A 60,948-nucleotide genomic window follows, 5' to 3' on the forward strand; every position below is an offset into this window, starting at 1 on the left:
GGAAAGGCATATGCGAGACCCTGAGTCCAGGGAATCATGAACGCATCCGGCGCCCGAGAGCCCCCCTAGGGTCTAGGGAACAAAATGGCTTTCACTTTTCTGTTGTCTATATTGGCGAAAAGGTCTATTACAGGGATACCCCAAAGCTCTGTGATCTGATCAAAAATGCATTGATTTAGTGTCCATTCCCCGTTGGTGCGGCTCAGGAAGTCTGCCTTCTGATTCCCTACTCCTTTTATATGCAGCGCAGAGAGGGAAAGGAAGTTGTTCTCTACCAAGCTGAAGATTTCGGAAGTGGCTTTCATTAGGGCTCAAGACCTGGTCCCCCCTGGTGGTTCAGGTAGGCTACCACTACCTGATTGTCCGAAAATACCCGGACATGATGCCCCCCGTAGGCTGTGAAGGAAGGATAATAAGGCACGACCCACTGCCCAGAGTTCTTTTTGGTTTGAGGAAGCCTCGTGTTCCTGACCTGTCCAAACCCCGAGTGACCCTGTTGTCCAGGTGAGCTCCCCACCCCGTGGGGCTTGAATCTGTTGTAACTATTCGAGATACCTCTATTACCAAAGTAATCCCTTTTGACAGGTTGTTGGGATCCAACCACCAAACTAGGGAATGAATAGTGGCTGAACTTAGAGTCATGTGACTTTCTAAACGCCCCCTTAGTGTAACCCGATTCCTCAAAATGTCCCACTGGAGGTCTCTCATGTGAAGTTGTGCCCACTGGACTGCTGGGAGGCAAACAGAAAGGGACCCCAGTAATGACATCGCCCCTTAAGGTCATATGAGGGTTTGAGCAAGCTTTTAACACGAGATTATCTTTTGTTTTTTCTGGGCTGGGAGACGGCATTCTTGTGTTGTGGAGTCCAAAGTTAGACCCCAAAACTCCTGAACTCTGGTTGGCTCTAGTTTTGATTTTTGTAGGTTTAGAAGCCAGCCTAACTTTGTTAGAGTATTTACTACTCTGTCGCACTGTTGTCGGCAGTGTTGGGCTGAATTGCTCACAATCAAAAAGTCATCCAAGTATGGGACTATCAAAATGTCTCTCTCTCAGATGGGCCATGATTTCCGCTATCAGTTTGGTAAATATGCGGGGCGCGACTGATATGCCAAAGGGAAGGGCTCTGTATTGGTATTCTCTTATCTCTCCTTTCATGGCCACTGCTAGTCTGAGGAATTTGTGGGAGTTCTTGTGGATAGGAACGTGATAATACACGTCGCTGAGATCCAACACTATCATGAAACAGTTCGGAAACAGATTTTTGATCGTTGATTTTATATATTCCATTTTGAATCTCTGGTTCCTCACATAACTGTTTAGCTTCTGTAAGTTTATTATCGTCCAGAAGGATCCGTCCGGTTTTGGACCTAGAAATAATGGGGAATAGAATCCCTTCCCTCTTTCCAGCGGGGGGACTTCGTGGATAACGGCTTTGTCTATGAGCTTTATAATTTCTTGTTCTAAAGTGTCTTGAGGGGAGGACCTCAACGGAGTGACCACAGTTTTGGGGAGGAAGGGAAAAAGTCTATTCGAAGCCTTGATTTTATTAAGTTCAATATCTAGGGGCTGGGTGAGATTTTTTCCCAGGTCGGGAGGAACTGAGATAATCTCCCTCCCACCCTGGGGGAGCCTTCACTTGGGGGGGGTCTTTTTATCCCTTGAGGACTTACCGAAAAGGAACCCTCTATCTCTCCTTTTCCCTTCATCCCATCTGTTCTGCTCCCTTGGGGGCCTTCTTTAAAAAAAATTCCCATTCCGAAAGGGAAATAAATGGTGGGGCTAAATCAGGGAACCCTTTTTTCTTGTCCCTGCTTTTTGCAAGATATCATCCAGGGTCTCTCCAAATAAAAATTTGCCTTCACATGGAATTGAGCAAAGTTTGTTTGGTTTGCAGGTCACCTAGCCAACTCTTTAGCCATAATGTCCTACGGGCTGCATTGGAAAGGGCTGCCGATTTAGATGCAAGTTTAACCGAGTCAGCCGATAAATCTGCCAAAAAGGCCGCCGCCCCTCTTATGGGGATAGATTCTAGCACCTTATTTCTGGATACTCCCTCAGTTGTTTTTCTAAATTATCAACCCAAATCATTAGGGACCTAGAAGTGCATGCAGCTGCTATTGCTGGCCTTAAACATCCTCCTGCCGATTCCTAGGCCCCTTTTAGGAAGGTATCAGCTCTTATCAAGGGGATCCTTTAGGGTTCCCATGTCATCAAAGGGTAGCGCAAATTTTTTTTGAGGCCTTAGCCACCGCAACGTCAAGTTTAGGGGGCTTTATCCCATGAAATTGAAGCCTCCTCCTCAAAGGGATATTTCCTTTTAAGAGAGGGCACCGACGAGTTTTTCTTCTCTGGCTCTTCCCACTCCTTTTTAATTAAAGCTTGGATATTTTCATTAAGAGGGAAGACTTTGCGCTTTTTTTTGGCCTAATCCCCCAAACATTATGTCCTGAACCGTTTTGTCAGGACGAGGATCCAGCACCCCCATAGTCGATCTTACTGCCTTCACAAGTGCGTTGACTTCATCTAGAGGAAAGCAATGACGATCTCCACTCTTGTTATCCGAGGAAGAGAAGGAGGAGTCCCGTGTATCTGAGTCCCCACTCTCGGAACTAGAGGAATCAGAGTGGGAATAAGCTGTAGGTGTTTTTCCCTTAATCTTTTCCCCTTCTTTAAGGGATTTAAATGCTGTTTCTACCTCTGACTTACAGATCGTAACTCAGAGGCAAAGTTTGGGGTTTCCTCACAGAGGACTCGTCCTATACAGGAGTCACAGAGCTTATCCCAGGTTTGTGGTAGGGTCTTCTCACACAGGGGGCAGGTTCTGTGTTTTGTTTTCCCTGTTCTTTTCCTAAGATAAATGGAGAAGAGGGGACCCCAATTATATCAGTGAACTTTCACGAAGATCACTCACCAACCAATCTGACGCAGCCGTAGGTACCGGTTCTGGAGGAGGAGTAGGATCCTGTATGAGATCCGTAGGTGGTGGTGGTGGCTGGTTCACCACGCTGGAGCTCTTGCCATGTTGCGTGGAATGGCTGCTGGACCGAGTATTCCGGGTGTCAGCAGAAGATCTCTTCCTCTGTACATCCGGCATTGTTCGCTGTTGGTGGCACTGCTGCTGCTGTGGTGGCTGGTCGCTGTCTTCCATGGCTTCTTACTTCCATTGGACGGCATGCAGCAAGGAGCTCTGTCGTCCACCGATTTTTAAAACTGGTGCCTATTACCAGCTCCATCCCCTATGGCTGCGTTGCTGGGGAAGCGCTAACTCCCCCTCCTTTTTCTGCGCATGCTGCCAGGGACCCGGAAATGAACAGGATGGATCCGGGGCGGCAGCCATCTTGGTGCACCTCATGCACACTCAGCGCATGCGCTCGCCCCAAAAAGGGTTAGTCATTTCCTGCGCAGCATCCATCTTGGATGGACACCCTCACACGCCAGTCCCTGGAAGCCCCTACCTCCTATCCATAGTGGTGGCTGCGCTTACCCCCTGCACATGCTTCAGACCCATCATTGGACACCGCACCCGCCGTGGAAGGGCCACTCCGCTGCCAGAACCTGACTGGCCGGCTCCTTGCTTCGGATATCTTTAGGTACTGACACCTATTAGGTTCCCGGTCAGGGACAGGAAACCAAACTGATGCAGGAAACCAAACTGATGCACGGGAGAGGTACCGCCCTTTTATCCCGTAGGTTTCCTGTCCCTGAAGGGCAGATCCCCTCTCTCTGTGGTGCTGTCATGGGGGACTGAGAAACCTGTTCTGAAGCGTGTACATGTATTGTGTGCGGGTGGGCAAAAAGACCAACACAATGGATGAGCAGCTGAGCTTCTGCCCGTTTGTGTATAGCTGGCCTCAGGGGAAAATAAAAAAAAATGTGGCAAGCAAAGGGTAAGTGGAGAGAAAGTGCCTAGAAATAAATAGTGTGCTGGGAAGCCACCCAGAGGGTGGTGGCCGCAGGAAAGCCCATTCAACTGATTGGATTGCTGGGGGGGGGTCCCCAGCTGTAGGACTAGACCTCCATCAAAGCCAAGACTAAAATTTAGAAACTCGGCAGCTGGGGAGCAGGTTGATGAGGAGGCTGCAGTACTGAAAGCTGCAGCTGTAAAAATATAGCACCCATAGATTTTACAGATATCAATTGTGTCAGTACATAGTATACAGCAATCATGCAGCCAGGCTCAGTCATGCTGCACCCATTGGGCAACATTAAATTTAACAGACAGATTGCAAAGGAAAAAATACTCACGTATAAAAATTTATGACTAGTAATGTTATAAATATATAAAATGCTAACCGTGAGTTTGGACCAATAAATAAGGACGTGGATAGTCGTGAAACACCACAGAAAAAACACACTAAGAAAACGACCATTAATCCACTAAAATCATGTTTATTAATTGTAGTTGTTTAAAAACCATGGTAAGGGGAAAATTCACGGTTATATTACAACTAGGATGCTGTTACAAAGAAACACTTATAAATATCACTTTTCAGTAAATGGACTGTTTTAGTGCTAACAAGGAACGTACAAAATTGTGAAAAAACATGTAAAAAGTTGTAAACTATTAAGAGCAAAAAAAAAAAAAAATAATTTAGATAACTCACTATTAAATTCAAGTGTAAAAGTGCTAAAGTGCAATAGAACAGAGGGCATATAAATGTGCTAGCATATAAGGAGATTGGTATTCTAACCACAAATGCCAAATGGTATACGCTGGGTATAAATAGTAACAGTAGTTCAATACTTATAAGAGATGAGTGAAACTTACTAAATAAACTGTATAACCCAGGGCTCCAAGACAGTGTCCTCCCCAACGTGCGTTTCGGCGCTATTGCCTTCCTGACTAAGGCAATAGTGCCGAAACGCGTGTTGGGGAGGACGCTGTCTTGGAGCCCTGGGTTACACAGTTTATTTAGTAAGTTTCACTCATCTCTTATAAGTATTGAACTACTGTTACTATTTATACCCAGCGTATACCATTTGGCATTTGTGGTTAGAATACCAATCTCCTTATATGCTAGCACGTTCTATTGCACTTTAGCACTTTTACACTTGAATTTAATAGTGAGTTATCTAAATTTTATTTCTTTTTTGCTCATAGTTTACAACTTTTTACATGTTTTTTCACATAATTTTGTACATTCCTTGTTATCACTTCAGTAAATGGGCTGTTTTTTAGTGCTATTTACAAGTATTTCTTTGTAACAGCGTCCTATTTGTAATATAACCGTGAATTTTCCCCTTACCATGGTTTTTAAACAACTACAATTAATAAACATGATTTTAGTGGATTAACATTAAATTTAATCACGGGTTCCCTTTGAATGAGAGCTAGTCAGTAAATGTCCTCCCTATCTGCACCATTTTTTTTTTTTATTTTTTTTTTTTTAGTATAGGAGTTTAGAGACCCAACATTCAATTATGAGTCAAGTTGACAAATTGGGGAGGGACACACTGCCTTTTCCCCCACTCCTTTGAGAGCATATGTGGCAAGTGACATGTGTCAAGTAAACTCCACAATGTTAATCCAGAAGGTCTCAGCAAGAGTTATTGATTCATTGTCCAGAACACTCAGGCCTGACCATCGGTGGTGGACAGATTGTAGTAGCACCGAATACAAGTGTTGATCTGATAACCCAACATTACAGAAACTTATTTGACTCAGACAATTTTAGCTTTGATAAATCACAGTAGAACATTTAGATGAGTTTTTGCTTTATTAAGTGCACAGTAGAGGATAAACAGACATGGAATTGTTGAAGAGCTGTAGAAGCCAGCTCGTGCCACGTGGCGTATGGAAATGTCAGAACTGTTAAACATGTATACACTGAGGTAGCCGACATGTTATGTGGAGGCCAGTGACACGGGCTAGTATTAGACAGTGCTTTACACAGAAGTGCTTTTCTATGGCAGACAACTTGATCTGATTAATTTGCAAACGTGGCTTTTACACCTTCCACAATACATTTTGCGCTGATGCCGAACATTTCTAACAGCTCTGTAGGTTTCCCGCTGCGAGGTACACCCTTAACGGCAAGGCTCTGAATAACGAATCCAGGTTCTCCTGCAACAGCTGCGGCCACAGCATCCCCTATACCACCTGGAGTAAGGAGAGATTAGGGATAGAGGTAAGGCCATTTAATATAGAATATTAAGGTGCTGTGCCAGTTCCTAGTGGGCAGTGCTGCAGGCTGATGTAGAGTGTGCAGGGTGGAACTACAGCACTGGTCCTGCAGAACATGTGTGGCAATAGTGCCATCTACTGGCTAGAACTGTGAAGGACCATTTTATAATTCAATCACAAAATGTATATTTACGCAGAGACACTTTGTGCACCCTACGTGTGGCTGAACCCCCTTTAATCTGATCAGGTCCAAGAGGGGAGAACCACTCCCTTTCCAAGCAAGTCTGCATGGCTTAACAGGACGGATCAGCTTTAGGAAAGCACTTCACAGCCCATTACCTTCTTTGTAGTGATCCTCCACGGTGATTATATGTCCGCCAGTAGCTCTACCGCTTGATATAATGGTCGCTGCGTCCAGAGGTTTAATGGTAAAAGGATCGATCACACGGATGTTAATACCTAAGGAGAACAGACGCATCAGTCAGTGCCCATTAAGCCATCACTATTCATGCCAGAGTTGAGCATGCTGGGAGTTGTGGTTTCCCCATCAGAGTAGTTGGAGGTTGACAGTGCGCCAAGTTATACTGCCAATCAAAGTATTGAAACCAGTGACGCAATTAACATTCCATGACTCAAGGGCTGGGGGGGGTTGTTATGGCAGCAACAATTTGTGCACTGCATGGATGCATAAAAAATATATATATATATATATATATATATATATATATATATATACACACACACACAAAGTCTCACCTTGTTTGGCGAGCTCATCTGCTGCCGCCAGAGCCTCGTGCAAGGTGACGCCAGCACCAATAACCGTGACCCTGTCCGTTTCACTTTGACGGACGACCTGTATGAAGAGGAAAATAAAGTGGTGCCTAAAAGATAAGAGGGCTATGGAGTGAGACACCAGGACTTTGTGCATTTTATTTTTTTACCTTTGCTTGACCAATTTCAAACTTTTCTTCTGCAGAATAGATTATTGCGGTGTCTGGACGGCTGGTGCGAATGAAACAGATGCCCTACAGTGTAAAGTGATGAGAAGTTACTACAGCACATGTAAAGAGCCACTTATTCCAGGGGGGGGGGGGAACATGAAGTGCAAATTGAGGTGAGAGGGTAACACTTACTGGGGTGTTAGCTGCTAATGTGACGGCATATTCTGTGGAGACACCATCACTGGGGTAGAAGATTGTACAGGAAGGAATAGCACGGAACATGGCAAGATCTTCCAAAGCCATCTGAGAGGGTCCGTCCTCACCTGAAACACAGTAAACGGGTGAACCATGTGTGGTGCGACATAATGGAAGATCACTGAATTATTAAAAGGGATAGATCTGCCCCTCGTATGTCCGATTCTTGCAGATAGTGCATGGATCAGGTGTGTCAGGCATCAGATGTGTCACAGTGTAGATGTGTGCAGAGAGACTAGCTCCTTTAAGTGTTAAAAAAAAAAAAAAAAAGTGTACAAGGTTATGGTCACTCACCTATTGAAACACCACAGTGGGAGCCACAAAGGTTCACGTTGGATTGAGATATAGCACCCATACGAATATGATCGTAAGCTCTACTAAGGAAAGCGGCAAAAGTGCTGGCAAAAGCAACAGTGCGATTGCGGGTAGCACAGCCCATAGCCACACTCACCTGGAAGATAAAAGTTTTTTTTTTTTGTTTTTTTTTTATAATTAGGACGTAAACTGCTTATTTTTACAGCCAATTTATAGCTCTACCCATTAAAGACAACTTACCATGTTCTGTTCAGCAATGAAGCACTCAATGAAACGGTCAGGATGTTCATTCTTGAAGATATCAGAGAAAGTGGAGTTTTTGGTGTCACCATCAAGAGCAACAACTCTGTTATTTGCGTGGCCGAGTTTAGCAAGTGCTAGCCCATATGCTTTACGTGTTGCGATCTGCAAGGAATGGTGGAGTTTATATAGTCAGGAGACCCATAGATACAGTTCTTATATTACACCAGACCTCTCTTTACCTTGTCACCAACTTTGTAGCTTGGTGGGGTTGGCATCTTAATGTCGGCAATGACAACTTCAGGAGCATCTTTTACTGGAGCTGCTGGAGTCAGGCTCTTATTAGTCTGAATATTATCCTGGATCTCCTTGATGATGGACTCCACCTTGTCTTTGGGCATCGGCTTCCCGTGCCAGTTATCTTGATTTTCAACACCTTGAAGAAACAAATATTTCCTAGTCCGCTGGCTCAAACCTCGTCAAGCCTGGGAGTACATCCGATGCCATTGCTTCCAGGTACTTACCAGAAATCCCTTTCCCCTTGTAGGTTTTTGCAATGATTGCTGTGGGTTTATCCTTCACATTGGCAGCTTGCCATAAGGCACAGCACAACTCCTCCACACTATGGCCATCTACAACATAGGTGTTCCACCTGCAAGTGTATCAGAAGGCTGTAACACGTACGATATGTGCAAGTAACGCTACGTTCACATTTGTGTTGTGCGCCGCAGCGTCAGCACCACAACGCAAACAAAAACGCAGCAAAACGCATGCACAACGCTGCGTTTTGCGCCGCATGCGTCCTTTTTTTCATTGATTTTGGACGCAGCAAAAATGCAACTTGCTGCGTCCTCTGCGCCCGGACGCGGGCGCCGCATGCGGCGCAAAACGCAAGTGCGACGCATGTCCATGCGCCCCCATGTTAAATATAGGGGCGCATGACGCATGCGGCGACGCAGACCGCAAATGTGAACTTAGAGTAAGCAGGTGTCTGCTAGAAGAGGGGCAACGTACCCGAAAGCTTCACATCTCTTCCTATATACGTCAGTCTGATGCTGAAGAGGAGCTGCCTCGCTCTGTCCCAGACGATTAACATCGAAAATGGCTACCAGATTATCCAACTTGTAATGAGATGCAAAAGCCATGGCTTCCCATACGGCTCCTTCAGATGACTCTCCATCACCCAGCAGACAGTAAACCCGGTAACTGAGAGGGGATAATATACGACAGTCAGAAGATAAGTCATTGTGAACTGCATCAGAGGAAACCTCAGACAATTCTTACCTGGCTTTGTCAAAGTGCTTTCCAGTGTAGGCCATGCCACAAGATGCCCCCAAGCCTTGTCCTAAGGAGCCGGTGGCCACATCCACAAATGGTAGTTTCTGGTAGTTAAAAAGATAAAGTGTCACATTCATGCAAACTAGCAATTTGTAGACCACTTATGGTTTATTGAGTAGTCCAACAACCACCCATTGAGTAGGTGGTTGACACCTGTTAGACAAGCGCACTGTTAAGCCCATGCCTCTTTAAAAAGTAATTTGATGGTTCGGCAGTAACAATCAGCAAGGGTGCACATTTGCAGACTGGTATAGTTCTAAACCACTAGTATTTTAAAGATCCAAGGGTGACATTAGTCTGACTCTTCCCAGCACTGTTGCAAGCTACCACGTATTTTCTTCGCATGTACATGGGTGGAGCAGTTGGCCACCTGCAGCCGAGTTAGGAAAGGTCTAGTCTCAGGCTGGAGCTGCAAGTTTCTTTTCGGAAACATTTAGGAGCATATACCTGGCTGCAACCGTACTGACTTTAGATGACAGATTCCCCAAGAGACACCATCTTGACATGCAATTTTCAGCTTGAAGTGAACAGCTCAGACTTCCGAAATCCCCAGCGATCAGCTTTCTCTATGGAAAGTGGCGGCTAGCCAAGTGAATGGGAAACTTGACCTGTCCACATATTAGTGTGGCTGGTTGCTTTTTTTGTTCTGGTGTATAGCAAGGTTCTTCATGTAGGAAATATACAACTATAATATTAATATAGAGTAGTATGTAGAGATACACAAGTACGAATGCTCCTCCTAGAAGTTATCTGCCCATGATCACACACTAGCAAGACATCCTGCCTGAAGCGAGCAACGCCAGATAGGCCCTTTAACAGTCAGATACTGGACCAGTAATGATGTCCCAGTATACGGGCTCAGCCACTCTACTGTCTAGGGGAGACCCTGGTTCCCTGTAACAGGTATAAGGTTGGTGCTGGGACACATTTGCCCATCCTGCCATTGTCCCTTCACATTCCCCAAGTGCACAAATTAAATTGGTAAAGGAGTTTATGGCCACCACAAACCCAGGTCTGGGGTGGCTTTATGCTTCAGGATTCTTTCGTCTAGCACAACATTTCTCTGGTTAAAGGGAACCTGTCACCTGAATTTGGCGGGACCTGTTTTGATGAACGAACTTCAATCCAATATTGCGGCCAGCATGCAGCCAGCGGGTAAGGAAAGGGTGAATCAAACACCCGAAAACCCCGCCCATATGACCCAAAACAGGTCCCACCAAATTCAGGTGACAGGTTCCCTTTAAGACCAAATCAAAGCATGGATTACCCAGACGTGGCGTCAGCAGAGTAGAATATGGGGGGGGTGTCATTTAGTTGCTTCTGGAGGGACTTTTACATGTATTGTTGGACAATTTTTCAAGAGGTGATGTTGTCAGTTGGTTGTAGTGGATAAAGGGTAGGACTGGGGAAGGTTGGTTATCCTACAGATGAAGGCAATAAAGCAAGCCATCTGCGGAGCTTTCTAACGCCAAGAGACTTGCTTCATTCATGGACAAGTGTCTGATGGCAACTACGGTTAGTTTGCGATGACCCTGCTGATCTATATAAGTGCAGAAGAGGATTTAAAAATGGCCAGCATATAGCTTCTGGGGGTGTAGAGGGTGGGTTTGCCCCAGGGCCCTACTGATAACTGGTTAGAAGCCCACTCAGATGTTTTGCCCCTTGAACCAAACCCCTAGCTACGCCTCTGGTGGCCATATGAAATCCATGTCTGCCGCCTAGCTACGCCTCTGGTGGCCATATGAAATACATGTCTGCCGCCAGGGCCTAAACTTCATCTAGTGACACTACCTGTGTAACCAATCACAAGCTGTGGTGTCATTATTGAGGCATGGTCACATTATTTGCTTTTTCTTTGGATTATGTCCCGAGACACTAAAATCATGTACAATTGTCACATTTTAAATGATACAAATTTGGAAGTTTACAGAATAATAACCAACGTTTGTATTAGTGTAGACGTGCCCATTACATACCGGTGTAGGATGTCCTTCCAGGTCACAGTCAATCTTTCTCAAGTTGAGGAGGTCCGATTCCTTGATGTAACCAGCTTCTACCCAGGCTGCGTACAAGATGGGTGCAGCGTGACCCTGAAAAAGGGACAAACTATGAGAACTGTAGAAGTTGTGCCGCTAGTGCTCCGGTCTTGCATAAACCACAGCACCATGGTACCCGAGATCCGGCACCAACATGCCTGTATATAAAGAGGGACCTAGTGCACCCCAGCCCCTCCATTCTGCTGACTGCCCACCAATGATGTTGCACCAGGTAGCAGTTACAGGAGCACCAGCCCCACACCTCATGCCTGGTGATCAGTAGTAGGCACGGAGCGGTCATCCTCACCTTTGACAGAACAAAGCGGTCGTTATTGTAATTGCCGGGGTCAGCCGCATCGTATTTCATGGCTTTGAAGAAGAGGACAGACAGGATTTCGGCAGCGCTGCAGCAGGATGTGGGATGCCTGTCATAAGGGGCAGAGCACATTACACAGTCACTAAGTTATCCATAACCATATGACATCCGACACTGATTATAGGGGGGGGGGGATCTCCTGAAATTGGTGGAGTCAGATTTGGAAGTCAATGGTAGAGGTTGGAAAACTTCTAAATCCCTTTGGCACAGCGCAGAGACTTCTGACAACATATTTTACGCTAACCAACTGATCTATAACTCATTTTGCACAAAAAATAAAATCCTCCGAGCAGCATCCAATGGGTTTTGACAAAGCATAAAAAAAAAAAAAACCTTCAGTGTCCTACACTTTGTATGTACAGGTGGGCAACCTATACCTCCCCATTTTCTTCCATGCAGTCTGTCCTGTGCATAAGTGGAAGCACACTCCTGTACCAGACCCACAATAAAGACAGTTCCCAAATCCTGGTCTTCATGCCCCCCCACACATAGGACTAGGCTGATCATACACAGGCCCGGTGTCTTAGCCATTTAACTACACACATTTTTTTGGCAGCGTCACCAGCCCTAGCTGCACCCACTAGACAGCTGGCAGAGCATACAGTCACATGGGAGAAGCAGGATCCCTGCTGTCTAGGAAACTTTTCCTGGAGGCACAAAGTTATAAGAGGGAACGTAGATCCAGAATGAGCCGTCACAGGGGGGACACGGACAGCTATGTCCCAGGAATTGGAGGCCACTCAACAAGACAAAGCTACAATAACAGTGCCCATACACCTGACACTGCCAGCAGCCAGACACCCCCATGTACATGCACGCTCAGACTGGCTGATCATACTCAGTGTGTGGATGACAGCTCGTCTACTGGGGGGGGATAAAGATTAGGAGTTCACAGTGATGACACTACATCAGGCTCCACATATCAAGCTCACGTCTCAGCCACCATCTTGACCCTGCACAGCCCCCCTGAGGACCCCTTGTGTGTACAGCATTATTTTAGAATCTCTGCCCTGTAATAAGGCAGATACCACAAAGAAAAACCCCTCACTTTCTCTCCAATTCCCTAACCTGTACCTGATCCATAAGCCAAGGACAGAAGATAATATTTAACCTTGTACTGCGACATGGGAACTTAAAGAGACCTCCACAGCTAAGATGAGCCTGGTGGTGGTGGTGGGGGGGAGGGGTGAAGAGTCACAATGGGTCAGTGTCAAATGAAGCCCCCCAACCATCCACATAGACACCAGGGGGCACCCAGACAAAGAAGCCATGTGCGGCAGGAGTCTGGTGTCTGTAGTCAGTGATCTGCCAGGAGTGGTGTGCCCCTTTAAGAAGGAGCTGCTGCTTCACACTGTAGAGGCCTGCGGGAACTGACACATTAACTCGTCACATCCTAACATGAAGATGCAATGGCAGGGTGGAGGGGAGGATAATGAGGGGTTAACATTTGCAATGCGGCTCTATAACAGTATGGAGCAGAGGCTGCGGCCCCCATGTGTGCACAGGACACGTGCTGAAGGGGGGCTACAACGCCACAAGTGGAGGTCAGACAGGGGGTGTGATACAGGCCAGCACGTGTGCAGGGGGACCTCCAGAGATAACGCATGAAAAGACCCCGCACACAGATGAAGGGGGCTCACCCGGAGTTGGAGGCGCATGTTGCCCGGATGGAGTGGATCCTCAGCCGGTTGGCCACGTCTCTGAGGGCCTGCAGCTCCTTGTCCTCGGGCTTCTGGTAGGTATCCATGCTGGGGATAGCGGCGAGATGCTTCTCCTCCAACCTGTGCAGCGGCAATGCTTCTCACACCAGAGGCCGCACTTATACGGGGCCGCCCCCAGCCCCTGCACGGAGGAAGTGAGATCAGCTGAAGGGGGAGGGGGCTGCTGTGAGGAGGGGGGGGGAGGACCAGGGACCCCATACACACCACCCACTGGTGACCAGTCACCCCATACATTGATGTGTACTCATCCCACTGGTGACCAGTCACCCCACACTAAGGTGTACTCGCCCCACTGGTGACCAGTCACCCCACACTAAGGTGTACTCGCCCCACTGGTGACCAGTCACCCCACACTAAGGTGTACTCGCCCCACTGGTGACCAGTCACCCCACACTGATGTGTACTCACCCACTGGTGACCAGTCACCCCACACTGACGTGTACTCACCCCACTGGTGACCAGTCACCCCACACTGATGTGTACTCACCCACTGGTGACCAGTCACCCCACAATGACATGTACTCACCTCACTGGTGACCAGTCACCCCACACTGATGTGTACTCACCTCACTGGTGACCAGTCACCCACACTTATGTGTACTCACCTCACCGGTGACCAGTCACCCCACACTGATGTGTACTCATCCCACTGGTGACCAGTCACCCCACACTGATGTGTACTCACCCACTGGTGACCAGTCACCCCACACTGACGTGTACTCACCCCACTGGTGACCAGTCACCCCACACTGATGTGTACTCACCTCACTGGTGACCAGTCACCCCACAATGACATGTACTCACCTCACTGGTGACCAGTCACCCCACACTGATGTGTACTCACCTCACTGGTGACCAGTCACCCCACACTGATGTGTACTCATCCCACTGGTGACCAGTCACCCCACACTGATGTGTACTCACCTCACTGGTGACTAGTCACCCACACTGATGTGTACTCACCCCACTGGTGACCAGTCACCTCACACTGATGTGTACTCACCCCACTGGTGACCAGTCACCCCACACTGATGTGTACTCACCTCACTGGTGACTAGTCACCCACACTGATGTGTACTCACCCCACTGGTGACCAGTCACCTCACAGAAATGTGTACTCATCCCACTGGTGACCAGTCACCCCACACTGATGTGTACTCATCCCACTGGTGACCAGTCACCCCACACTGATGTGAACTCACCTCACTGGTGACCAGTCACCCCACACTGATGTGTACTCAACCCACTGGTGACCAGTCACCCCACACTGATGTGTACTCACCTCACTGGTGACCAGTCACCCCACACTGATGTGTACTCACCCCACTGGTGACCAGTCACCCCACACTGATGCGTACTCACCTCATTGGTGACCAGTCACCTCACACAGATGTGTACTCACTCCACTGGTAACCAGTCACCCCACACTGATGTGTACTCATCCCACTGGTGACCAGTCACCCCACAATGACATGCACTCACCTCACTGGTGACCAGTCACCCACACTGATGTGTACTCATCCCACTGGTGACCAGTCACCCCACACTGATGTGTACTCATCCCACTGGTGACCAGTCACCCCACACTGATGTGTACTCATCCCACTGGTGACCAGTCACCCCACACTGATGTGTACTCATCCCACTGGTGACCAGTCACCCCACAATGACATGCACTCACCTCACTGGTGACCAGTCACCCACACTGATGTGTACTCATCCCACTGGTGACCAGTCACCTCACACAGATGTGTACTGATCCCACTGGTGACCAGTCACTCCACACTGATGTGTACTCATCCCACTGGTGACCAGTCACCCCACACTGATGTGTACTCACCTCACTGGTGACCAGTCATCCCACACTGATGTGTACTCATCCCACTGGTGACCAGTCACCCCACACTGATGTGTACTCACCTCACTGGTGACCAGTCACCCCACACTGATGTGTACTCACCTCACTGGTGACCAGTCACCCCACACTGATGTGTACTCACCCCACTGGTGACCAGTCACCTCACACAGATGTGTACTCACCCCACTGGTGACCAGTCACCACACACTGATGTGTACTCATCCCACTGGTGACCAGTCACCCCACACTGATGTGTACTCACCCACTGGTGACCAGTCACCCCACACTGATGTGTACTCATCCCACTGGTGACCAGTCACCCCACACTGACGTGTACTCACCCCACTGGTGACCAGTCACCCCACACTGATGTGTACTCACCCACTGGTGACCAGTCACCCCATATACTGATGTGTACTCACCACACTGGTGACCAGTCACCCCACACTGATGTGTACTCACCTCACTGGTGACCAGTCACCCCACAATGACATGTACTCACCTCACTGGTGACCAGTCACCCCACACTGATGTGTACTCACCTCACTGGTGACCAGTCACCCACACTTATGTGTAGTCACCTCACTGGTGACCAGTCACCTCACACAGATGTGTACTCACCCCACCGGTGACCAGTCACCCCACACTGATGTGTACTCATCCCACTGGTGACCAGTCACCCCACACTGATGTGTACTCACCTCACTGGTGACTAGTCACCCACACTGATGTGTACTCACCCCACTGGTGACCAGTCACCTCACAGAAATGTGTACTCATCCCACTGGTGACCAGTCACCCCACACTGATGTGTACTCATCCCACTGGTGACCAGTCACCCCACACTGATGTGAACTCACCTCACTGGTGACCAGTCACCCCACACTGATGTGTACTCAACCCACTGGTGACCAGTCACCCCACACTGATGTGTACTCACCTCACTGGTGACCAGTCACCCCACACTGATGTGTACTCACCCCACTGGTGACCAGTCACCCCACACTGATGCGTACTCACCTCACTGGTGACCAGTCACCTCACACAGATGTGTACTCACTCCACTGGTAACCAGTCACCCCACACTGATGTGTACTCATCCCACTGGTGACCAGTCACCCCACAATGACATGCACTCACCTCACTGGTGACCAGTCACCCACACTGATGTGTACTCATCCCACTGGTGACCAGTCACCCCACACTGATGTGTACTCATCCCACTGGTGACCAGTCACCCCACACTGATGTGTACTCACCTCACTGGTGACCAGTCACCCCACACTGATGTGTACTCATCCTACTGGTGACCAGTCACCCCACACTGATGTGTACTCATCCCACTGGTGACCAGTCACCCCACAATGACATGCACTCACCTCACTGGTGACCAGTCACCCACAATGATGTGTACTCACCCCACTGGTGACCAGTCACCTCACACAGATGTGTACTCATCCCACTGGTGACCAGTCACTGCACACTGATGTGTACTCATCCCACTGGTGACCAGTCACCCCACACTGATGTGTACTCATCCCACTGGTGACCAGTCACCCCACACTGATGTGTACTCACTGGTGACCAGTCACCCCACACTGATGTGTACTCACCTCACTGGTGACCAGTCACCCCACACTGATGTGTACTCACCCCACTGGTGACCAGTCACCTCACACAGATGTGTACTCACCCCACTGGTGACCAGTCACCCCACACTGATGTGTACTCATCCCACTGGTGACCAGTCACCCCACACAGATGTGTACTCACCTAACTGGTGACCAGTCACCTACACTGATGTGTAGTCACTAGTGATGAGCGAGTATACTCGTTGCTCGGGTTTTCCTGAGCACGCTCGGGTGACCTCCGAGTATTTGTGATTGCTCGGAGATTTAGTTTTCATCACCTCAGCAGCATGATTTACAGCTATTAGCCAGCATAAGTACATGTGGGGGTTGCCTGGTTGCTAGGGAATCCCCACATGTACTCAGCCTGGCTAATAGCTGTAAATCATTCAGCTGCCGCGATGAGAACTAAATCTCCGAACAGTCATAAATACTCGGAGACCACCCGAGCGTGCTCAGGAAAACCCGAGCAACGAGTACACTCGCTCATCACTAGTAGTCACCCCACTGGTGACCTGTCTCCCACACTGATGTGTACTCACCTCACTAGTGACCAGTCACCTCACACTGATGTGTAGTCCCCCACTGGTGACCATTCTCCCACACTGATGTGTAGTCCCCCCACTGGTGACCTGTCTCCCACACTGATGTGTAGTCCCCCACTGGTGACCAGTCACCTCACACTAATGTGTAGTCCCCCACTGGTGACCAGTCTCCCACACTGATGTGTAGTCCCCCACTGGTGACCAGTCTCCCACACTGATGTGTAGTCCCCCACTGGTGACCAGTCTCCCACACTGATGTGTAGTCCCTCACTGGTGACCAGTCTCCCACACTGATGTGTAGTCCCTCACTGGTGACCAGTCTCCCACACTGATGTGTAGTCCCCCACTGGTGACCAGTCTCCCACACTGATGTGTAGTCACACCACTGGTAACCAGTCTCCCACACTGATGTGTAGTCACCCCACTGGTGACCATTCTCCCACACTGATGTGTAGTCACCCCACTGGTAACCAGTCTCCCACACTGATGTGTAGTCCCCCACTGGTGACCAGTCTCCCACACTGATGTGTAGTCACACCACTGGTAACCAGTCTCCCACTCTGATGTGTAGTCACCCCACTGGTGACCATTCTCCCACACTGATGTGTAGTCACCCCACTGGTAACCAGTCTCCCACACTGATGTGTAGTCCCCCACTGGTGACCAGTCTCCCACACTGATGTGTAGTCCCCCACTGGTGACCAGTCTCCCACACTGATGTGTAGTCACACCACTGGTAACCAGTCTCCCACACTGATGTGTAGTCACCCCACTGGTGACCATTCTCCCACACTGATGTGTAGTCACCCCACTGGTAACCAGTCTCCCACACTGATGTGTAGTCCCCCACTGGTGACCAGTCTCCCACACTGATGTGTAGTCACACCACTGGTAACCAGTCTCCCACACTGATGTGTAGTCAACCCACTGGTGACCATTCTCCCACACTGATGTGTAGTCACCCCACTGGTAACCAGTCTCCCACACTGATGTGTAGTCCCCCACTGGTGACCAGTCTCCCACACTGATGTGTAGTCCCCCACTGGTGACCAGTCTCCCACACTGATGTGTAGTCACCCAACTGGTGACCAGTCTCCCACACTGATGTGTAGTCCCTCCACTGGTGACCAGTCTCCTCATACATATATATGTGTCCATTCTGTGATTTCCATAATTCCACCACTTTTCCTCCTTAGCTGATGTACAGCCATGTTTTGGGTGCAGGTTGCAGGTATCATCAGCGCCCATCCGCCTCCTCGGTTGGAGGTGACTCGCTGGCGCTTGATGCCGGAGTTTTCCTTGATGTTCCCAGCGTCTCTGTCAGCCATTCACGTCCGTGGTGGTGGGAGCTGCATCCAATATTATATCTCATTTATCCGGTGCCAATCCTGTCACTATGCGCAGGGAGAGCCCCACATAGTTGGCAGACAGCTGCGGAGCATTCCTGCGCTTACTGCTGAGGCCGCTGGCCGGCAGCCATTGGTGTCTTCCATGACACACGCTGCGAGCAGAGACCTGTCCGTCATCCTGACTGCTGGGAGGCGTACAAATAATAAACCATGTCATTCATATCGGGGCGAGTTCACACAGAGTCTCTCACCAGTGTTTGTAGAGTAGAAACTGAGCAGAACATTCACGGTTTTGAGATATTTTGAGATTCTTTGGAGGATTTGGGGAGATACCACTCCAAGTATTTCTAAAAAAGCTCACTGTGCACAAAGGTGCACATTATGTACACAGAGTGGTACAAGAAGTTTTTGGAGCTGAAACTCCTCAAAAACTTGTTGTTTCTACTCAGTTTGTGGTCTAAAAATCAGTAAAAAGACCCTTTGTGCACATATCATTAGGGTATGTGCAGACAGGGGGGGGGGGGTTATGAGCTTTTGGAGCAGAAACTAAGTGGAAACCTGCAAATCCTCCTCAAAAATTCCAAACGTCATCAAGAACTTGGATTCTGCGCCAAGAACTGTAAAACTAATTTGTTATCAGTCATTGTACAGGAGGAGGAGGTGAGCTGTGACATCGCCTATTGTGAATGGTGGATCCAGTGTTATCTACTGTATATAGAGGTGTTATCAGTCATTGTACAGGAGGAGGAGGTGAGCTGTGACATCACCTATTGTGTATGGTGGATCCTGTGTTATCTACTGTATATAGAGGTGTTATTAGTCATTGTACGGGAGGAGGAGGTGAGCTGTGACATCACCTATTGTGAATGGTGGATCCTGTGTTATCTACTGTATATAGAGGTGTTATCAGTCATTGTGCAGACGGAGGAGGTGAGCTGTGACATCACCTATTGTGAATGGTGGATTCTGTGTTATCTACTGTATATAGAGGAGTTATCTGTCATTGTACAGGTGGAGGTGAGCTGTGACATCACCTATTGTGAATGGTGGATCCTTTGTTATCTACTGTATATAGAGGTGTTATCAGTCATTGTACAGGAGGAGGAGGTGAGCTGTGACATCACCTATTGTGAATGGTGGATCCTGTGCTATCTACTCTATATAGACGTGTTATCAGTCATTGTACAGGAGGAGGTGGTGAGCTGTGAAATCACCTATTGTGAATGGTGGATCCTGTGTTATCTACTGTATATAGAGGTGTTATTAGTCATTGTACAGAAGGAGGAGGTGAGCTGTGACATCACCTATTGTGAATGGTGGATCCTGTGTTATCTACTGTATATAGAGGTGTTATCAGTCATTGTACAGGAGGGGGAGGTGAGCTGTGACATCACTTATTGTGAATGGTGGATCCTGTGTTATCTACTGTATATAGAGGTGTTATCAGTCATTGTACAGGAGGAGGTGGTGAGCTATGACATCACCTATTGTGAATGGTGGATCCTGTGTTATCTACTGTATATAGAGGTGTTATTAGTCATTGTACGGGAGGAGGAGGTGAGCTGTGACATCACCTATTGTGAATGGTGGATCCTGGGTTATCTACTGTATATAGAGGTGTTATCAGTCATTGTACAGGAGGAGGAGGTGAGCTGTGTCATCACCTATTGTGAATGGTGGATCCTGTGTTATTTACTGTAGATAGAGGTGTTATCAGTCATTGTACAGGAGGAGGAGGTGAGCTGTGACATCACCTATTGTGAATGGTGGATCCTGTGTTATCTCCCGTATATAGAGGAGTTCCTGTGTTATCTCCCGTATATAGAGGAGTTATCAGTCATTGTACAGGAGGAGGAGGTGAGCTGTGACATCACCTATTGTGGATGGTGGATCCTGTATTATCTACTGTGTATAAAGGTGTTATCAGTCATTGTACAAGAGGAGGAGGAGGTGAGCTGTGATATCACCTATTGTGGATCTTGGATCCTGTGTTATCTACTGTATATAGAGGTGTTATCAGTCATTGTACAGGAGGAGGAGGTGAGCTCTGACATCACCTATTGTGGATGGTGGATCCTGGGTTATCTACTGTATATAGAGGTGTTATCAGTCATTATACAGGAGGAGGAGGTGAGCTGTGACATCACCTATTGTGGATGATGGATCTGCATTATCAGCTGTGTGTAGAGGTGTTATCAGTCTCTATGAGGCTCGGCTACTCTGATGAGCGGTGTATGTAGGTACTCATGTCACTCTTGCTCATTGCCGCCGGGTCTGGAGGGAGCCAGCAACTTTGAATCTGTCATGCACCCAATGGAGCATTGTTTTGAGGACGACACTTCATAGATCACTCCTGGTCATGTCTCATGAGCAGTTACTGAGTTACTGATGTGATCACTCGTGAGACATGATCGGGAGTGACCTATGAAGAGCCATTCTCAGAACGAGGCTCAATAGCTTGTAATACAGAATCGCTGGACGTCGTGGCATCGTCATGGATTACCTCGGAGCTACGGGGATTTTTTTTATAATAAATTGATGAATGAGGGAGTGGTTCTTGTCTTTATTTAATTCTCTCTTTTTATGTCTTTCAGGTTCCAATCTCTGGAATACTTTGGATTCCCAGGGCTACTTTGGATCGTCATTAGTTTTTTTGTTCGGAGTAAACCATTACCCCGATTGCCACCTTACCAGGGCAATCGAGAAAAGTCAGGCAAAGTGCCCGAATTGATGCATCTAATGGATTTGCCAATCTTGGGGCCTCTGTGGGCTTGTATTTGTAGGCTGGGAAGAGCCAGATAACCATGCTCCTTCCCAACCTATTAATATCAGCTCATAGCTGTCTGCTTTGCCTTTGCTGGTCCTCAAAAATGGGGGAGGGGCACATAATTTTTTTTCGGGTCTACCCATTTGTTATATCCAGCAAAGGCAATGCAGACAGCTGTGAACTGATATATTAATAGGCTAGAAGTGTCCGTGGTTTTCTGTCCCTTGCCAGCCTGATAATACAAGCCCACAGCTGTCTGATTTCCCTTAGCTGGTTATTAAAAATTGCGGGAACCCATGTAATTTTTTTATATATTTAATAGGTTTACTAAGGCTAAAAACCCTTTAATGCCACATGAAAGGCTCTAGATGGTGTAAGTGTATTATATGTAGGGGCTTGTGACATTATATCTCTACATGACATCTATCAATCTATCTATCTATTATCTATCATCTATCTATTATCTAATAACTATTATTATTATCTATTATCTATCATCTATCATCTATGCGTCTATCTATCTAATATCTATCAATTATCTATCATCTATTATCTATCTATTATCTATCTACTTACTATCGATCATCTATTATTTATCTATCTATATCTATCTATCATCATCTGTTATCAATCTATATCTATCTGTCTATTATTTATCTATCATCTATCTATCTATCTATCTATCTATCTATCTATCTATCTATCTATCTATCTATCTATTATCTATCTGTCAATTATCTATCATCTATGTATCTATCTATTATCTATCTATCTATTATCTATCATCTATTATCAATCTATATCTATCTGTCTATTATTTATCTATCATCTATCTATTATCTATCTGCAAATCTATCATCTATTATCTATCTATTGTATATCTCTATTCTATCTATTCTGAGGGTTCGGACTGTGAATTTACTGTACTCGGCTGATGAAATGTTGTGTTTCTTTTGAGATGTGCGAGTAAAATAAATTTTCTAGCCCCCATTGACGAGTACCATCCGATTTTCACAGGCGATCGCAGCGTACTGCGTTTTTTTTTTTACAGTCCAATTTGAGCTGAGGAAAAACTTTCAGATGAGCAGGTGATCCTTGTATATATCCTTGTACATTGGTCAGAGTGCAATACGATGTTTTCTCACTTTGCACTCCTCCGCATTATACGCCAGTGTGAGCGAGCCCTAAAGGACAGAACATTCAAGCCTACAATAGCCTCAGTGTCCAGTGTGAAAATTGGTAGATTATTAATTTTAATTAATAAAAAACTGTAATATTAAAAAAAAATCACATTTTTTTAAACCTGATTTTAAAAAAATAATAATTTTTCTTTGATAAATTCCCTATGAACAGGTCAATCCCATGGGCTTTGGATGCAGTGGTACTGCAGGTCCCTGACAGCACCGGACTCAGAACACAACGTCTCGTGCCTGGCAGGAGGGCAGTGATCTCCACCAATAAGTGTCTACCGCATGTGATTTTTTTTTTTGTCTTTTTTAAATGTTCTCAGCTTGTTACAGACGGCCATTGTATTTAGTATTAAACACCCCTTTAAAGACTCGGTGGTCAATGACGACATTCTGTTGTTTTTTTTTCAATGCAACTTTATTGAGCAGCCAAGAAAATATTCATCCACATGAATTTCATGTTATTATAACTATTACATTGGATCTATAAGTATCACCATGTACAATACTATTTCATCAGATTGTTCTTTCATGCTGAAGATAAATGTAGATGCCTTTTCTATATTTATATTTATTTTATTATGTTTATTTCTATATTCAAACATAAATAGTAGACACATAAACACCAGGAAAATAATACAATAATCATCTATTTATTTCCATTTTTTCCCTACCCTGAAACTCATTTTCTGTGTTAATTTTTCTTGCCGTAATATCAATCTTGTATTGTACTAAACCAAAATATGGCAACTATAGAGTTATATGGGCTAGTACATAACTTGCCAAAAGTGGGCACCTTGTGGCATTGTTTTTGCTCCTCTTTATTCCTGTTGCATCTTGAGTATTCCACTTTTTGTGTGTTTAATCAGCCATTTTTGTGGTATTTATAAAGTGGGCGTGGTTCACAGGATCCTCAAGGGCGTGTCTTTAGGGTGCTCTACAGTATTACCCTGTGAGCCTTACTTTCTTGGTAAGCACTGAATAAAAAAGCCCATATGTCTGAAACCGTACAGACTTTTTTTTTTTAAAATTGTATAATCAGGGAAGCCATGGGAATAAAATCTGAGCAAAATCTTCCCACTTTTTACCTAGATGCTCATATTGCAACCTCTGATCTAACGCAGTGCTATGACCAGCTCTCGATAACATCTTTTATACATGAGATCTAGGGTGCAGACATGTAGTTTTTTGGCCAATCCTAAATTGGATTGTGCCCTTATTGGTCACTTTTTGGGTTGCACCATGTAGTGCCAAATATTGCAGTCAGACAGAAAACACAATTAACACTGCCCAATTAATAAATTACAGATTAAAGCTGCGCAGCTGCCTTTGCATAGGTTCAAGCTAAAATTAAAGGGCAAGCACAGGGCGGCTATGATATCGGAGCCGGTGGTGCTCCATTCAGGACCCACAAGTGACACACCCTGTGCACCTGCACTGGCAGCATACACCTAGGCTCAGATTTACACATCTGTACGCCATGGTCCACAATGCACGGACCAGCCACGGGTCTCCTGACCCGACCTTGAAGGACTCATATATCCCTATGAAGCTGATGAGTTTGGGTCAGGGAACCCGTGACCGGTCCGTACATCACAGACCATGACATACGTATGTGTATATGAAAATAATATAAAGAAAGGTCAAAATAATCATGCACACATCTCAGCATAACACACAACATTAATGTTACTGCACCGGACGAGCACCAAGTATTACGCACATGCAGAGATACCGGCTTTAGCGACATGCCTAAAAGATCCTAAATTGGGCTGCAGGTTATATCAGACCCCTCTGTCAGGTACAGTGTAAGGTAATGCGTACCTCGGCCCCCCAACGCTTGGCCCCCCAAGATGACCTTGAGATCAGGATATGGATAATTCATACAAAGCTTGTGAGAAGGAACCTGTAAGGTAACGTTCACATTTGCGTTGTTGGGCGCAACGTCGTCGACGCAACGCACAACGCATATACAACGCAGCGTTTTGTGACGCATGCGTTCTAATTTTACCTTAAATTTGACGCAGAAAAACTGCATCATGTAGCGTCGCCTGCGCCCTGACTGTTGCGCTAAAATGACGCATGCGTCACAAAACGCTAGACAACGCATACCGGCGCATGTCCATGCGCCCCCCATGTTAAAGATAAGGGCGCATGACGCATGCGTCGGTATGAGTCGACGACGCTGCGCCCAACAACGCAAATGTGAACGTTACCTAAGCGACAGCTGGTTAAATTCATCCCTGTCACATGTCACCGCAATATAATGCTTTTACAAGCGCATTGCAAATCTGGATACACCAGACCGGGCAATACTTTTTTTTTTTTTTAAAGTAAGTCACATGTAGCTTTTTTCCGTCCTTTACGGTAACAGCAAAGTAAATTAGTGTTCTAAAACCTCAATCACAGGGTGCATTTTCTTCTTTGCGATTTTTTATCTGCCGTGCAAAAGAATTGCGTGAAAGTATCCTAAAGGAACGTTCACATGTAGCTTTTTTTTATTTATTTATTTCTTTTTTTTTAATGCAGGCGACCGCGCCAAGTATTAGAGACATTTTTAGGTGTTTTGTTTTGAGGCGTTTTTGTATGCATTTTTCATTTCCAAGTAATTGAGAAAAAAAATCAGTAATAAAACAGAAAGAATTGGTATGCTGCTTTTTTTAAAAAAAAAAATATGGAGGGATAAAAAATGTACAATGTGATTGAGAATTATTTAGAAATATCATTCATTTTGCTGTTACTGTAAACGCTTTTTTTTGCACATGAATAAAATTTGTTTAAAAAATCTGCTACATGTGAACCAGCTCTTATGGGGTAAAAATGAATTATCCAGAATAAGTGTTTCGGAGGAGATTGTAAGACTCCTTAAAGAAGATTTCCACTTTCAGAATATTGATGTCAATATTAAATCATTGGGGGTCCAGCCAATCAGCTGTTTAGTGGGGCCACGCCGCTTGGTGAGTGCTGCAGCCTCTTCTGCTTTTTACCGTCTCGCCACTGTGTTTAGCAATGCTGCAGAGTCCCATTAACTTCAGTAGAGTAATGGTGAAATTCCCAGCACAGCCGCCACTGTGTAAATGGCGGGAAAGTAGAGCAGAAGAGGCTATTGGGCTTGTGGCTCCTTCAAGCAGTTGATCATCAAGAGTCCCAAGAGCAGGCCTTCCACCGATCTGATACAGATGACCTACCCAACACATAGGCCATACGTACTACAATCCTAGAAAACCCTTTTAAGAAATAGGAATAATTTCAGCATGTCGTACAAAGCTTTGCACCCCATCAAACATTAAGATAATCTGATATGTTCAATATGGTCATTATTATAACCATCATGAGAAGTAAATAGAAGTCCCTGATGTGTCCTCTTCTGTCAGAAGTTATATGGCTGCCATTACAGGTCTGTGAGGCAGAAGTGAATGTAGAGGATCTGGGCTCCATGACAAAGGTAAAAATAAGGATCCAACATTCCTAACCCCTTGGGCAGTAGGTCCAGACAGCCCAACCAATTTTTTGGACTTGTGTGCTATTATTACGGCTCTTTTCTTTCAGAATACACCCACATGGGCCACGTCTATGGAGACCACAATAAAGCCCTCCCCTACACATTAGACTAATGTTGGCCGATATCATTCTGGTCACAGTCTAATGTCTATGGGGGACCTGAATGTGTCAAAGGAGAAATTGATCTGGCATGTCCAATTTTGGACTACCAATCCTTTCGTTCTCCCAGAGATAAGCAGCGGTCAGACGTGGAGAACACAGGAGCACTTGCCCAAGTGAGCAGTCCTGTGTATGGGCTGACATGGCTTCTGGTTAATCGATGGTTTGGCCAGCAGCCATCCATTGTGTATGGTGGGCTTTAATATTTTCCTAAGACAGTTCTGAGAAACTAAACACAAAAGAGTCAAGGTTTATGCAAACCTCAACCAAAGAGGGTGACCCTGGCATTTGGCTGCAGCACCATTTGGCTTTGGAGATGCTTGAGTAGTCATTGGGCATTGTTAGACTCCTAAATGATAAACTATTGCAGCGTATTGGTACATGATTTGCTATCATTTTACAAAGCCAGGGAGGCAACCATGTTGGGAACTGTAATAGTGGCCATTACTAACACCAAAAAAGGTCTAACTAAGAAACAGCCGAGTAGAACTTTTCCAGCTTTGGAACCACCACCAATCTTTAGAACATTGAATGGAGCAAAACGGCCACTGTATGATAGCTGCTGCTTTATTCATGCCTATGTGACTAAGGAAAATAGCAAGTCATTAGTCCTGTAAACAGTGAATGGATCGGCAGCAGGCCCAGCTGTGGGATTCCTAAAGTTCAGACATTTATCATTCATCCTGTGGATAGTTGAGCAAAAAGATTGACAGGAACCTGGTCCAACATCCATATTGGTACTCCTCGTCAGCTGAACCAGGGCAGTGTGAATTTCCGCAGCCTACATCCTGGGAACATTGTATGATTATTAGGCCCCAAGACTCAAATCACAAGAGGGACCCAGGATACTTACATTTAAGAGTCGGCTGAGGAAGTTCACACTGCCCTTGTCCTCCTGCCATGGAGTACCAATTTGGATCCTGACCGAAAGTCCTACCAATCTTTTTGCTCAACTCTAGTGGATGGGTGATAAATATGTTTATAATAACCCGTTTAAGGACATGACAGTAGAGGACAGTCCAGGGACATATTTACCTCCCTTGAATTTTTTTGGCAGGCTCATTCTGTCACCTGTCCATTGCTACTTGTTTCTTGCACAACTTGTTCAGATGTTTGCTCCTCTTCAGTAGGTACTATATTATTGGTGGTATCATCTGGACTCCTGGGGAGGCGATGTCTCTTTACAAGTTCAGCTGCATATATGTCCTTAAGATTGTCCATGATTCTTCTCTGTGGTCCAGGCTTTGGTGGTGAGGCGAGAAGGTCATACAAACTGTTTACAATGTGGTCCTTGTCTTCTCCTGCACCTGCCTGAACGTTCATTGGTCTGTTCACTGTTAATGGGCGCTTTCCATAAGCCATTCTTCCTTCGCTCCCCCCAAAATTTTCTTCATCCCTTTTGTGAGCCAGTATCCTTTTGCTCAAACCCAGCTCCTCCAACGTTGGCCAGCGGTCTTGCTCTCCTGAATCAAAATCTAAAAAATTAATTAAATAAGGTAGGTTTATCACCTGCAATCTGATCCTGAATTGATAAGCTTAGCCATAGCCATTAGCAGCACCATGACCAGTCCGATCAAAAATTACAAATATCATCTGTTCTCTTGAATTTCTACTTTCTTCTGCTCTCTGCCTGATAAAGGACCAATGAATCGTTTTAAGAGGACCTGTCACTTGCTCCAAAAATTTCACCTTATAAAAAAATCCCTGAGTTTTCCTGATTTTGTCACTCATTTCCATTTTGAGGTGCATCGCTCCACTGCAGAGATATTCACATTTCTTGTTTTTGGGAGCAGTATGCAAAATCTCTGCTTGCAGACCAACTGGGCATTTCTTCACTGTCTTCTCTGGGGACGTGTGCTTTCACCCTTTCCTCCCAGATTCTGCCAATCACAGCTGAGCAGCTAATCTAGAAAGTGCATGCTCCCAGAGAAGGTTCTGAAGAAACACCCAGTTGGTCTGCAAGCAGAGATTTCACAAACTGTGCTCTAAAACAATAAATGTGAATATCTCGGCAATAGAGCAACATAGCACAAAACTAGAAATAGCATCAGAATCAGGGGAGCTCAGGGATTTTTACATGGTATTAACCGCAATTTTTGTAGCAAGTGATTGTTCTTTTTTAAGTGCAGTCTCCTATGTGAAGATTTTCTAGTGTCTGACCCCTCATTATCAGTCGTGGCCCTATAAAATGTTTGGATTTCCTTTTGACAATATACACATATAGAAATAGATAGCAAAGTAAAGTGGCAATAGGTAGTTTGGAGGTTCCAATTAGATCAGGTGCCTGTTCCTGGTGGAGATATAGGTACCTGTCCCACTTAAAATACTGCAGGGCCTTAAAGGGAGTCTGTCAGCACAACATAGCTCTCCAATACAGTTCAACCGGAATCAGCGCAGGGTTTTGTACAGTAATTAACAGATTGCTGTATGGCAAATAGACTCTAACTAAAGATTCTGAGATTAATAAAATATAACTTTTAATGATTAAATTATAATGAAAATAATAAGAAAAATTTGCTCATTAAAATTACAGAGTCCACAGTAGCTATTGGTGTCCTAGCTTAATATATTGATCATATAGTCTAGACGTTCTACCTCCTCATGCAGTGTGGCCGTTAACTGCAGGGGGCTATTAATGCAAGGATCAATATTGGAAAATTCACTAATAATGTATGATTATAGTATTCATAGGCTAACTGACGTGGGGGTAGATATTATTCAATTCCTCCCTTTGTGCAAGTTTTAGTGACTCATTTTGCTGGCTGGTTAGCCTTTATCGGGTAAATATCTGTAAGTACTTCCCCACGTGAAGCCTATCTACAGCTTTTAGGACATCAATTATTATAGGATTTTAGCCTTAGTGGCCGCGGACCACTCTTATGGTGTTTTGCAACAGTGTGGACTATCTGATCTAAAACCAACCAGGCTTGGTAATAGCTTTTATAATTAAGCCCCATCACTAATAACACATCAAAGATAGACCTTGTTAACAGGTACTGATGCCTTACCTGGGTACTGAGGCTCTTCATCCCTTTCTTGCATGACCAATCGATCAGCAATCGGAAGGGTGCTCCCCAAAATATTCACACTATGGGAGAAATCCAGCCCATTGAAAGTCAAGGTGACCAGCAGCAATACCGAACTTGAGATCAACAAGGTCCTCATCCTGGAATATCTGCATGGAAGAAAAAGCTCCATTGTAATATATACATTGTGTTCCAAATTATTATACAAATTAGATTTAAGGGTCATGAAGAGATATTTTTTGTTTGTCACATAATCTCCTGGATGGTTTGTCTCGGGTCTTTGGATCTCTGAAATCAATCTCAAACACCTGTGATAATTAGTTTCCCAGGTGAGTCCAATTAAAGGAAAACTACTTAAGGCGGATTATTACTCAGAGCTGTGACTGAACCAGCGCCGCCGTCACCCACATGTCTGAAACGGCAACTGCTGGGGAGAATAACGTTAATTTTCTCTCCGCAGCAATAGGCTAAGTGCAGGTGCCAGGCAAGTTAATAATGCTGTTAACCTACAGATTAATCCCATATTGTTAATAGTGTTTTTTTCTGGTGACAGGTTCCCTTCAAGCATGTTACAGGTTTCAAGCAATATGGGAAAGAATAAGGATCTCTCTGCTGCCAAAAAGCATCAAATAGTACAATACCTTGGAAAAGGAATGAAAACATTAGATATTTCATGTAAACAAAGCGTGTTCATTGTACTATGTGTCTGATACAGCGCATAGAAGAGTTTGTGCAGATAAAGGCATAATGAGCAAGGTTTCTGCCAGACAAATTAATTGGATTAAGAAAGCAGCTGCTAAAATACCATGACAAAGTAGCAAATAGGTATTCAAAGCTGCTGGTGCCTCTGAAATCCCGCAAACCTCAAGGTGTACGATCCTCCAGAGGCTGCAGTTTTGCATAAACGTACTATTCTTCCACCCCTATACAGTGCTCACAAGCAGAAATGGTTGCAATGGACCCAGACATACATGACGACTAATTTTGAAACAGTGTTGTTAACTAATGAGTCCCGTGCAACCCTGGGTGGTCTAAATAGATGACGAAGTGGATGGCCACCATGTCCTAACAAGGCTGCAATATCAGCAAGGAGGTGGCATAGTCATGTTTTGAGGCTGGAATCGTGGAAAGAGAGCTGGTAGGCAATTTTAGGGTCACTGAAGGTGTGAAAATAACCATGGCAACGTCAATGGAGTTTCTGACATTCCACATTCTTCCATGGTACAAAAAGAACTGTGCAATCCATAGCAAAATCATTAGCTGCTATGGGCATAAAAGGAAAGAAGCATATTCTGTGGCCACCATCCTCCCCTAATCTTGTCCCTATTGAGAAACTTTTGGGGTATCAAGCAAAAGATCTCTGAGGGTGGGAGGCCGTTCACATCAAAACAGGAGCTCTGGGGGATATTCTAACATCCTGTAAAGAAATTCAAGCAGAAACTCTCCAAAAATTCTAAATTCAAGAGATGCAAGAACTGTGAAGGTGACATAAAAGAACGGTCCTACAGGTGCATCTCACAAAATTAGAAAATTATCAAAAAGTTAATGTATTTCAGTTCTTCAATACAAAAAGTGAAACTAATATAGTCATTACAGAGTGATCTATTTCAAGTGTTTATTTCTGTTAATGTTGATGATTATGGCTTACAGCCAATGAAAGCCCAAAAGTCATTATCTCAGTAAATTAAAATACTTTATAACACCAGCTTGAAAAAATGATTTTAAAATCCGAAATATTGGCCTACTGAAATGTATGTTCAGTAAATGCACTCAATACTTGGTCGGGGCTCCTTGTGCATCACTTACTGCATCAATGCTGCGTGGCATGGAGGTGATCAGCCTGTGGCACTGCTGAGGTGTTATGGAAGCCCAGGTTGCTTTGATAACAGCCTTCAGCTGATCTGCATTGTTGGGTCTGGTGCCTCTCATCTTTCTCTTGACAATACCCCATAGATTCTCTATGAGGTTAAGGTCAGGCGAGTTTGCTGGCCAATCAAGCACACTGATACAGTTGTTTGAAAACCAGGTATTGGTACTTTTGGCAGTGTGGACAGGTGCCAAGTCCTGCTGGAGAATGACATTTCCATCTCCAAAAAGCTTGTCGGCAGAGCGAAGAATGAAGTGCTGTAAAATTTCCTGGTAGAAGGCTGCGCTGACTTTGGTGTTAATAAAACACAGTGGACCTACACCAGCAGATGACATGGCTCCCAAAGCCGTCACTGATTGTGGAAACTTCACTGTAGACCTCAAGAAGCTTGGATTGTGGCCTCTCCACTCTTCCTCCAGACTCTGGGACCTTGATTTCCAAATGAAATGCAAACTTTACTTTCCATGTGGTGTGTGTCATTGACTGCCTTCTGAACATCTGTCAAGTCAGCAGTCTTCCCCATGATTGTGGAGCCTACTGAAACAGACTAGGGGACCTTTTTAAATGCTTAGGAAGCCTTTGCAGTTGTTTTTTTTTGTTGTTAATTATTCTAATTTACTGAGATAATGACTTTTGGGTTTTCAATGGCTTTAAGCCATAATCATCAACATTAACAGAAATAAAAACTTGAAATAGATCAAATAGAGAAATGGCTGCACTCAATTGTACTAAAGCAAATGAATGTGCATAGCATAATGGCTTGTGAAATCTATGAAAAAACACATGAGATGCTTAGCACAAAATTTGGCCAAAAAATGTGAGCCCATCCACCAACGTTGAGGTAATCTCATGGATCGGATGGGTCCCTGACCTGACTGCCTAGTGTGAACACTTACCTCTGGCTAATGTCATGGTAAAGCCTTTACTTATAGGAAGGTCAGAACCAAGTGTGTTTAGATGTATTTAAAATCACAGCATGGTGAAGGGCGGGGCGTTCAAGTCAGAAAAAATAGTACATAGCAAGTAATGGTAAACTGACTGAACAGAGAACTAGTCTGAACTGGTGCATAACCAAAAACAACTTACATAGCAAATAGATAAATGACTACACTCAATTGTACTAAAGCAAATGAATGTGTTTTTTCATAGATTTCACAAGCCACTATGCTATTCACATTTCATGTATCACACATTCATTTGTTTTAGTACAATTGAGTGCAGCGATTTATCTATTTGCTATGTAAGTTGTTTTTGGTTATGCACCAGTTCAGACTAGTTCTCTGTTCAGTCAGTTTACCATTACTTATTTGAAATAGATCACTCTGTTTGTATTGACTCTATATAATATATGAGTTTCACTTTTTGTATTGAATTAAATTAACTTTTTGATGATATTCTAATTTTGTAAGAAGCACCTGTATGTTACATGTCACTTGGCCTGTTAAGATGTTTTTAATTGAAAAGCTTTTGATTTCTATAAATGTGACCATTTTGACCAAAAATTACCATTTTCAGTTATTTACAACCTATAAAATATTTGTGCAGAACGATTGGGAACAATGCAATGTGAAAAAAAATCCTGTTATCATTGGGAGGTTTGTCCAATAAAATGTGATTTATCCTCTAACGGTTAATGATTTGAACATTATACTGACTCATTTGCATTTAGGAAAATCAGAGAATAGCATTTGCATAATAATTTGGAATTCGGTGAAATTGGCCATCGATGCCATAGACATTGTGCGAATAACCTGACAAATCCAACATGGAGAATAAGATTGACAAAAACGGCAAATGATGTTGCCAGAATTATCACGTTTGTCAGATGATTAAATATCTACGTCCATCAGAGTGCTTCGACACCTCCAGAAAGTTCATGATAAAGTTCAGTCTGAGGTGACGTATACGCTTGGAAGTCACTTACAGCGAGGGGCACACTTGGGGGACACCTATATGAATTGTCTGATATGACAGTAAATGAAACTAGTGATTTGATAATGTGACAGCTCCCCGAGACTCCTCTGCACCACAGAAACGATTAGTTGTCTCGCTGCTCATCCACCATGAGTAATAAGATGTGAATTCCCCATTGCGTTCTCAGGCTTGTAACTTGTATTCACATCACATCTTTCTCGGCTGAGTGTCCTCACGACACTAAAAGACGCAAGAGATTTCATGTAAAGTGTAAAATTTGGCTGTGAGCATTAGATCATTTTTAACTGGAAGGTGATTACAGAGGCCAGCTGGAGAAGGGTAGACTATACAGGCTGCGGTGTAACTCAGCATGGTCATCTCCAATGTTCTATAGAGCCTATATCAAACCTTATCTGCAGTCCAAGATGTCTAGCTCTGATACCTGTCCTTGTGCCAAATGCCAAAACCTCACCCCTGCAATCTCTCCTGAATGCAGGAGCTGTCTACGGTGCTGCATCACCTTACAGCTCTCCCATCATCCCTGTCTACCACCCCATCCATTATCTACATTCGTGCAATGATCTGACTAATATTCGCCATAATCCGAATCTTCCTTGTACAGGATTTATGTCATGCTGCACCAGTTCTCTGGAATGTGCTTCCCAAATTATTACCAATTTTAAGCATGCCCTTTAACTACATCTTTTCCTAGATGCTTGTCACATCACCTAATTGGACTTATTTTCTTGTAATTTTTCAGATTTTTCACTTCTTTTTTTCATAAGACCCTCTGTGCCATAACCCATAACGACATCATGTAGTTATGGGTGCCTGGAAAGTGCCAGAGGTGACCAGGATGCCGTGCAGAGAATTGCTGGAACGGAAATGAACACTGCCCTGGTCCGGTGTCTAGTTCAGTCTTCTGTAGAAAAGAATTGCTGGTGCAAAAGTGAACGCTGCCATGGAAGACTGAGATGGACGCCGGACCAGAGCAATGTTCACTTCTGTTCCAGTGATTCTCTGCCTGGCATCTTGGGCACTTCTGCTGCTTACTAGGCACCTTTGATGTCATTATGTCAAGTGAAGCCTAGAGACCAGGCTTTATATGGTGTCATTATGTCGCGAAAGGCTTGGTAGGCTGCAGAAGCGCCCAGGAGGCCGGGCAGAGAATTGCCGATGCAGGAGTGAACATTCTGGACCAGGGTAGTGTCTGCTTCTGCTCCGGAAATTCTCTGCCTGGCACCTCTTTGGGTGCTTTGACATTGCGCTTAGGCTTAGTCACCCGTTCAGTGACCCCGTCAGGGAATATATCTGAATCCCCCGCAATATGGGATTCGGACATATGCGACGACGATTCAGTTGACTCTAATGGTGCCGACAGAACAAACGTAAGCACTGCCATGCATCATTTTCGGGTACGTACACCTACTAGAGGCAGAAACTCGTTTGGGCCGCTGACCACTGGCCCAATTTTACAGCATGTTAAGCCTACCACGACATTATGGCATCATGAGCAGCCTAGTCATTAGGCTTCCCTCAACATCATGACGTCACGGGTGTCTAGCAAGTGGCAGTGACCACTACCGTGGGTACTACCATCACATTGGGCTGAACCGAACATCAGACCCAGGTAGTTGGAATCTTTTTGCTCATCTTTAGTATCTTCCCAAATTTTGAACCATTGAGCAAATTGAGCACTTTTGCTACCCCAATTTCCTTTTAGATTTGTGAGTGGGGTCCACACTCCTCTTGGTGTCACTTATCTCTGATTCACTTTATACCTAATGTGCTTCCCAAATTATTACCAATTTTAGGCATGCCCTTTACATCTTTTCCTAGATGCTTGTCACATTACCTAATTTGACTTATTTTGTTGTAATTTTTCAGATTTTTCACTTTTTTTTTTTTTTTTCTTCCATAAGACCCTGTGTGCCATAACCCTGATTCACTTTATACCTCTCAGTCATTCATTGTGTGAGATTAAAAAAACAAACTCTGCTTCCAGAATTAGCGCCAGTTTTGTTCACAGGTTGTGTCTGGTATTACAGCTTAGGTTCACTCATTTTAATAATTTTTTACAAGGAATTATTTGCCTTGAAGATATTCTCCAGATTGCCGGATATCAACATGGTAAGACTTGTGCTGCAAGAATTGATTTTCCATACTATTTAATTTGCAGCTGTTGTCACGTTGCATACATTTCCTTAAGAAGGATGTGACACGTGATCTTTATGAGTTCAGCTGCTTTCACTTTTTCTCTCTCAGGGATATTTGGAAAGGTGTCAGACAATATTTATGCATCATACGATACAGAACCTATAGTTATTATATATAGATGTACAGTTCTATTTTAAGTGTACCTTTTACATTTTTTTGGTGCTCTCTTATAACTTTTACTTAAAGCTAAAAGGAAACACAAACTATTGTACATTGTTAAATAGATATTTAGACCTAATGAAACTGGTATACTTACTATCTTTTGTGAATTTTTTTTGATTGACAGCTCTTCCGTGTCCCTCCTTCCTGCTGCTGCTGAAATCACTGCTCAGTACAAAATTGCATAGACTTGAACACATAAGCTCATAAGAACATCATCAGGTCTATTTTATGTATGTGCTCTGAGCTCCCCTTGATGTGATGGTAAGATGGTTTATTTTTTTTCTGCTGGGGGCAATGCATGCCAGGATAGGGATGAGGCGGCCATGCAGGGCCGGCTCCAGGTTTTCATGGGCCCTTGGCGAAAGAGTCCCGGTGGGCCCGTTTAACACATACCACAATTCATAATGCACAGATGAGGCAGAGAAATATAGGTATAGTACAATGCCAAAGATTTCACTTCTTACATTACATGAGTGATAACTATTGTACATTCTGCAGCAGGTCAGATACCAGACAGTGTAGTCCTCCATACAGTATTATGGGCATCATATAATTCTCCATACAGAAGAATGATCCCCATGTATTGCTCCATACAGTATAGTGGCCCCATATAGTGCTCCATACATAATAATTGGCACCACATAGTCCTCTATACAGAATAATGAGCCCCATATATTGCTCCAAACAGTATAATGGGCACCACAGAGTGCTCCATACAGAATGAGCCGCATATAATGCTCCATACAGTATAGTGAGCCACATATAATTCTCAATACAGTATATGATGGGCCCCATATATTGCTCCATATATAATGGGCCTCATATAATGCTCCATACAGTATATGATCGACCCCATACTGTATACTGAGTCCCATATAATGCTCCTTACAGAATGGGCCCCATATAATGCTCCTTACAGTATAGGATTGGCCCCATATAATGCTCCAAAAATAATTGGCCCCATAAGATGCTCCATATATAATGGGCCCAATATAATGCTCCATATATAATTGGCCATATAAAATGCACCATATATAATTAGTCCCATAAGATTCTTCATATATTATTGGCCCCATATACTGCTCCATATGTAATTGACCCCATATACTGCTCCATATGTAATTGACCCCATATACTGCTCCATATGTAATTGTCCCCATATACTGTTCCATATTGAATTGGCCACATAAGATTCTCCATATAGAATTGGCCCCATGAGAAGCTCCATATAGAATTGGCCCCATAAGATGCTCCATATAGAATTGGCCCCATAAGATGCTCCCTATATTATTGGTCCAATAAGATACTCCACATAGAATTAGACCCATATAATGCTCCATGTATGGGCCCCTTCTGCTGGTCCCCATATATATTCTCACCCATCCCTTGTAGATTGTGAGCCTTCGCGGGCAGGGTCCTCTCTCCTACTGTACCAGTTATGACTTGTATTGTTCAAGATTATTGTACTTGTTATTATGTACACCCCTCCTCACTTGTAAAGCGCCATGGAATAAATGGCGCTATAACAATAAATAATAATAATAATAATAATAATATATTGCTCCAAATATAAAAAAAAAAATGAAATGCTCACCTCTCGTTGCTTGTCGCTGCTCTGGACTCCTCAGCGTCTTCCTGCTCTCTGTGCTGTGACTGCTCAGGCAGAGGGGGCACACTGGTGACATCACCACGCTCTCTGACCTGAACGTCACAGTCAGAGGATGGAAGACGCTGCAGTGCTGGAACCGGGAGAGGTAAGTATCGCAAGTGCCGGGGCCCAAAGCAGGCGGGGGGGTGTCCACTCGCGTGGGCCGGCACCAAGCTCCCATAACACCCCAGTGTCCCCGACGGCGAGTGGGCCCCCTGCCTGCTCAGGGCGCTGGCACTTTCCCGGGTGCGCCGGATGCTGATGCCGGCCCTGCCGCCATGCATACCAGGATAGGGATGAGGAGGCCATGCATACCAGGATAGGGATGAGGAGCCATACACACCAGGATAGGGATGAGGAGCCATACACACCAGGATAGGGATGAGGAGCCATGAATACCAGGATAGGGATGAGGGAGCCATGCACACCAGGATAGGGATGAGGAGCCATGCATTCCAGGATAGGGATGAGGAGCCATGCATACCAGGATAGGGATGAGGAGCCATGCATACCAGGATAGGGATGAGGGGGCCATACATACCAGGATAGGGATGAGGAGCCATGCATACCAGGATTGGGATGAGGGCCATGCATACCAGGATAGGGATGAGGGGGCCATGCATACCAGGATAGGGATGAGGAGCCATGCTTACCAGAATAGGGATGAGGAGCCATGCATACCAGGATAGGGATGAGGGAGCCATGCATACCAGGATTGGGATGAGGAGCCATGTAGACCAGGATATGGATGAGGGAGCCATGTATACCAGGATTGGGATGAGGAGCCATACATACCAGGATAGGGATGAGGGGGCCATGCATACCAGGATAGGGATGAGGAGCCATACATGCCAGGATACGGATGAGGAGCCATGCATACCAGGATAGGGATGAGGAGCCATGCATAACAGGATAGGGATGAGAGGGCCATACATACCAGGATAGGGATGAGGGGGCCATGCATACCAGGATAGGGATGAGGGAGGCATGCATACCAGGATAGGAATGAGGAGCCATGCATACCAGGATAGGCATGAGGAGCCATGCATACCAGGATAGGGATGAGGAGCCATGCATGCCAGGATAGGACCTATATAAACCATAGATCAAACCTAAATAGGAGAAAATGTGACGTAATATGTCTTATATGGTCAGGGTGCACTGTGAGAGCTTCAGTGTAAGCCACTGATAAAGGGGACTAAACCACCAAACCACCATAAGATAGGAAATCACCAGAGATTACCACAGCACTAGGATTAATAACATGCCTTTATTAGATGTATTGGCAATACATATATCAAAATAATAAGTTTTTATAAAGTAAAGGCAATCTTTATCTTAGGGGGTTGCTACCTGTGTATTTGGGGATCTCTGGGTACCATATATTATATTATACTTTTCCTGCGGTTTTGTTATTAATTAATAATCTTTTGTATGTAATATTTTATAAAAACTTATTATTTTGATATATGTATTGCCAATACATCTAATAAAGGCATGTTATTAATCCTAGTGCTGTGGTAATCTCTGGTGATTTCCTATCTTATGGTGGTTTGGTGGTTTATGCCAGAATAGGGATGAGGGGGCCATGCATACCAGGATAGGGATGAGGAGCCATGCATACCAGGATAGGGATGAGGAAGCCATGTATACCAGGATAGGGATGAGGGAGCCATACATACCAGGATAGGGATGAGGAGCCATGCATACCAGGATAGGGATGAGGAAGCCATGCATACCAGGATTGGGATGAAGGCCATGCATACCAGGATAGGGATGAGGGGGCCATGCATACCAGGATAGGGATGAGGAGCCATGCTTACCAGAATAGAGATGAGGAGCCATGCATACCAGGATAGGGATGAGGGAGCCATGCATACCAGGATAGGAATGAGGGAGCCATGCATACCAGGATTGGGATGAGGAACCATGCACACCAGGATAGGGATGAGGAGCCATGCATACCAGGATAGGGATGAGGAGCCATGCATACCAGGATTGGGATGAGGAGCGAAGTAGACCAGGATAGGGATGAAGAGCCATGCATACCAGAATAGGGATGAGGGAGCCATGCATACCAGGATTGGGATGAGGGAGCCATGCATACCAGGATTGGGATGAGGAGCCATGTAGACCAGGATAGGGATGAGGGAGCCATGTATACCAGGATAGGGATGAGGAGCCATGCATACCAGGATAGGGATGAGGGGCCATGCAGACCAGGATAGGGATGAGGGGCCATGCAGACCAGGATAGGGATGAGGGAGCCATGCATACCAGGATAAGGATGAGAAGCCATGCAAACCAGGATAGGGATGAGGAGCCATGCATACCAGGATGGGGATGAGGGAGCCATGCATACCAGGATAGGGATGAGGAGCCATGCATACCAGGATAGGGATGAGGAGGCCATGCATACCAGGATGGGGATAAGGAGCCATGCATACCAGGATAGGGATGAGGGGCCATGCATACCAGGATAGGGATGAGGGAGCCTGTTGTGAATTCTGTTGTGGGTTCTGCTCTTGGGCTCCCTCCGGTGGTTATAAGTGGTAGTGCTGCTGTTTGTCCTTCACAGCAGTCATCAGGTGCTTCCACTTTGGACGGGGCTATTTAGTCTGGCTTCACCCTTTAGTGAGTGCCAGTTGTCAATTGTTTTCTGGAGGATTCACATCTCTGCTTGGTTTCTCCTGCTGGATTGTCCAAATCATCAAAGATAAGTCCTGGCTTTGTTTTTGCAGTCCACATGCGGTGGACTTTTATAGTTCAGTGAATTGCTATGTTTTTTCTTGTCCAGCTTTGTCTGTGTAAGGATTTATTCAGCCAAGCTAGAAGTTCTGGAGTCGCAGAGTTACCCTCCATGCCTTTAGTTAGGTGTGGAGATTTTTGTATTCTCTGTGGTGGATTTTTGTAGTATTTTAATACTGACCGCACAGTACTCTGTCCTGTCTTTTCTTTCTAGGTAGCGTGGCCTCCTTTGCTAAATTCTGTTTTCAGTCTGCGTTTGTAATTTCCCTCTCCTCTCACAGTCAATATTTGTGGGGGACTGTCTTTCCTTTGGGGATCTTCTCTGAGGCAAGATAGTTTTCCTGTTTCTTTCTTTAGGGGTAATTAGTCCTCCGGCTGTGACGAGGTGTCGAGGGAGTGACAGGAACATCCCACGGCTACTTATAGTTGCGGTGCTAAGTTCAGGGTCTGCGGTCAGTATAGAGGCCACCTACTCCAGAGCTCGTCCATGCTGTTCCTAGGCCACCAGATCATAACAGTACAACTGGCCAACAATGAGTTAACCGCATCTCAAAAGAAGGGAAAGAAAGTGCTGAGCCATTTTTCTTTCTGTACTCTGTTGTGTTTTTTTTTCCCTCTTCACCTCTGGGTGGCTCAGGAGTTAGGCGCTGACATGGATGTTCAGGGACTTGCTTCTCGGGTGGATCAACTTGCTGCTAGAGTACAGGGTATTTCTGATTATATCGTGCAGACTCCTGTTTTAGAGCCTAGAATTCCTACCCCCGATCTGTTTTTTGGGGACAGGTCCAAATTTTTGAGCTTTAAAAATAACTGTAAACTGTTTTTTGCTCTGAAGCCCCGTTCCTCTGGTGATCCCATCCAGCAGGTAAAAATTGTCATTTCTCTGTTGCGTGGCGACCCGCAGGATTGGGCATTTTCCCTGGAATCTGGGAATCCGGCCTTGCTTAATGTAGACACCTTTTTTCAGGCGCTTGGGTTATTGTATGATGAACCTAATTCTGTGGATCATGCTGAGAAAACCTTGTTGGCCCTGTGACAGGGTCAAGAAGCGGCAGAATCATATTGCCAGAAATTTAGAAAATGGTCGGTGCTTACTAAGTGGAATGAGGATGCTTTGGCGGCAATTTTCAGAAAGGGTCTTTCTGAATCTGTTAAAGATGTTATGGTGGGCTTCCCCACGCCTGCAGGTCTGAGTGATTCTATGTCTCTGGCCATTCAAATTGATCGGCGCTTGTGTGACCGCAGAGTTGTGCACACTATGGCATTGTCTTCTGAGCGGAGTCCTGAGCCAATGCAGTGTGATAGGATTGTGTCTAGAGCTGAACGCCAAGGATTCAGACGTCAGAATAGGTTGTGCTTTTACTGCGGCGATTCTGCTCATGTTATTTCTGATTGCCCTAACCGTGCCAAGAGAATCGCTAATTCCGTTACCATCAGTACTGTACAACCTAAATTTCTGTTATCTGTGACCCTGATCTGCTCATTATCGTCATTCTCTGTCATGGCATTTGTGGATTCAGGCGCCGCTTTAAATTTGATGGACTTAGAATTTGCCAGACGTTGTGGTTTTCCCTTACAGCCTTTGCGGAGTCCTATCCCTTTGAGGGGTATTGATGCTACACCATTGGCTAAAAATAAACCTCAGTTTTGGACACAGTTAACCATGTGCATGGCGCCAACCCATCAGGAAGATTGTCGTTTCCTGGTGTTGCATAATTTGCATGATGCTATTGTGCTGGGGTTTCCATGGTTACAGGTACATAATCCGGTGTTGGATTGGAAATCTATGTCTGTGACTAGTTGGGGTTGTCAGGGGGTTCATGATGACGTTCCTCTGTTGTCAATTTCCTCCTCCCCCTCTTCTGAAATTCCTGAGTTTCTGTCAGATTTCCAGGATGTTTTCGATGAGCCCAAGTCCAGTTCCCTTCCACCGCATAGGGACTGTGATTGTGCTATTGACTTGATTCCAGGCTGTAAGTTTCCTAAGGGCCGACTTTTCAACCTGTCTGTGCCTGAACATGCCGCCATGCGGAGCTATGTAAAGGAGTCTTTGGAGAAGGGGCATATTCGGCCATCTTCTTCTCCATTGGGAGCAGGTTTTTTTTTTGTTGCCAAGAAGGATGGCTCCTTGAGACCCTGTATTGATTATCGCCTCTTGAATAAGATCACGGTCAAATTCCAATACCCTTTGCCTTTGCTTTCTGATTTGTTTGCCAGGATTAAGGGGGCTAGTTGGTTTACTAAGATTGACCTTCGAGGGGCATATAATCTTGTTCGTATTAAGCAGGGTGACGAATGGAAAACTGCATTTAATACGCCCGAGGGCCATTTTGAATATCTTGTGATGCCATTCGGACTCTCTAATGCCCCATCTGTGTTTCAGGCCTTCATGCATGATATTTTTCGGAATTATCTTGATAAATTCATGATTGTATATTTGGATGATATTTTGATTTTTTCAGATGATTGGGAGTCTCATGTGAAACAAGTCAGGATGGTATTTCAGGTCCTTCGTGATAATGCCTTGTTTGTGAAGGGGTCTAAGTGCCTCTTTGGAGTACAGAAGGTTTCTTTTTTGGGCTTAATTTTTTCTCCATCATCTATAGAAATGGATCCGGTTAAGGTTCAGGCCATTCATGATTGGATCCAGCCCACATCCGTGAAGAGCCTTCAGAAATGTTTGGGCTTTGCTAATTTTTATTGCCGTTTCATTGCCAACTTCTCCAGTGTCATTAAACCCCTGACCGATCTGACGAGGAAGGGCACTGATGTAGCTAACTGGTCCTCTGAGGCTGTTTCTGCCTTTCAGAAGCATAAGCGCCGATTTACTTCTGCCCCTGTGTTGCGTCAGCCAGATGTATCTCTTCCTTTTCAGGTTGAGGTTGACGCTTCTGAGATTGGGGCAGGGGCCGTTTTGTCTCAGAGGAATTCTGATGGTTCCTTGATGAAACCGTGTGCCTTCTTTTCTCGAAAGTTTTCGCCTGCGGAACGCAATTATGATGTCGGCAATCGTGAGTTGTTGGCTATGAAGTGGGCATTTGAGGAGTGGCGACATTGGCTTGAGGGGGCCAAGCACCGTATTGTGGTCTTGACTCTTGACCGATCATAAGAATCTGATTTACCTCGAGTCTGCCAAACGGCTGAATCCTAGACAGGCCCGATGGTCCCTGTTTTTCTCCCGTTTTGATTTTGTTGTCTCGTATCTTCCGGGTTCTAAGAATGTTAAGGCTGATGCCCTCTCTAGGAGTTTTTTGCCTGATTGCCCTGGGATTCTTGAGCCGGTTGGTATTCTGAAGGAGGGGGTGATTCTTTCTGCCATCTCCCCTGATTTGCGACGGGTTCTTCAGGAGTTTCAGGCTGATAAACCTGATCGCTGTCCAGCGGGGAAACTGTTTGTTCCTGACAGATGGACTAGTAAAGTGATTTCTAAGGTTCACTGTTCTGTGTTCGCTGGCCATCCTGGGATTTTTGGTACCAGAGATTTGGTTAGTAGGTCCTTTTGGTGGCCTTCTTTGTCACGGGATGTGCGTTCTTTTGTGCAGTCCTGTGGGACTTGTGCGCGGGCCAAACCTTGCTGCTCCCGCGCCAGTGGGTTGCTTTTGCCTTTGCCGGTCCCTGAGCGGCCTTGGACGCATATTTCTATGGATTTTATTTCGGATCTTCCTGTTTCCCAGAGGATGTCTGTTATCTGGGTGGTCTGTGACCGGTTTTCTAAGATGGTTCATTTGGTACCTTTGCCTAAATTGCCTTCCTCTTCTGAGTTGGTTCCGTTGTTTTTTCAGCATGTGAATCGTTTGCATGGCATTCCTGAGAATATTGTGTCCGATAGAGGTTCCCAGTTTGTTTCTAGGTTTTGGCGGTCCTTTTGTGCTAAGCTGGGCATTGATTTGTCTTTTTCTTCCGCATTTCATCCTCAGACAAACGGCCAAACCGAGCGAACTAACCAGACTTTGGAAACTTATTTGAGATGCTTTGTGTCTGCCGATCAGGATGATTGGGTGGCTTTCTTGCCATTGGCCGAGTTTGCCCTTAATAATCGGGCTAGTTCTGCTACCTTGGTTTCACCATTCTTTTGTAATTCTGGGTTTCATCCTCGTTTTTCTTCAGGGCAGGTTGAGTCTTCTGATTGTCCTGGGGTGGACTCTGTGGTTGACAGGTTGCAGCAGATTTGGGCTCATGTTGTGGACAATTTGGTGTTGTCTCAGGAGGAGGCCCAGCGTTTTGCCAACCGTCGTCGGCGTGTGGGTTCCCGGCTTCGGGTTGGGGATTTGGTCTGGTTGTCTTCTCGTCATGTTCCTATGAAGGTTTCTTCCCCGAAGTTCAAGCCTCGGTTTATTGGTCCTTATAGGATTTCTGAGATTATCAATCCAGTGTCTTTTCGTTTGGCCCTCCCAGCCTCTTTTTCCATCCATAATGTTTTTCATAGATCTTTGTTGCGGAAATATGTGGTGCCCGTGGTTCCCTCTGTTGATCCTCCTGCCCCGGTGTTGATTGATGGGGAGTTGGAGTATGTTGTGGAGAAGATCTTGGATTCTCGTTTTTCAAGACGGAGGCTTCAGTATCTTGTCAAGTGGAAGGGTTATGGCCAGGAGGATAATTCTTGGGTTGTTGCCTCCGATGTTCATGCTGACGATTTGGTTTGTGCCTTCCATTTGGCTCGTCCGGATCGGCCTGGGGGCTCTGGTGAGGGTTCAGTGACCCCTCCTCAAGGGGGCGGTACTGTTGTGAATTCTGTTGTGGGTTCTGCTCTTGGGCTCCCTCCGGTGGTTATAAGTGGTAGTGCTGCTGTTTTTCCTTCACAGCAGTCATCAGGTGCTTCCACTTTGGACGGGGCTATTTAGTCTGGCTTCACCCTTTAGTGAGTGCCAGTTGTCAATTGTTTTCTGGAGGATTCACATCTCTGCTTGGTTTCTCCTGCTGGATTGTCCAAATCATCAAAGATAAGTCCTGGCTTTGTTTTTGCAGTCCACATGCGGTGGACTTTTATAGTTCAGTGAATTGCTATGTTTTTTCTTGTCCAGCTTTGTCTGTGTAAAGATTTATTCAGCCAAGCTGGAAGCTCTGGAGTCGCAGAGTTACCCTCCATGCCTTTAGTTAGGTGTGGAGATTTTTGTATTCTCTGTGGTGGATTTTTGTAGTATTTTAATACTGACCGCACAGTACTCTGTCCTGTCTTTTCTTTCTAGGTAGCGTGGCCTCCTTTGCTAAATTCTGTTTTCAGTCTGCGTTTGTAATTTCCCTCTCCTCTCACAGTCAATATTTGTGGGGGGCTGTCTTTCCTTTGGGGATCTTCTCTGAGGCAAGATAGTTTTCATGTTTCTTTCTTTAGGGGTAATTAGTCCTCCGGCTGTGACGAGGTGTCGAGGGAGTGACAGGAACATCCCATGGCTACTTATAGTTGCGGTGTTAAGTTCAGGGTCTGCGGTCAGTATAGAGGCCACCTACTCCAGAGCTCGTCCATGCTGCTCCTAGGCCACCAGATCATAACAGGAGCCATGCATACCAGGATTGGGATGAAGAGCTATGTAGACCAGGATAGGGATGAGGAGCCATGCATTCCAGGATAAGGATGAGGGAGCCATGCATACCAGGATAGGGATGAGGGAGCCATGCATACCAGGATAGGGATGAGGGGGCCATGCATACCAGGATAGGGATGAGGGAGCCATGCACACCAGGATAGGGATGGGGAGCCATACATACCAGGATAGGGATGAGGGGGCCATGCATACCAAGATAGGGATGAGGAGCCATGCTTACCAGAATAGGGATGAGGAGCCATGCATACCAGGATAGGGATGAGGGAGCCATGCATACCAGGATTGGGATGAGGAGCCATGTAGACCAGGATAGGGATGAGGGAGCCATGCATACCAGGATATGGATGAGGGAGCCATGCACACCAGGATTGGGATGAGGAGCCATACATACCAGGATAGGGATGAGGGAGCCATGCATTCCAGGATAGGGATGAGGAGCCATGCATACCAGGATAGGGATGAGGAGCCATGCATACCAGGATAGGGATGAGGGGGACATGCATACCAGGATAGGGATGAGGAGCCATACATGCCAGGATATGGATGAGGAGCCATGCATACCAGGATAGGGATGAGGAGCCATGCATAACAGGATAGGGATGAGAGCGCCATGCATACCAGGATAGGGATGAGGTGGCCATGCATACCAGGATAGGGATGAGGGAGGCATGCATACCAGGATAGGGATGAGGAGCCATGCATACCAGGATAGGGATGAGGAGCCATGCATACCAGGATAGGGATGAGGAGCCATGCATGCCAAGATAGGGATGAGGGGGCCATGCATACCAGGATAGGGATGAGTGTTGTGAATTCCGTTCTTGGGCTCCATCCTGTGGTTACGAATGGTATTTTTGGGAGTTCTGCTCTTGGGCTCCCTCTGGTGGTTTCGAGTGGAACTTAGCAGCTGCTTTCACTAATCGGTTCCCTGGCCTTGTTATTTAACTGGGCTTTTGGCTGTAGTTGATGCCAGCTGTCAATGTTTTTCCTGTGGATTCAGTTCTTTCCTGGAAGTTCTCTGTTGGCCAGTCCATTTCAGCTTAAGATAAGTTCTGCTAGTTTTTGGGTGTTTCCCTGCTTATGACCTTCTGTTCAGTTTAAGTTTTGTCTCTTTTGTCCAGCTTGTCATTATGAAATATTCCGGCTAGTTGGAAGTTCTGGGGTCGCAGATTTGCCCCTCCACACCGTGAGTCGGTGTGGAGGTTATTTTTGTAAACTCTGCGTGGACATTTAGTTTTTATACTGACCACACAGTAGCCTTTTGTATCTCTGTCTATTTAGATAGTATTGGCCTCCTTTGCTAAAATCTAGTTTCATTTCTGAGTTTTCATTTCTCTCTCCACTCACCGTCAATATTTGTGGGGGGTTATCTTCCTTTGGGGGTTTCTCTGAGGCGAGATAGTTTTCCGTTTCCATCTTCAGGGGTAGCTAGTTCTTAGGCTGTGAAGAGGCGTCTAGGCAGAGATAGGAACGCTCCACGGCTATTTCTGGTGTTGGTGTTAGGAGTAGGGATTGCGGTCAGTAAAGCTACCACCTCCTCAGAGCTTGTACATTATTTGTTTTACCCACCAGGTCATTTCAGTGCTGCTTCGTAATCACTAGGTCATATCAGTGATTTCTGTCTGTGGAGCTGCCACCTCCTCTGAGCTTGTCCATGATTGGTTTTACCCACCAGGTCATCTCAGTACCGCTCCATAACCACCAGGTCATAACAGATGAGGAGCCATGCATACCAGGATAGGGATGAGGAAGCCATGTATACCAGGATAGGGATGAGGGAGCCATACATACCAGGATAGGGATGAGGAGCCATGCATACCAGGATAGGAATGAGGGGGCCATGCATACCAGGATAGGGATGAGGAGCCATGCTTACCAGAATAGGGATGAGGAGCTATGCATACCAGGATAGGGATGAGGGAGCCATGCATACCAGGATTGGGATGAGGAGCCATGTAGACCAGGATAGGGATGAGGGAGCCATGCATACCAGGATAGGGATGAGGGAGCCATGCATACCAGGATTGGGATGAGGAGCCATGCATACCAGGATAGGGATAAGAGGCCATGCATACCAGGATAGGGATGAGGAGGCCATGCATACCAGGATGGGGATGAGGAGCCATACACACCAGGATAGGGATGAGGAGCCATGAATACCAGGATAGGGATGAGGGAGCCATGCACACCATGATAGGGATGAGGGGCCATGCATACCAGGATAGGGATGAGGAGCCATGCATACCAAGAAAAGGGATGAGGGGGCCATGCATACCAGGATAGGGATGAGGGAGGCATGCATACCAGGATAGGGATGAGGAGCCATGCATTCCAGGATAGGAATGAGGAGCCATGCATACCAGGATAGGGATGAGGAGCCATGCATAACAGGATAGGGATGAGGAGCCATGCATGCCAGGATAGGGATGAGGGAGCCATGCATACCAGGATTGGGATGAGGAGCCATGTAGACCAGGATAGGGATGAGGGAGCCATGCATACCAGGATAGGGATGAAGGAGCCATGCATACCAGGATTGGGATGAGGAGCCATGCATACCCGGATAGGGATAAGAGGCCATGCATACCAGGATAGGGATGAGGAGGCCATGCATACCAGGATGGGGATGAGGAGCCATACACACCAGGATAGGGATGAGGAGCCATGAATACCAGGATAGGGATGAGGGAGCCATGCACACCATGATAGGGATGAGGGGCCATGCATACCAGGATAGGGATGAGGAGCCATGCATACCAGGATAGGGATGAGGGGGCCATGCATACCAGGATAGGGATGAGGGAGGCATGCATATACCAGGATAGGGATGAGGAGCCATGCATTCCAGGATAGGGATGAGGAGCCATGCATACCAGGATAGGGATGAGGAGCCATGCATAACAGGATAGGGATGAGGAGCCATGCATGCCAGGATAGGGATGAGGGGGCCATGCATACCAGGATAGGGATGAGGAGCCATGCATACCAGGATAGGGATGAGGAAGCCATGTATACCAGGATAGGGATGAGGGAGCCATACATACCAGGATACGGATGAGGAGCCATGCATACCAGGATAAGGATGAGGAAGCCATGCATACCAGGATTTGGATGAGGGCCATGCATACCAAGATAGGGATGAGGGGGCCATGCATACCAGGATAGGGATGAGGAGCCATGCTTACCAGAATAGGGATGAGGAGCCATGCATACCAGGATAGGGATGAGGGAGCCATGCATACCAGGATTGGGATGAGGAGCCATGTAGACCAGGATAGGGATGAGGGAGCCATGCATACCAGGATAGGGCTGAGGGAGCCATGCATACCAGGATTGGGATGAGGAGCCATGCATACCAGGATAGGAATGAGGAGCCATGCATACCAGGATAGGGATGAGGAGCCATGCATACCAGGATAGGGATGAGGGAGCCATGCATACCAGGATAGGGATGAGGAGCCATGCAGACCAGGATAGGGATGAGGGAGCCATGCATACCAGGATGAGGATGAGAAGCCATGCACACCAGGATAGGAATGAAGAGCCATGCATACCAGGATAGGTATGAGGGAACAATGCATACCAGGATTGGGATGAGGGAGCCATGCATACCAGGATTGGGATGAGGAGCCATGCATACCAGAATAGGGATGAGGGAGCCATGCATACCAGGATAGGGATGAAGAGCCATGCATACCAGAATAGGGATGAGGGAGCCATGCATACCAGGATTGGGATGAGGGAGCCATGCATACCAGGATAGGGATGAGGAGCCATGCATACCAGGATAGGGATGAGGGGCCATGCAGACCAGGATAGGGATGAGGGAGCCATGCATACCAGGATGAGGATGAGAAGCCATGCACACCAGGATAGGGATGAGGAGCCATGCATACCAGGATGGGGATGAGGGAGCCATGCATACCAGGATAGGGATGAGGAGCCATGCATACCAGGATAGGGATGAGGAGGCCATGCATACCAGGATGGGGATAAGGAGCCATGCATACCAGAATAGGGATGAGGGAGCCATGCATACCAGGATTGGGATGAAGAGCTATGTAGACCAGGATAGGGATGAGGAGCCATGCATACCAGGATAGGGATGAGGGAGCCATGCATACCAGGATATGGATGAGGGAGCCATGCATACCAGGATTGGGATGAAGAGCTATGTAGACCAGGATAGGGATGGGGGAGCCATGCATACCAGGATAGGGATGAGGGGGCCATGCATACCAGGATAGGGATGAGGGAGCCATGCATACCAGGATAGGGATGAGGGAGCCATACATACCAGGATAGGGATGAGGGGGCCATGCATGTCAGGATATGGATGAGGAGCCATGCATACCATGATAGGGATGAGGGAGCCATGCATACCAGGATAGGGATGAGGGAGCCATGCATACCAGGATAGGGATGAGGGGGCCATACATACCAGGATGGGGATGAAGAGCCATGCACACCAGGATAGGCATGAGGGAGCCATGAATACCAGGATAGGGATGAGGAGCCATGAATAACAGGATAGGGATTAGGAGCCATGTATACCAGGATAGGGATGAGAAGCCATGAATACCATTAAAGGGATGAGGAGCCATGCACACCAGGATAGGGATGAGGGATCCATGCATACCAGGATAGGTATAAAGAGCCATTCACACCAGGATAGGCATGAGGGAGCCATGAATACCAGGATAGGGATGAGGAGCCATGAATAACAGGATAGGGATAAGGCGCCATGTATACCAGGATAGGGATGAGAAGCCATGAATACCATTAAAGGGATGAGGAGCCATGCATACCAGGATAGGGATGAGGGGGCCATGCATACCAGGATGGGGATGAGGAGCCACGCATACCAGGATAGGGATGAGGAGCCATCCATACCAGTATATGGATGAGGGCCATGAATACCAGGATAGGGATGAGGAGCCATGCATACCAGGATATGGATGAGGGCCATGCATACCAGGATAGGGATGAGGAGCCATGTACACCAGGATAGGGATGAGGACCCATGCATACCAGGATAGGGATGAGGGAGCCATGCATACCAAGGTAGGGATGAGGGGGCCATGCATACCAGGATGGGGATGAGGAGCCATGCATACCAGGATGGGGATGAGGAGCCATTCATATAAGGATGGGGATAAGGAGCCATGCATACCAGGATGGAGATGAGGGAGCCATGCATACCAGGATAGGGATGAGGAGCCATGCATACCAGGATAGGGATGAGGAGCCATGCATGCCAGGATGAGGATGAGGAGCCATTCATATAAGGATGGGGATAAGGAGCCATGCATACCAGGATAGGGATGAGGATCCATGCATACCCAGGATGGGGATGAGGAGCCATTCATATAAGGATGGGCATAAGGAGCCATGCATACCAAGATGGGGATGAGGGAGCCATGCATACCAGGATAGGGATGAGGGGGCCATGCGTACACAACTTATTCTCGAATCAATAAGCTTTTCCAGTTTTTTTGTGGTGAAATTAGTCGCCTTGGCTTATACTCGGGTATATACGGTATATAGAGTTTCTGACTAATCACTTTCTTTCATGGTACCAAAAGAAGAACTGTGCCATCTGCAGCAAAATCATCTTCATGCAAAAAATTCCTGTTATAATTGGGGGGTTTGTGCAATAAAATGGTCGATGATTTGAACATTATACTAACTAATTGCATCCGCCATTTAGGAAAATCAAAGAAAAATAGCATTTGCATAATAATTTGGAAAACGATGTATAAAGACAGAGAAGACACTTTTGCTTTCCATATAGCCTAATGTGTAATACCGTACAGATGTAATGTGGAACTCGGCACCAGGCTGACAGCACAGAATTGCACCATGTCTGTATGTTAGGTCGCCATACAGTGCACAACGCTTTCCATCCCATCAGTAGCATAGTTACCAGGGGGGCAGAGGAGGCGGTCGTCCAGGGCCCCGCGCTCTGAGGGGGCCCACCCGGAGCTATGCTAATGTAATTGTTTAGTATTCATGCAGAGCGCCGATACAGTTACATTCTGCGGCAGAGCAGGGAGAATTGATCTCCCTGCTCTGCTGCCCGGCCGCTATGGGACCCCTGAGCAGGCTGGGGGACCCCGGAGCCAGCAGTGGGCCCCCCGCCCATCATCGCAAGGTCAGCTGTACCGGCATTTAGCCGATGCAGCTGATCACATTGATGCGCTCCTTCTCCCATCATCCCCCTCTCAGCGTCTTATGTCACCGAGGCCAACACTGACAGGGGGCGCGATTGCGTCACTAACCAGCACCCGCTGTCAGATGAGCGGGCGCTCAGAGCTGCGGAGGAAGCAGAGGAAGAGAGGTGAATATTTATTTTTTATAGGGGCTGCCTTATACTACAGGGTCTGCCAGTGTGTGTGGGGTGTGCTGCCTTACACTGCAGGGTCTGCCTGTGTGGGGGTGTGTGCTGCCTTATACTAAGAGTCTGCCTATAGGGGTGCTGCCTTATACTACAGGGTCTGCCTATGTGGTGCTGCCTTATACTACAGGGTCTGCCTATAGGGGTGCTGCCTTAAACTACAGGGTCTGCCTATAGGGGTGCTACCTTATACTACAGGGTCTGTCTATGGGGTGCTGCCTTATATTACAGGGTCTGCCTATGGGGGTGCTGTCTTATACTACAGGGTCTGCCTGTGGGGTGCTGCCTTATACTACAGGGTCTGCCTATGGGGGTGGTGCCTTATACTACAGGCTCTGCATATGAGGGTGTGCCTTATACTACAGGGTCTGCTTATGAGGTGCTGCCTTATATTACAGGGTCTGCCTATGGGGGTGCTGCCTTATACTATAGGGTCTGCCTATGGGGGTGCTGCCTTATACTACAGGGTCTGCCTATGGGGGTGCTGTCTTATACTATAGAGTCTGCCTGTGGGGTGCTGCCTTATACTACAGGGTCTGCCTATGGGGGTGCTGTCTTATACTACAGGGTCTGCCTATGGGAGTGCTGTCTTAGACTACAGGGTCTGCCTATGGGGTGCTGCCTTATACTACAGGGTCTGCCTATGGGGGTGCTGCCTTATACTACAGGGTCTGCCTATGGGGGTGCTGTCTTATACTACAGGGTCTGCCTATGGGAGTGCTGTCTTATACTACAGGGTCTGTCTATAGGGGTGCTGCCTTACACTACAGAGTCTGCCTATGGGGGTGCTATCTTATACTACAGGGTCTGCCTGTGGGTACTGCCTTATACTACAGGGTCTACCTGTGGGGTGCTGCCTTATACTACAGGGTCTGCTTATGGGGGTGCTACTTTATACTACAGGGTCTGCCTATGGGGATGCTGCCTTATACTACAGGGTCTGCCTATGAGGGTGCTGCCTTATACTACAGGGTCTGCCTATGAGGGTGCAGCTTTATGCTACAGGGTCTGCCTATGGGATGCTGCCTTATACTGCAAGGTCTGCCTATGGGGTGCTGCCTTATACTACAGGGTCTGCCTATGGGGTGCTTATTTATATTACGGGGTCTGCCTATGGAGTGCTGCCTTATACTACAGAGTTTTCCTATGGGTGCTGCCTTGTGCTATAGAGTCTGCCTATGGGTGCTGCATTTTGCTATAGAGTCTGCCTATGGGGAGTGCATTATGCTATATGGAGTCTTATGGGGAGTGCATTATACTATATGGAGGCTTATGGGGAGTGCATTATACTATATGGAGGCTTATGGGGAGTGCATTATACTACATTTAGGACTATCTGGTGCATTATACTATATGGAGGCTATCTAGGGGGGCATCATACAGTGTGGAGATTACAGTGAGGGGGCCATCGTAGTGTTGGAGCCATCAAAGAGTTTGGGGGCTACTAGCGTGTCAGTATACTGTGTGGGTGGTACTATACAGTGAGGGGTCATTATACTGTGTATAAGAGAGCATCATACTTTGTATAGGGGAGCTGTACAGGGGGGGAGACTCGGGACATTATTAAATGTAAAGTGGACACTTATTGTTATAGGGGAACTCCGGTTACTGTGACTATCAAAGGGGCACACAGAGGGCACTATTACTTTCTGGGGGCAAAATATGGGCACTGTTTTTTAGGGCACTCGCACCCAGCATTACTTTATTCTAGAGGGGTGCCTTAGAATTTAGAGGGCAAAGAGAACCACACAGTAGATGCAGTAATAGGGGCACATAAGTCATCAGCGACTCAGCATTGGGGTATCAGCAGGATGAGGAGTTTTTGCAGGTTGGGAATAGATGGTCATGGGGATGGAATATGAGAAGTGAAACGTGTCTTTGTTGTTTTCTCTGCAGCCGAGTCCTGGCTGGAAGAAGTTGTGTCAGTCTGGGACAGATGGAAAAGACGGGAAAAATGAACGATTCCATCAGAAAGAACGTCAGCGGTAAGTCATTATCTGTAACTGTGCAGTGATCTCTTATATGTTCTGTAGGGCTGGTATCTACCACTGACCATATGGCCATCTCTTCAAGAAAGCCTACAGCCTGCAATAACTATTCTGCCGCCTTGCCATCGCCAGAGCAGCTGCACCTCCGACCTTCTGTCTCTTCCCCACTATCCCATAGAATGTAAGTCCGCAAAGACAGGGTCCTCTCCCTTCTGTACCAGTCTGTCACTGTAAACTTGATTACTGTAAACGATATTTATAACCCTGTATGTAACCCCTTTCTCATGTACAGCACCATGGAATTAATGGTGCTATATAAATAAATAATAATAATAATATGGCGGTAATATCCATGTTGGTCTTTATATAGAGATTATCTTCAGTAACAGCGCGGTCATCTGCTGAGGTTCTCCACCACTATTAGGCTGCGTCACCCAGTTGTAATCAATGTTACCTGGTTAGGGGCCCACTCCGAGGTTTCGTCCCCCCTGAACCAAAACCCTAGCTACGCCTCTGCATCCCATCCAGAGGAGGGAGACCGTGTACAGATTTTTCATTGTGACACAGGAGGCTGTGAAACTGCTGTAGCGGAGAGAAGGTTGGAGATAAGAAATTGCTTACTAAGCGTTAAGTTGAAATGAACAATTAATAGCCACAGCTGGAACGGAGCGATAATATGTTATATTCCCCGCAATTCCTCTGGGGACTTGTGCATGGAGCCAACACAAGGGCAATCATATATATTCCGCTCCCCAGCACAACATTGTGGACTTTTTATTTCATTGCAGGGTTCAGATCATGGGTTTACATGAAGTTTGTCTGTTCTCCCCCATGTTTGTTGGGTAAATTGGCGTTGGGAATCTATTGGTGATTATTCCTAATAATGGTTGTATATGTAATGGTTGTATAAATACGTTGGGCATCCTAAGTTAGTATGACAGCGATAAGTAAAAGTGACAACATCTTGTACCTGTCAGCAGGATGGCTGCCCAAGTTGTATTTTAGTTCAACAGCCTGCTGGGAGTTGTAGTATGAATAGTAGTAGCCAATCAGCATCAGCTATATTGGTGCTTGCTGGAAATAACATGCATTTCCATTTTAAAGCTCTCTGCTTGCTGTCAGTGAATGAAAACATTCACCATGCAGTGATTAGCACTGTGGCTTTGCAGCACTGGAGTCCTGGGTTCACCCCTAACCAAGGACAACAGGAGTTTGTATGTTCTCCCCTTGTTTGCGTGGGTTTCCTCCGGGTTCTCCCCACACTCCAAACACATACTGAGCCCCAACGGGGACAGTGATAATGATGATTCATGTAAAGTGCTGCAGAATATGATGGTGCTAGATACCTAACAATAAATATTTACATCACCAGCTCAGTGTAGTGAACGATCTTGGGGCAGGAGAGATTTTCTGTGATGTATCTGCTGCAGATTTCAAGGGCATTGCATTCACTTGTAGCAAATTCACAGAAGAAGTATAAACCCAGCAAGGCCACAATCAGACGTACCTGTCCTATCCGTGCTTTCACCCATTACTATCTGTGGGGGCCTTTCAAATGCCCGTTGTTTTTTAATTGTCCGTCAAACAAACAAACAAAATAAACAAGTCCATTTTTTATCTTTGTGGATCAAACTCTCCTATTTGAATGGATCAGTGAAAAATAAGAAAAAAATCTAAGAGCAGTCGGATGCCATCCGTGTGTCATGCGAGTGCTGTCCGTTTTTTACTTATAGGGACGAGAAAAAAAAATTGTGGGGGTGTACAAGAAAAAGGAATACAAAACTGATGGTAAAAACTAACACACGGACCAAGAGTGGATGAAAATGGCTTGCTGCAGAGTGACGAAAAACACTCCTTTTTTTTCCCTGCACCGAAAAAATTAATGGACATCTGAATAAGGTTTAAGAAAGTATATTTCCCTTTTTTTTTTTTTTTTAATACTGACAGCGATCAAAGATCTTGCAAATGCAGATGAATTGAGACACAAAGTATATTAAAAAGTGATTAATTAATGTAAAACGTATCCCACATTTACTAAACTGCACATTTTATCATTAATTATATAAGATCATTTTCCGATAGTCGGCTGACGCCATCCGAATGTCATTTTCTGTGACGATTCATTAAAATAGAGCGTCACGCCCGGCGTCACACAAGCGTGCGATGGTTCGGTGCAAAGCGGCGTATCAGTGCCAAGGACGGCGCTGGATCCGGAATGTAGGATCATAAAACCCTTCTGTAGCGACGTATATTTCGGTCAATGTCCTAATAATATATGTTATCATTTGGGAGATACGGTACCTTGTCTGCTGCTCGTTGCCGCCTCTGCTCGTCCTATAGAAGCTCCTTCTCTCCTCTCTCGCTCCTCCGCAGTGATCCGACTCACTAGCTGAACGCTCTATAATAGACCAGCTGAGCTCACCAAACAGAAATGTTTTATTCAGACTAGAAATGCATGATGGGAGGGAAATAATCAATGTACATCACATCGTCCGTCATTCATGCTTTATCCAACCACTGGAGCGTCCAATGAATATCCGCTCTCATCCTGACAGGTGCGCAGAGAACATTTAGTGTCATATCAATAGAAATTATCTTCCTTTCATTCTTTCTTTTCTTTGGAAAAGGATGAATAAATTCCTTTCATCGTTAATCCCAATGGTTTTAAAAAAAATGAAATTCCAAAGTAGCTTTTAAATATGACTATTTCATTTATATGTTTGTGTGTGGCCGAGTCTAGAAAAAAAAGTCAGATTATTATTTTATTTTTATTTATTTTTTTTTTGGGGGGGGACAGAAATAGCACCACTTGTGTACTTGGGTTGTGCCTGGTATTGCATCAAAATTGATTTCCGTTGATGGGGCTGAGTATGTAGAAGAGACCCTCAAAGTCCAAAAGTGATAATAAGGCCGGTTTCACACGTCAGTGGCTCCGATACGTGAGGTGACAGTTTCCTCACGTACCGGAGACACTGACACACGTAGACACATAAAAATCAATGCATCTGTGCAGATGTCATTGATTTTTTGCGGACCGTGTCTCCGTGTGCCAAACACGGAGACATGTCAGTGTTCGTGGGAGCGCACGTTTTACACGGACCCAATAGAGTCAATGGGTCCGCGTAAAACACGGACCTCACACGGACATTCTCCGTCTGGGGTCCGTGTGCGTGCAGGAGACAGCGCTACAGTAAGCGCTGTCCCCCCCACATGGTGCTGAAGCCGGTATTCATATCTTCCCTGTAGCAGCGTTTGCTATAGAGAAAATATGAAGAATAGTGTTAAAAATAAAGATTTAGGTGTCCGCCGCCCCCCCACCCCCTGTGCGCCCCCCCGCTGGTCAGAAAATACTTACCCGCTCCCTCGCTCCTTCCTGGTCTGGCCGCGCCTCCTACTGTATGCGGTCACGTGGGGCCGATCATTTACAATCATGAATAGTCGGCTCCGCCCCTATGGGAGGTGGAGCCACATATTCATGACTGTAAATGATCGGGCTCACGTGACCGCATGCAGGAGAAGCCGCGGCCAGACCAGGAAGGAGCGACAGCCGACGGGGGACCCGGGTAAGTATTTTCTGACCAGCGGGGGGGCGCACAGGGGGTGGGGGGGCGGCGGACACATAGATCTTTATTTTAAACACTATAATTCATATTTTCTCTGCAGCAAACGCTACTGCAGAGAGGATATGAATTGCGGCTTCAGCATGATGCAGAGTGGGTACCACACGCTCCGTGTGGTACCCACTCGCCATACGGGTGGCACACGTGTGCCGCAGGTATGGCCTCCGTGAGTTCCCAGGCACACGGACACGGATAACTCCGGTACCGATTTATTCCGGTACCGGAATTATCTGGACGTGTGGGACAGCCCTAAGAAGTGCTGTATAAATTCTTTAAGACCTCTAGACTCATTTCAGTAAAGGCATTTGAGCACAGCAATTTCAATGTGATCAGATAATACCACCACATAGTGACCATACCTTACTAGCACATACAGAGGTGCCTGAGTAATACCACCATACTGATGATTTAAAAAACCCACTGTACTAAGACTGATATTACCACCAGTGATACTACAGGTGCATCTCACTAAATTAGAATATCATCAAAAAGTTAATTTACTTCAGTTCTTCAATACAAAAAGTGAAACTCATATTTTATATAGAGTCATAACAGAGTGATTTATTTCAGAGTGATCTATTTCACGTGTTTATTTCTGTTAATGTTAATGATTATGGTTTATAGCCAATGAAAACCCAAAAGTCATTATCTCAGTAAATTAGAATACTGTATGACACCAGCTTCAAAAACTGATTTTAAAATCCGAAATGTTGTCCTACTTAAATGTATGCTCATTAAATGCACTCAATACTTGATTGAGTGCAATTAATGAACATACATTTCAGTAGGCCAACATTTCGGATTTTAAAATCAGCTTTTCAAGCTGGTGTCATAAAGTATTCTAATTTACTGAGATAATGACTTTTGGGTTTTCATTGGCTGTAAGCCATAATCATCAACATTAACAGAAATAAACACGTGAAATAGATCACTCTGTGTGTAATGACTCTATATAATATATGAGTTTCACTTTTTGTATTGAAAAACTGAAATGAATTAACTTTTTGATAATCTAATTTTGTGAGATGCACATGTATAGCAGTTTAGTAGTAGATATCAGTTCTACACAGGAGCAGTAAAGATGGTATAAGTGTATACAGTAAAGCAAAACCCAGTGATCACCGATAAAGCCTCCAATTGAGGTCCTTCATTTTCACTTTTCTTCTCCATCTATCGCAGACCGTTATGACTTCTTCATGCCAGGACTCAGCCGAATGCTACACACAGATATATACTGCATAGCTGATCACTTCTAGAACAGCCTCCCCACTTTTTACCTTATTTGTGCCCCCATACAGTAACAATGGCTGCCTCATACATTAATAATGTCCCCACCTTTGTGGCCCTATCTAATATATAAAGCTGAATGTGTGTGTGTGTGTATGTATGTATGTATGTATGTATGTCCGGGATTGGCATCTGAACCGTAGCAGCTACAGCCACAAAATTTTGCACAGTCACACGTCTGGACCCCGAGAGCGTCATAGGCTATGTTGTGAGGTGAAATTTTAACCCCGCGCTTTCCAATTCACCAAACAATTTTGCCCCTATCTACATAATGGGGAAAAAGTGAAAGGAAAAGTGTTGGAGGCGTCGCAGCTACAGGCACAAAATTTTGCACAGTCACACGTCTGGACCCTGAGAGCGTCAAAGCTATATTGTGAGGTGAAATTTTAACCCCGCGCTTTCCAAGTCACCAAACAATTTTGCCCCTATCTACATAATGGGGAAAAAATGAAAGGAAAAGTGTTGGAGGCAAATTAACAGCTGCCAGATGTGAACAAGGGGGACTTAAAGAATGACAGCGATGGCACCAAAGAGTATATACTGTACAGTTGCTAAGGTGGGGCCCCAACATGGGATAATCACACCACCACGGGGATATGAACACACACACAAAATGCGCCACACACTACCACGTGCTCGAACACATATACCACCCTCAGTGCACATTTCACCACACATACACCAACCTCGCCACATAAAAGTAGAAACACAAAAGTCGCCGCTCAAAACTCGCCACGCGCAAAACTCTCCACATGCAAAACTCGCCACACGTGCAAAACTCGCCACACGCAAAACTTGCACACGCAGAAAAATTGCCACACGCAGAAAAATTGCCACATGCACAAAAGTTGCAACACATGCAAAAGTTGCCTCACACAAAACTTGCACATACTCAAAAGGCACCACACATAAAACTCGCCACGCGCAAAACTCGCCATGCGCAAAACTTGCTGCACACAACTTGCTACACTAACCTGTCACATGCAACTCGACACACAAAAAGTTGCTACACGCATGTCGCCACACAAAACTCATCTCACAAAAGTCCCTACATGCATGTCGCCACACGCAACTCAACACACACAACTTGACACACGAAACTCGCCCTAAAACACACACAAGTCTGGTATCCTTCAAAAATAAAAATCTGATTAATAAGCAGACAAACTACAAGAGCAACAAATGTACCATATAGGAATCCGGCAGCTGTCAGTCACATGACCAGTCTATTATGTGTATGTGTGAGCTAATATATACTGCCAGGGGGTGGGCTTACTGTTGGCTGGGGATTTATCAGGCTGCCATTTTAGCTTACAAATACTGAGGTAAAAATACTGACCAAATAACGTGTGAACGAGGGCTAATACAGGAGGAGATGGCATACAGCTATATACTATATACAGGAGATGACACACAGGTATATACTATTTACAGGGGAGATGACACACAGGTATATACTATATACAGGAGGAGATGACACACAGATATATACTATATACAGGAGAGATGACACACAGGTATATACTATATAGAGGAGGAGATGACATACAGGTACATACTACATACAGGAGGAGATGACATACAGGTATATACTATATACAGGAGGAGATGACACACAGGTATATACTATATACAGGAGCAGATTACCTACAGGTATATAGTATATACAGGAGGAGATGACACAGGTATATGCTATGTATAGGAGGAGATGACATACAGGTATATACTATATACAGGAGATGACACACAGATATATACTATATATAGGTGAGATGACACACAGGTATATACTATATACAGGAGATTACATACAGGTATATCTAATATATAAAGCTGAATGTGTGTATGTATGTATGTGTGTATGTCCGGGATTGGCATCTGTACCGTCGCAGCTACAGCCACAAAATTTTGCACAGTCACACGTCTGGACCCCGAGAGCGTCATAGGCTATGTTGTGAGGTGAAATTTTAACCCCGCGCGTTCCAATTCACCAAACAATTTTGCTCCTATCTACATAATGGGGAAAAAGTGAAGGGAAAAGTGTTGGAGGAAAATTGACAGCTGCCAGATGTGAACAATGAGGACTTAAAGAATGAGAGCGATGGCGACAAAGAGTATATACCGTACAGTTGCTAAGGTGGGGCCCCGACATGGGATACTCACCACACACGGGGATATGAACACAAACACAAA

General features: G+C 45.8%; 2 protein-coding genes across 2 annotated transcripts; both read right to left on the bottom strand.

Annotated features, from left to right (window-relative positions):
* Positions 1 to 5,699: 5,699 nt before the first annotated feature.
* Positions 5,700 to 13,552, bottom strand: TKTL1 (transketolase like 1). Its single transcript, XM_077283666.1, has 14 exons — positions 13,267 to 13,552; positions 11,558 to 11,675; positions 11,191 to 11,304; positions 9,161 to 9,258; positions 8,891 to 9,082; positions 8,401 to 8,528; positions 8,119 to 8,312; positions 7,877 to 8,041; positions 7,616 to 7,772; positions 7,259 to 7,389; positions 7,067 to 7,150; positions 6,882 to 6,978; positions 6,465 to 6,584; positions 5,700 to 6,101 (listed from the first exon to the last, which is right to left on the bottom strand). Exons 1-14 carry the CDS (start codon positions 13,371 to 13,373, stop codon positions 5,929 to 5,931), a joined length of 1,878 nt encoding a protein of 625 aa, XP_077139781.1. The 5' UTR covers positions 13,374 to 13,552; the 3' UTR covers positions 5,700 to 5,928.
* Positions 13,553 to 22,937: 9,385 nt separating this feature from the next.
* Positions 22,938 to 56,304, bottom strand: LOC143804985 (uncharacterized). Its single transcript, XM_077283667.1, has 3 exons — positions 56,150 to 56,304; positions 29,350 to 29,516; positions 22,938 to 27,816 (listed from the first exon to the last, which is right to left on the bottom strand). The coding sequence occupies exons 2-3, from the start codon at positions 29,504 to 29,506 to the stop codon at positions 27,401 to 27,403; spliced, it is 573 nt and encodes a 190-aa protein (XP_077139782.1). The 5' UTR covers positions 29,507 to 29,516; positions 56,150 to 56,304; the 3' UTR covers positions 22,938 to 27,400.
* Between the last annotated feature and the right edge of the window lie 4,644 nt (positions 56,305 to 60,948).

This window comes from Ranitomeya variabilis, chromosome 2 (genome assembly GCF_051348905.1).
Source record: "Ranitomeya variabilis isolate aRanVar5 chromosome 2, aRanVar5.hap1, whole genome shotgun sequence".
Taxonomy (NCBI): Eukaryota; Metazoa; Chordata; class Amphibia; order Anura; family Dendrobatidae; genus Ranitomeya; species Ranitomeya variabilis.

Excerpts from the sequence above, each read along its gene's own strand:
- TKTL1 (XM_077283666.1), bottom strand. The coding sequence starts at position 13,373 with ATGGATACCTACCAGAAGCCCGAGGACAAGGAGCTGCAGGCCCTCAGA. Across the intron at positions 8,529-8,890 it reads AAGAGATGTGAAGCTTTCGG|GTGGAACACCTATGTTGTAG; the intron begins GTACGTTGCCCC and ends ATACACTTGCAG. Across the intron at positions 8,313-8,400 it reads CAAGGGGAAAGGGATTTCTG|GTGTTGAAAATCAAGATAAC; the intron begins GTAAGTACCTGG and ends TGTTTCTTCAAG.
- LOC143804985 (XM_077283667.1), bottom strand. The coding sequence starts at position 29,506 with ATGAGGACCTTGTTGATCTCAAGTTCGGTATTGCTGCTGGTCACCTTG. Across the intron at positions 27,817-29,349 it reads TGAAGAGCCTCAGTACCCAG|ATTTTGATTCAGGAGAGCAA; the intron begins GTAAGGCATCAG and ends TTAATTTTTTAG.